The 59,996-nt window shown below is 40.2% G+C and overlaps 3 protein-coding genes and 1 non-coding gene across 13 annotated transcripts; 2 read left to right on the forward strand and 2 right to left on the reverse strand.

Annotated features, from left to right (window-relative positions):
• Positions 1 to 3,682: 3,682 nt before the first annotated feature.
• ACTRT3 (actin related protein T3) lies at positions 3,683 to 6,579 on the reverse strand. Its single transcript, XM_036447692.2, has 2 exons — positions 6,166 to 6,579; positions 3,683 to 5,319 (listed from the first exon to the last, which is right to left on the reverse strand). Exons 1-2 carry the CDS (start codon positions 6,363 to 6,365, stop codon positions 4,401 to 4,403), a joined length of 1,119 nt encoding a protein of 372 aa, XP_036303585.1. The 5' UTR covers positions 6,366 to 6,579; the 3' UTR covers positions 3,683 to 4,400.
• A 1,839-nt stretch (positions 6,580 to 8,418) lies between these two features.
• Positions 8,419 to 8,491, forward strand: TRNAV-AAC. Its single transcript has one exon. It is a non-coding gene; the product is annotated as a tRNA-Val (tRNA).
• Positions 8,492 to 10,570: 2,079 nt separating this feature from the next.
• Positions 10,571 to 46,909, forward strand: MYNN (myoneurin). 8 transcript variants are annotated; one of them, XR_006742034.1, is made up of 9 exons: positions 10,573 to 11,192; positions 12,803 to 13,099; positions 16,197 to 16,990; positions 17,710 to 17,869; positions 19,680 to 19,858; positions 20,710 to 20,793; positions 21,795 to 21,881; positions 24,198 to 24,523; positions 46,687 to 46,909. XR_006742034.1 is itself a non-coding variant. In XM_036444860.2 (8 exons), the coding sequence occupies exons 2-8, from the start codon at positions 12,834 to 12,836 to the stop codon at positions 24,458 to 24,460; spliced, it is 1,833 nt and encodes a 610-aa protein (XP_036300753.1). In that variant the 5' UTR covers positions 10,572 to 11,196; positions 12,809 to 12,833; the 3' UTR covers positions 24,461 to 25,778. The 8 variants fall into 8 exon arrangements, 6 of the variants coding, with proteins under 6 accessions (XP_045439617.1, XP_036300755.1, XP_036300756.1 ...); XR_004989142.2 differs by lacking the exon at positions 46,687 to 46,909 and adding an exon at positions 26,104 to 26,486; XM_036444860.2 differs by lacking the exon at positions 46,687 to 46,909 and having other exon boundaries at positions 10,572 to 11,196; positions 12,809 to 13,099; positions 24,198 to 25,778.
• On the reverse strand, positions 34,071 to 55,677 carry LRRC34 (leucine rich repeat containing 34). Of its 3 annotated transcripts, none has more exons than XM_045583662.1 (10): positions 55,548 to 55,677; positions 53,701 to 54,834; positions 52,879 to 52,943; positions 51,086 to 51,169; positions 47,206 to 47,334; positions 44,603 to 44,698; positions 39,674 to 39,828; positions 37,367 to 37,522; positions 36,272 to 36,398; positions 34,071 to 34,413 (listed from the first exon to the last, which is right to left on the reverse strand). In XM_045583662.1, the coding sequence occupies exons 2-10, from the start codon at positions 53,774 to 53,776 to the stop codon at positions 34,210 to 34,212; spliced, it is 1,092 nt and encodes a 363-aa protein (XP_045439618.1). In that variant the 5' UTR covers positions 53,777 to 54,834; positions 55,548 to 55,677; the 3' UTR covers positions 34,071 to 34,209. The 3 variants fall into 3 exon arrangements, with proteins under 3 accessions (XP_045439618.1, XP_036300761.1, XP_036300762.1); XM_036444868.2 differs by lacking the exon at positions 55,548 to 55,677 and having other exon boundaries at positions 53,701 to 53,819; positions 54,407 to 55,365; XM_036444869.2 differs by lacking the exons at positions 37,367 to 37,522; positions 55,548 to 55,677 and having other exon boundaries at positions 53,701 to 55,364.
• Positions 55,678 to 59,996: the final 4,319 nt, after the last annotated feature.

Genomic DNA, 59,996 nt, shown 5'->3' on the forward strand with positions numbered 1-59,996 from the left:
GTATTAGGTGTGTCGGTTCCAAATGATTGTAAGGGCAGGAAAAATATAAATGGAATTTTCACATTTTATTCCCTATTCCTAGATTACCTGATAAGGATCATTTATGACCTCATGTTAGAGGCTGAATATTCTACAGAATATTCCAAGCTGGCCTTAGGTTAACTACAATACCTAGGAGACCAGTGTGGATGAAAGGAGCCGCATGCTAACCTGAGAAGCTCAGGGGAGGCCTGCATGGCGAACTTGCAAACTCAGAGACCTAAAGTAATCACAAAGGATGGTCTGAAATTAAATTTTAACTAAAAGCAGTTATGGTGGGTACTTATGTCCTAGGCCGGTATCTTCACTGACAAGGTCAACCTTTACCTTAACTGAGCCTCTCTGTCTTTTTGCATCTGTAATAATGCCTGTGTAACTTGTAACTTCCCTTTTTCCAGGCCTCTTAGGCTAATGTGCCTGGATTCTAGGAAAGATACCACAAATTCCTTCATTGTTATCATGTTAACTAGGAGTCCAGTGCACATGCTATCGATGCCAGCAAGAGCTTTATATGTATTGTGCATGTGCCAGTCAACTTAGCCTTTTATAGATAAAGAATAAACTTGCTTAATTAGACCTGCTTTCTGAGGTAGTTAAACTTTTTCCAGTCCAGCGAAGCACCCCAACTTCTCTTTCAGGTAATTGTCAGCAACATAGCAGTAAATATTAACACGAAGCACATTATTATTGTAGATCATGAAGGGAGAACAAAGAATAAAATATTTAACTGTAGCAGTGTTTGACTATATTCTGCACAGTGAGAAAACCTGAGTCATTTTCAAGGTCCACCATTTCTTTTCAGTCGGGTCAAGTTTCTAAACTTTCTACCGTAAATCTCCATTTTCTGGCTAATGAAAAGAAAATAAGTTTCCACAGAGTCTCCTATCTACCTACTCCAGGACTTCTTTAAGGGTCAAATGAGATGAAGCACGGGAAAATGCTTCACAGACATTTGGTTAAAGTGTAAAATGTTTCCACCTGGCTACAAAGCAAGTCATGTTCCTGGGCTGAAGAAACTTCAAGTCATTGCTACGTGATGACTAGTACCCATAGCCACCGTTTCCGGGTTGGGCTGGGCTGTGGGCCACATTTTGTGCCATGGGGTCTTGGCAGTGTTGGCTGTGATGGGGGGGGGGGGGGTGTTGTTGCTCTGGGGTGGTGGCAGGGCCTGTGTCCCACTTGGGGAAGCCGGGTCCACAGTGCCATTTCTTTGTAAATGGCCAGTACATGTCACCACAGCTCCTTCATTGAGTGTCCGTCCCCTGGTGGTCAGTGCGCATCATAGCGACTGGTCGGATGGTCGGAGGAACACTTAGCATATTAGCCTTTTTTATATATATATATATATATATATATATATATAGAGAGAGAGAGAGAGAGAGAGAGAGAGAGAGAGAGAGAGAGAGAGATTGTTCCTGCACCCTAAGTATGTGTCTGTCATTTTACTTTTTATCCAATCCCAGAGGTCCCCCTGCCTCGTTTTCTTTCTCCTGCCTCTCTAGTCTATCACCAATGGATTTCATATAACCCACCTATGTCCCTCCTTTGATTGCAATGTAAAAAAATAGAGGAAAACCCGCCATTCTCTGGAACATTATGTCAATCTGCTTCCCAGCAATTGTCAATAGTTTGGCTCAAATAAACTCACAAAAATTCTTTATAGGTTTGAATGTTTTTTGTTTGTTTGTTTGTTTTTGAATATATTTTATTGATATTTTACAGAGAGGAGGAAGGGAGAGAGATAGAGAGCTAGAAATGTCTATGAGAGAGAAACATCGACCAGCTGCCTCTTGCACACCCCCTACTGGGGATGTGCCCGCAACCAATATACATGCCCTTGACCGGAATCGAACCCGGGACCTTTCAGTCCTCAGACTGACACTCTACCACTGAGCCAAACCGGTTTCGGCAGGTTTGAATGTTTTTATGTTAACTCCAGGATAAGGTCTGTGTGCCCACCTTACCTGGAGAGTTATTTCGGGATCACTTTAAACTTCAATCTCTTAACATGTTTAAATCTCAATTTCTTAATTTGTAAAATGGGAATAAACATTTCTTTCTGGGATGTTGATGTTTAAATTAAGTAAATGTATAATTAGCCCTATTTTCTTTAGGGGAAAAAAAGCACTTTAAGAATTCTAAAGTGAGGAAGACAAGTAAACCAAAGGATAAGAATCCTATAGACTAAAAGCCCAATATGCTAAGTGTTGTTCGTTCAACGTTTGACTAGTCACTATGATGTGCACTGGGGAGAAGATGCTCCGGCCTTAGGTTAGCTCGCTGCTGGGGTCCAGCCAATGGGGACTGGGCAAGATGGGCTGGACATGCCCTGAAACCCTCCTGCAGTCCTTCCCTGGCCCCGATCGTGCACTGGTGGGATTCCCAGGCCTGGCCTGCTCCCTCTCGCAATCCAGGACCCCTCAGGGATGTTGGAGAGCTGGTTTCAGCCCGAACCCTGCAGGCCAGGCTGAGGGACCTCTAGTGTATTAATAAAATGGTCAATAGATGTGTGTGTGATATGATGTGCTGGAGGACATAGTCACTTTAGACTCCATGGAGGAAGTAACATCTGAACTATACATTTTCTAATTCTATGAGCAAAAGTTCCTTTGGGGACATTATCTCATTTGAACTTCACAATGACCCTGAGACAGATTGGGATTAGCAACCCCACCTATGGATGAGGAACTCGATCATCAAGGTGTTTAAACAATTTGCTTAAATAGACAGCTGGAAGGTGGCAGGGCTTAGGCCCCAACCCACAAATGCTGCCCCTGAATTCAAAGGGAAGTAAATTCCAGCAGTCCCTCAAGCCCAGGCCCAGAGCCACATCTACCAGAAAGTCTTCCTTGACTCCTGAAGGTATTTTCCCTCCTATTAAACCCCAGAGCATTTTATGCTTCACTTAGGATACCAAATCACCTTCTACCTTGTATTATGATAATTAAGGTATGGATTCTCCTTATACTAGACTGCTGGCTTCCTTGGGACAGGATCTGACTCCTGATTTAATGTAATGATTTACACAGAGTGGATACTATAAATACTTTGAGTTATGTCAACATTGCCCTCATTCTTTCTGATACCTAGGTCATTTCGGACCTTCCCCCTTCTGCTCCCCCCAATTCATATCTATCTAATTAGGCATCAAGACTTGTCTGTTTTTCATAATCTGTTTTTAAGTCCTATTGCCTATAATCTTGAATACAAGACTTTAACTATTTTTTTTAAATAATTTTTAATTTATTTCAGAGAGGAAAGGAGAGGGAGAGGGAGAGATAGAAACATCAATGATGAGAGAGAATCATTGATAGGCTATGCACCCTACCAAGGATACAGCCCGCAACCAGGGCATGTACCCTGACCTGGAACCAAACTGTGACCTCCTGGACCAAGACTCAACTATATTATGTCTAGTTTTTTTTGTTTTTTTTTTTAATTGATTTTGTACAGAGAGGAAGGGAGAGAGATAGAGAGCTAGAAACATCGATGAGAGAGTCATCTACCAGCTGCCTCTTGCACACCCCCTACTGGGGATGTGCCCGAAACTAAGGTACATGCCCTTGACCGGAATCGAACCCGGGACCTTTCAGTCCCCAAGCCGACGCTCTATCCATTGAGCCAAACCGGTCTCGGCTATTATGTCTAGTTTTTAACTGAACATCAGATCTCCAGAGCCTCCCCAATTTATCCTCCAAATTATTGCCACATTCATCTCAATTCCCTTATGTCTTCTGCTTTTAAATCTTTAATTGTTCCTCTTTGCTTATATGACGTTTAACACAAAGCCTTCCAGCCTCTGGCCTTAATTTACCTTCCTAGTGTTGCTCCATATGAGTTTTTTCTTCATTTTAACAAAACCATTCACTGAACATGCCTTGAATACACTTAGTTTATTTTCATCTTTAGCCCCTTGTTCATTTCCTTAATGCATTTCTGAATATCTGCCCTCTGTCCCTCCCCCCTTACCCCTCCCAATGCCATTCCATCTATGATGGCATGCTTTTGCTATGAAATCTTTCCTCATAGCAACCTTTTGTTCCTTAAACTTCATCGAACTTGAATCTATATCACTCATGTGGCATATGACACGTTGTACCACAAGTTGTTCTCTCTCCAAGGGAAATGTCAGATCTCCAAAGTCAAAAATAGTGTTTCCTATAGCATTTAATTTCGCCCTAATCCATAAACAGGTTGTTTTACTGCTTTGCCATTATTTCCCCCGATTATACAATAGAAATGCAACAGAGGCATGGACAGTCCTATAATTGAAATATTTTCTGTTCTCCCAGAAACATAATATCCCCAAGTTTTCTGTCCCACGTGCTTGGAACATTTTCTTGTAAGCATTTTATCTAGATTCAGAAGCATCTTTGGTGTACTATGTTGGGACCTACTTCTTTAAATTCTTTAGCAGTGATCCACACGTCCTGGAAGGCAGACAGGGATGCAAGAATAGAGCCTCCCATCCACGCCGATATTTTCCTTTCTGGGGGAGCCCTAACCTGTATAGGGGTATTGGGAGGCGCCAACTTTGCTATATCTTTAACTAGCCGCCTGTCTAAATTAGGGAACAAGGTTGATCCCCCGGCAAGGATGATATTGGAGAAAAGGGAATTCCTCAGATCTTTATCGCATTTCATTATGCTGCTGTAGCACATCTTATCAATGCCCATGGTCTCCAGGTTCATGAGAGATGGGCAAAAAAGGACCTCTGGACATTGAAAGAGCTGGTCATAGAGCTTGATCACCCTCCCGTCAGGCAGCTGGTAAACTTTCTCCATGCTACTACATTTCTTGTCCATTTCCTCTTTGTAGTTCATTGCCACGTAACAAGAGGTTTCCTTGATATCTGCGACAATCCTTCTGTCTGCAGCGCTAAGCAGTACGATGCCATGGTCCTTCAACAGACTCATGAGGTAGTTGGTGAGGTCAAGGCCAGCCAGAGGTAGCTGCTGGACACCATGAGGCAAACAGTAACCTTCAAAAATGGGCACACACTGAGTAACCCCAGCCCCTGAATTCATCACAAAGCCAGTGGTGAAGCCGGCCGCAAAGAGAGCCAGCACCCCCTGGATGGACATATAGAAGCCAGGAACCCCCAGATGCTCAAAAAATATTTCAGCCATCTGTTGTCGGTTGGCTAGTGGGTTCAGGGCTGGCTCAGTGATCAAAACCGGCTGATCACAGGGCTTCAGCTTCAGGCTATGGTCATAGACGTGCTTCCACATGACCTCCATGTCCCCCCAGGAAGTAATGAGGCCACGCTCCACTGGGTAGCTGCAGAAAGAACAATAGCATCAGTGGCAGTTTCTACCCTTCAGACCTGGGTCAATTCCCATATTGTGCCCCGTTAGGGGCAGTGGCTGCCAGAATTTCTCAGAGAAGGTAACCACCAGCAAAAGTAGAAAGCTAATTCCCTCTGCAATTTCTGTTGCTTTTCATCCCCCACATCCCCTTTGGAAAACCCTTTGTGAATTAAAAAAATAAAAGTTGAATGTGTGTAGGGGGGAACCTAATCTGTTTGGCTCAGTGGATAGTGCCTTGGCCTGCGGACTGAAGGGTCCCAGGTTTGATTCCAGTCAAGAGCATGTACCTTGGTTGCGGGCACATCCCCAGTATGGGGTGTGCAGGAGGCAGCTGATTGATGTTTCTCTCTCATCAATGTTTCTAACTCTCCCCTCCTCTCTGTAAAAAATCAATTTTATATATATATATATATATATATATATATATATATATATATATATATATATATATATATATAAAGTTGGAAGGAGGGGAATGTTCACATAACAGTACAATTTTACTACCAAATCATTTGAGACAACCACCCACACGGCAAAGGTTCCATGAATTAAGTAACATTCTTCCATGCACTTGCATTTTATCATGGATACATTTACATGTTTGAGTGCATTTGTACAAGTCCAGAGAGCAAGTAATAGTCACTCATTTGGCACCCTCGGAGGGCTGTGGCCCATGCATTTCCACTAACACCGGCTAGCTGAGGCTCTCCGGTTTCCACACCGTTTCCCTCACCCTCCCGCACTTTCTCTGGGCTCCCCCTCCACTCTCCCCACCTACCCCCGCGGGTGCTGCCCCCCGGGAAGAGGCGGTGCCCACCTGATGGCCAGCGCGCTTCTCCGGCTGTGCGCCTGGTCGCCCGCGTACAGCTCCTGCACGCCCAGGGCCGCCCTGCTCTGGCCTTTGACCCGGCCCATAATGTTTGGGTACACAAACTGGGGCTCCCGGGACCCCGCCAGGCCCGCCTTCATCACTCCCGAGCCGTTGTCCATCACCACCGGGAGCTGGCAGATGCTCATGCTGCCCGCGCTGCCGCCGCCCCGGGGCTCCCGGCCGGTCCCTCTCGGTCCCGGCTGCGGCCCGCACCGGGAGGGAGGACGGGAGGTGCGGGGCGCGGTCCCTGCCCTCACCGGCTGCTTCCAGTGATGCGTGCGGGCGGGAGCCTGGAACCCCGCGTCACAAAAGCCCCTCGAGGTCCCGCAGCGCCGGGCAGGGGCGTCCCGGGCCCACAGAGCTCCCAATTACCGCTGTCCCCGCGGCTTCTCTCCCCGATTCCTGGAATCCTGGACCACCAAGATCAGGAAAACCCAATTTCCTCCCCGAAAATACAATCTCACCCTTCCAACGCCCCTCTGGGAAAAGATGCTTAGTAAACACTTCTTTCTCATAGAAGAAAGTGTACCCACAAGAAAGGCAGCTAGCGGGTACCGCGCGGGAGGGAGCTTTAAAAATAAGTGCACCAAATTCCAATGTTTGAACTAATAGCATTGTTCCACATAGTTACCTTCCTCTTTCTGGCTTTATTTTCTTCTTTCAGTTAAAATCTACATTAACTTTAACTTAGTTAACTTTAAGAGTAAGTGAAGGGCAAATTACAATTGTTTTCTCCAATACCTCGACTAGTTAGAAAACGGGTTTATTTCCCCCCAAACCATTGGATTCTAGTGATTAAGTGTCTGTCCAGGGGCTTGGGGAAAGCTGTGGAAAGAGGTGGAGAGGTTAGACAGGGGAAGATAGTCCCAGCAGGGGAGGCAGGGTTCCTGCTTTTGAAACCCAATCAATTTCTGAAAAGAAGAGGAGGAAAAAACGCTAGGATGTAAAGTGGGTGTTAGCAAGCCCTGGCAGGGTAGCTCTCCGTTGGTTGTAGTGTCCAACCCATACTCCAAGGTTGCGGGTTCGATTCCAGGTCCGGACACATACGAACTAGTACAAAAAGCAACCATTGAATACATAAGTAAATGGAACAGTAAATCTAGGTCCCCTCCCCCTCTCTCAAGTCAATACAAATGTAAAGTGGGTTTTAAAATATTAATTTCACTCATAGGTGGAACCTAATTTCACTCATAGGTGGAATCTAACAGAAAGAACTAACAAGCAAAAAATAGAGACAGACTCATTCATAGAGGAGCAGTCTGATAAGTGTCAGGAGGGGAGCTGGGGAAGGGGTAGAGGAAATTGGGCAAAAAAGAAAAGGGGGGGAAAAAAACGAAGTGGATTTTAAAAACTTTTATTATTGTTGCTATATCCTGAGCATTTTTTTTTATTTGTGTGGCTTGTAAGCATAATGCACTCCAAACCAAAATGGTAGAACCTCGCATTAATTCATTAATTAACTAATTAATGCAATCTCATCGGGTTATCTCCAGGGTAATATGGAAGCTAATTCTTATTCTGAAAAAGTCTGGATTTTTAGGCTTAAGGGTGTGTCTACCTCTTTGCAGCAAATGTGATATTCCTTCAGTCAGATGAAGCTCACTCAGGCTTAGTGAGTACCTTGCGTGCCAAAAAGGTGCGTCTTGGTATCTTGAGTTTCACCCCCAATTTTGCACACCTGTAACTATGCAATCTAGAAGCTCTGGTGTACAGAAGCCAGGGAGGAAATTCAAACGCTGTTACACGTCCCTCCACTAGGGGCTTGGAAGCGTAGCCTTCTCACCGGCTGATTTAAATCCCGGCGTTGGGGTTTGGTGAGGCGCGCCGCTGGGGGATCGGGACTCTGGGATCCGCGAGGACGCGCCCTTCCAGGTCAGCGAAGCCCAAAAACTCGCCTGGCACTCTCAGCAACGCCCTTCTGGGAAAAGAGGCATAGTAAACACTTCTTTCTCATAGAAGAAAGTGTACCCAAAAGAAGGGCAACTAGCGAGTACCGCGGGGGAGGGAGCTTTAAAAATAAGTGCACCAAATTCCAATGTTTGAACTAAAAGCATTGTTCAACATAGTTATCTTCCTCTTTCTGGTTTTATTTTCTTCTTTCAGTTAAAAGTTACATTGATGTTAATTTAGTTAACTTTCAGTGAACGGCAAATTACAATGTCTATATCTAGGACTTCCTGAAGCCCCACCAGCACCTAGGTTTCCGTAGTGTAGTGGTTATCACGTTCGCCTAACACGCGAAAGGTCCCCGGTTCGAAACCGGGCGGAAACAACTTTTCCTAAAACAATCGCCTTTATTTACTTATTTTTTTTAAAGACAGTAACTTGTATACCCTTCGAAAATTCAACTTTCGGTTTGGGTATTATTTCATTTGTTTACCAAATGTTTTTATTTGTGGCGTGCCATGTGCAAGAAGGGCTCCAGACTTAATTTTATTTTATTTTTTCTTTGATTAAAGGTTTTTTTTGTTTGTTTTACTTCAACTCTCAACCTGATACTGGGAAAATAATGTAATGTATAGCCTAGCAGGGAAGATCAGTGTGAAAACTCTTAGCTCTGTGGCCTCCTGAACACTCTGTTTAGTATTATGTCATTAGGTTTTCCATTCATTTTCCCATAGACCATGCTTTATTCTTATTCTTGTGAAAGAAAAGAGCCACAAGCTAACCTGACAAGCTCAGGGAAGGCCTGCATGGCAGTCTTGCAAACCCAGAGACCTAAGATAACCACAAAAGATGGTTTGAAAATTAAATATCTAACAGGTTATAGTAGGTAGTCATGTCCCAGATATTTTCCCAAAGATCAACTTTGATCTTTTTACTGAGCCCATTTGCCTTTTTTGCCTCTAAGATAACATATCTGTGAGATGTCTGGGTAACTTGTAACTTCCCTTTTTCCGGAGCCCTGGGGAACAACCAAATGTGGTGGGCGCCAGGACAGATGCCTCAAATTCCTTCTTTATCATGTTAATTGTTTACTTTTTGTCCAATCCCAGGAGTTTCTCACCACTTTGCTTTCTCCCACCTCCTTACTCTATCACCAATGAATTTCATGTAACCCACCTATGTCCCTCCTTTGATTTCAGTGTATAAATAGAGAAATGTAATCCACCATTCTTTGGAGCATTATCTCAATCCGTTGAGGTTCTGCTTCCCGGCAATTGTCGACAGTTTTGGCTTAAATAAACTCATTAAAAAATTCTTTACAGGTTTCAATGGTTTTTTTTCGTTAACATTCTTATTCTTTATACTAGTGTCATGCTTGGCACCTGGGAGAGGCTCATAAATATTTCTGAATTAATAAATCATCAAAAAGTGTTCTGACAAAAAAAAAAGTGAAATAAGAAAAAAGTATACAAGAAATATAAAATTGTTAGGACAAAGGTCTCAAGGTCTGGAGCATTCTTACTAAATGTTATTCTTGCTAAATGTTAAAATGTAGCACAGCATTTTGCATACCAACTGTAAACAGATTGAGCTCCACAGGAACTAGAATAGATAAATGTAGCCAACTGTAAAGGAAAAATCAGTGTGTACTTGACTCTTCTGGGAGACAGCTTCGGCCATGAATCCCCATCTCCTTTACTTGCTGCAAGTAAATAAAACTACCTTGCAACAATCACCCCTGTTATTTTTTTAAATACAGCTCCCCAAGTTGCAAAACCCTTGAGCGTAGTGACAAAATCAAGAAAGAACCAGCCTCAATTTTTTTCTTTATAAACACCATGGCTGTGTTTTTGTATACAAATAGACTTCTTAATGAGTAGACAGAAGTTATAAAAATAGTAAACAGCATCTGGTTGGAAAAATCTTCAGAGAGAAGAAACGAATAAGTTCAGTGGAGACTGCCCTTTAAAACAAAGTTGCGAGCAAACTTCCTATGGTCCTGACACAACTTTTAACAATAAAGAAATTTTGGAAGTTTTGGTTTCCTGAGACTTAAGATGTCTGCGAGTAGACTAGAAAAAAAAATCTACCATCACACAACATGATTTATCTTAATGTGTCTGCGCCTCTCGTATATTATGCAAACTAGCATCCCTTTCCTTCACCCTACAAAATTTGAATTGGGAAGGGAGAGAGAGAGAGAGGAGTGGGGACCAGGTGGAGGGGAGCTATGGGAGGAGGGAGGGAAAGGAGAAACAATTGTAATCATCTGAACAATAAGGATTTATTTAAAAATATATTGTATAAAAATTTTTGAATTCGACGTAAATAATTGCATTAAAATATTTTTAGTCCGGGCTCAGAACTTTCCGGTATAACGCCCACCTTCCTCCAACGTTGCGCATGCCCAGTGTTTCCTACATCTTTGCTCGGCTTTTCACGCGTCAGGCTCCTATCCCCCGGCCAGGGTATCGTGGAAAGTGGGCTACAAGCTGGCTGATGCAAACAAAACCCAGGAGGTCCCAAGAGCGTTCGGGTATGTACACTGAAAAGGGGTTGTCAGTCTCAGCTCAAAAACTCCCGGTGGCCGAGAGCCCAGTACAGCTTTTTCCGAGGAAGGAAAGGATGATGGGAGAAGACAAGAAACTACAAGCCCCAGCATGCACCGCGCGCTTGGGCTCCAGGAAAGAGGCCCGCGAAGCGAGCGCGAGACGCGCGGACAGTTGGCCGACCTGGACGCCGAGGATGAGGAATGCCGTCGGGGCGCTCCGAGCGATCCCTGAGGCCTCCTATCTTTGACGCTCGCTATTTTGGGGAGTGTGTGTGTATGTGTGTGTGGGGGGTGCCCTGACATGTGAGGTGTTGGGGTGAAGAGGGTTTGTGTGTGTGTGTGGACCGGCTAGTTCAGCCCCGGATGGTGTTGGACCTCCGAGGTCCTAAAGCCTCCAGTGTTGCCAAGGTGCTCCTGGACCCGGAAGTGACGTCGTCGTGGCGGAAGAAGGGAAAGGCGGAGCCGGCGTGGTGACGTCCTCCCAAGATGGCGGGGAGAGAGTGAAGAAACAGTGTCCCCGGTTCGGTTGCTATAGGTGAGTTCTGTTCTCACCTCCCCACAGCCCACTGTCCCCGCTCTTTCCGGTCCCCGGGCCACTTGTGGGGGACGAGGGGGAGCGGGCACCTTGGAGCTCGAGCGCAGGGCGGGACGACATGATGAACGTGGGGAGCTTGGTCAAGGCAGCCCGCTGTTGGCCTTGGCTACAGCCTCTGCGGTGGGGACTTGGGGGAGTGGGAGCCGGGCCGAGGGCAGGAGCCGGGAGAGACGGGCTTCGGCGGCCACTGGAAACCGCTTTGAGCGGAGGAGGGGGAGCTGAGGGGGCGTGGCCTCCCCCGGGTCGGGACTGAACCTTTGACAACTCCCGGCCCCGCCGGTTCTCCACCCCCGGGCGCCGGACCGGAGTCTTGGAGCAGCTGTGTGCCCCGCGGGAGCGCACGGGTTTCCGTGGTGTGGAAGCCGTTATCACAACTCCTACCGGTCTTTTCCTCTTCTGCCCCAAGGAATTGTTTCTCACTGGTTCGCTTTTCTTTTTTCTTTTTTTTTTTTTATGCCTACTGCGCTTAAAAGTTTGAAGGTTCATTTGAAGGTTCAGCCGGTGCAAAGGCGAGAAATTTTTTAAATATATTTTTTTGTTTGAAGCATTACAAATAGTAGTACATATATCTCAATTTTTTCCCCCTTGACCTCCCCCCACTTACCCCCCCCATATGCCTTCACCTGCCCCCTCGGACCCTCCCCCTTCCCTGTCTTGTATCCATTGGTTTTGTGTATCTGCATGCCTACAAGTCCTTCAGTTGATCTCTTACAGCCCCCCAACCTTCCTTGCCTTCCCTCTATAGTTTGACAGTCTGTTCAATGGTTCTTTATCTCTATAACTATTTCCCCCCATTTATTTTCTTTGAAAAAATCTTGCAACTGCAGACTAGAAATAAACATATAATAACAAAAAAACGTTTGAGTCCCAATTTCAGTGTCCCAACAGTTCTGAGACCCAGTTTCAATGTCAAATAGTTCCTTAATGTGTACATGTCAGCAGTGATATCTGGATGATGGACAGATGGTGGCAATGCAGGTCCGACCCTCTCTGGTTTGGTCCTGGGCAACCTGCAGCTACGCACAGCTGCTGTCTGCCAGCGTGGCCAGGCGTCCTGGACTTTTTCTCCTCTTGTCTTCGTGGTTGGAGCAGACCTGACAACTCCTCTCTGTTGCAGGAATCCCCATGTGTCTTGGAGTAGTTTTCTGAAAATATACAAACATATTCTCGACCAAAAGTTAATAAAGGAATCTTTTCTATAAAATTGACTTGGGATCCTTTTTACTTTTGCCCAAACGAAGGCGAGAAATGTTGTGGTGCTTCCTTTTCAGCTTGTGGAATTGTTTTCCACCATTGTCATTTATTGACGTGTACAAAGGATTTTGTTAGCTGGCCAAGGTGAAGCAGAGATAGGAAGGACTTATCCCTGGAGTAGCTGGACCATATCTGTTTGATAAGAATTTTCTGGTGTGTTGGGGGGGGGGGTGGGGAGTAAACTTCATTCCTGTTCATGTTATGCCCTGCGTCCTTTCTCCCCTTACCAATTGCTTGGGTGACAGGTTTGGTGAAAACTTAGGATTACTGACTTACTGTTTCTTTTTGTCTTTTAGAACAAGGGTAAAAATCCATCCTGATACCAAAATGCAGTATTCGCACCACTGTGAGCACCTTTTAGAGAGACTGAACAAACAACGGGAAGCAGGATTTCTCTGTGACTGCACCATAGTGATTGGGGAATTCCAGTTTAAAGCTCATCGGAATGTGCTGGCCTCGTTTAGTGAGTATTTCGGGGCAATCTACAGAAGCACTTCTGAGAACAATGTCTTTCTTGATCAGAGTCAGGTGAAGGCGGATGGATTCAAGAAGCTGTTGGAGTTTATATACACAGGAACTTTAAACCTTGACAGGTAAAGCACCCGTCTTCCCTCCCTCCCTTCCCCCCACTTATAAAAGCTAATTGGCAGATTTGTATTTGTTACATTCAGTCTCTGAACTTGGAATCTTCAAATATTGAAGTGCACAATGTTGTTTTCTGTTCGTTTTTTAAAGAAGCCAGTATCACTGATTTTGATGAACAGATCACATTTTTTTTTTTTTTTTAAGCACAGATGTGAATGTGATTAAAAGCCTTGTTTCTGACATATTTGATTTACCTACTGAAACAAAGCCGGTGATTATGTAAATTTGAAGATTAAACACAGTGAATTCTAAGTAAATTCGAGTTTCCCCTTGCTCTTTGGTCTTTATGTTCCTCGGGCCTTCTCTCTCCTTCACTTTCCCCTACCTTTTAAGTTGTTTGAGATGAAGGAGTATAGATTGGAGAAAGAAGGAAGAACCTCTGTGTTCATTTAATAGTTACTCCCATTTCCAACTATAAAGTGTGCAGGATCTCTTCCTGATCTTGATTTAGGAAAATAACTTCAGTGGCAGTGACTGCTGTTACCTTTGTAAAGCTATCAATACTAATGTTTAAGTTAGGTCCAAGGTGCTCCAATGGTTCTTTAATATGCTTAATGCTGTCACCGCACTAACTGAGGACTTTGATAATGAAGGCACTGTGTGTCTTGATATGTGATGATCTGTATAATTAGCTTAGTATCAATGCATTTAGTAGTTTGTGGGGGAAATGGTGGAGCAAATTAAAAGAAGGAGAATACAGATTACTCTTGTCTTTCCTCTATCTCTTATGAAAGTGTGAACATGAATAGATCATAATCTTCTGACATAGAGAGATTATGGGCTTTAGAATTAGATCTTGTCTGTCAGTCACTATGTCTCTTTGAGCAAGATGCAACCTGTCTGAGCCTCAGTTTTCCAATCTCTGAAAATCAGATATTACTGTGAAGATTTAAAGATTTACTTGAAGGCCTATCTCCCAGTGAACATTAGTTTCCTTGGTTTTCTCTTCTCTACCTCCTCTCCCACTTTAATTCTACATTTATGGAGAACAATTAGAAAAAGAAAAAAATGAAACGCCTGAAATTCTGCCACCTATTGATAACCATTAACATTTTGAAAAAAAGTTCTTTTCCAGATGATTTTGTAGAGATCAGCACATGCACATTAAACAAAATTCTTCTCTCTTTTATATTGCACGTTATCATGGAAATGCATCTCTTTAAAAAGCTAAAACCATGATATTTGTTAATACTTTTGAAAAAGAAACATTCATGCAGTTTTGGAATTAATTTTTAAATGGTGTATTGATTGAGTCAGTTTTGTATGAGTTGAATAAAGGAACAGCAGTATAATAAATTAATCTCATGATAAATTATTTGAATTTATTGAGAAGTTGACTATAGAAGTGCTTCTGATTAAAAATCCAGAATATTTAATATAAACCACAAAACCAGTGCATTTTGGTTGCTCTTCAATTTAGTGTTTTCCCTTTCTCAGTGAACTTAGCCAGGAAAATATTGAGTTGATCTGAACCCTACTGAAGAGCATCGGACTTTGCATTTTCATAAACAAAAGCCAGATGTTCGGTCAATCTTTTTTGGTACATACCTTTCCTGAGGAGCTAATTATTTGAGCCCAGCCATAATGTGTAAGAGATGAGTTTATCAAAAATAGGAAGTCTGTGTAATTTAGTGATTAAGAAAACAGAATAGCACTGACCAGCATGAATCTGTTAGTGGGAGCATCAGCCTATATGCCAAGAGGTGGTAGATTCAGGAACCGGTCAGGGCACATTCTCAGGTTTCAGGAGGTGACTATCTATCTGTCTGTCTGTCTCCTTGTCCCCATCTCCCTCTCTCCCTCCCCCACTATCCATCCCTCTCCCCCTCTCTCCCTCTTCCCTCCCTCCTTTAAATTAAGACCTAGAATGCTATTGATTTAAAAAATAAATTAAGAAAGAAAATAACATTAAACACAAAGAAAGAGAGAAAACATAGTAATAGAGAATTAAGTGGCCCCAGGAGCCAGATTACCTTGGTCAAATTTTATTTTATTTTATTTATTTATTTATTTATTTATTTAAATATATTTCATTGATTTTTTACAGAGAGGAGGAGAGAGGGATAGAGAGCTAGAAACATCGATGAGAGAAACATCGACCAGCTGCCTCTTGCACACCCCCCACCGGGGATGTGCCGGCAACCAATGTACACGCCCTTGACCGGAATCGAACCTGGGACCCTTCAGTCCGCAGACCAACGCTCTACCACTGAGCCAAACAGGTTTCGGCTACCTTGGTCAAATTTTAGTTCTAATACTTATTTTGGAAAAATTACTTAATTTCTTTGGACCTTTGACCCTTCATTTGTATGTAAAATGGGTATTATAATAGACTAGAGACCCAGTGCATGAATTTGTGCATGGGTGAGGTCCCTCTGGGTGGCCTGCAGGGATCAGGTTGAAACACTGCCTGCAGCTTCTACCTGCTGCTCTGGCTCATCCTGGCCCCACTGCTCAGGCCTAATCAGTGCCAATCGGGAGAGGCTCACCAGCCATGAGCCCTGCATCTGGCACCCTCCCAAGGGAAGTGACCTGTGGGATTGGGCTGAAATCAGCTATCTGACATTCTCTGAGGGTCTCTGATTGCTAGAGGGTGCAGGCCAGGCTGAGTTACCCCACCAGTGCACAATTGGGCCTAGGAGGGACCACAGGAGGACTTGAGTGAGATGTCCAGCCCATCTCACTCAGTCCCAATAGGCCGGATCCCAGCAACAAGCTTAACCTACCAGTTGGAGCATCTGCCCCTCTGGTGGTCAGTTGAGCAGCCTTAGCATATCATTAGCATAATATACTTTGATTGGTTGTTTGATTGTTCTGCCATTCTGTCTATTTGTAAAGCTGGATATTTTTGCCTAAACATTACTCTGAGTGAATGAATGAATTTTGTAGATTTATTCTTAGTTATGCCTTTCTCATCATTCTGCTTCATTAGGGCTTTAAAGACATTGAAATACATGCACAGCTCTGTTTCAAAAACAGTTTTTCTTTAAAAAAAAAAAGTTTTTCTTGATCAGAATGTTGTCATTTAGCCTTGTTTCCTTACAGTTGGAATGTTAAAGAAATTCATCAGGCTGCTGACTATCTCAAAGTGGAAGAGGTGGTCACTAAATGTAAAATAAAGATGGAAGATTTTGCTTTTATTGCTAATCCCTCTTCTACAGAGATATCTAGTATTACTGGAAACATTGAATTGAATCAGCAGACTTGTCTTCTTACTCTACGAGATTATAACAGTCGGGAGAAATCAGAAGTGTCTACAGATTTAGTTCAGACAAATCCTAAACAAGGGGCTTTAGCAAAGAAGTCATCTCAAACTAAAAAGAAGAAGAAGTCTTTCAACTCGCAGAAAACAGGGCAGAGTAAAACAGTGCAATATCCCAGCAACCTTTTAGAGAAAACATCTGTTGAATTATTTCTAGATGCAAATAAATTGTCCACACCTGTAATGGAACAGGTTGCACAAAGAAATGATAATTCAGAACTTGAGTTGACATCAGTTGTGGAAAATACTTTTCCAACACAAGATATTGTGCAAACTGTTCCAGTGAAACGGAAACGTGGAAAATCACAGCCAAACTGTGCTCTGAAAGAACACTCTATGTCCAATATAGCTAGTGTCAAGAATTCTTATGAGCTGGAGAGCTCTGGGGAAGAGCTGGATCAGAGGTACTCCAAGGCCAAGCCAATGTGTAACACATGTGGGAAAGTGTTTTCAGAAGCCAGCAGCTTGAGAAGGCACATGAGAATACATAAAGGAGTCAAACCTTATGTTTGCCATTTGTGTGGAAAGGCATTTACCCAGTGTAACCAGCTGAAAACACATGTAAGGACTCATACAGGTAAGATGATTTATGGGAGATATAATTGTTTGTATACTGTAACTGAAATAGTGCTTGTAATAGAGAAGTTATTATTCAGTGTTGACTATGATTAAAATTTGATATACTTGTATTCATAAAAGTATTTAGGATGTTGAAGTTTTGAAGATTTCCTTGTAATTGTGAGCAAGTGTTTAATCGCTATTTTATTGTAACTGGTTCTGTAGTCTTTAATACATGAGCTCTTTATACCATTTTCCCTCAGAGTTAAAATAAGCATAAGTTTGGATATTAACACAAAGATTTAAAAACTGATAAAGAGAAAAAAGTAATTACAACTCAGGCCAGTTCTCAGATTTGGCTAACACATTTCACCACCTGCTTCCTAGACTTTGTCAACTTCTGAACATAATATTAGCATTACACAATATTTCTTCCTCAGCATCTACATTTTCCTTGATAGGTACACTTAGATTTGTAGTTTTTAAGATGCAATGTATATTTCTCTCATTGATCACTTTTCACTATTATGAATTAAGAAACACTAATTTCTTTTAACTCCACTGTTTTCAATAAATCTGGAAGAAGAGATTCTATTTGCTTTTTTTTTACTTAAAACAATTTAACATTTTCTGAATACTGAAACTAGTTCTGTTGGACACTTTTGAAAGTTTATGATTTAAGCAACAAAGACAGAGTATTTCTTTCTAAATATCAATTTTATTTACTACTTCTTTTAGGTGAGAAGCCATACAAATGTGATTTGTGTGATAAAGGATTTGCTCAGAAATGCCAGCTCGTCTTCCATAGTCGCATGCATCATGGTGAGGAAAAACCCTATAAATGTGATGTATGCAATTTACAATTTGCAACTTCTAGCAATCTCAAGATTCATGCAAGGTAAAAAACAAAACCAAAAAACATTTAATCTTTGAGTCTGTCATTCACTATAGTCTTATGAATTGACTGCTGTATTAGAATTCAGGACAGTTAAGTTCTAAATGTGGTTCCACTATACAGTATCCTTAACACAGTCAAGGAAACTGTGGTGACTGGACGGAAATAAGATCAGAATGTTATTAAGGTGTCCAGATGGTGTACAGTTTTATAGGCCATTATAAAGCTTTTATTCTTAAGATTGAGAAGTAAGTGATGTGATGTTGCTTGTCTTATAAGAGGATCATTCTGGCTGCTATATTTGGAAATGATTATAGGATTGATTGCAAGAGTAGAAGCAAATTTACCAGTTAGGATACTCTAGGTAAAACCCAAGTGAGAATGATGTTGGTCAGCTAGATTGGTAGCAGTGGGAAAGATAAGTAGTAATCAGATTCTGAATATATTTATAAATGTAAGACAAATAGAATTTGCTGCAGATTGGATGTGGGGCATGAAAGGAAGGAAGGAAAGTTGGGAAGAGGGGAGAGAAGAAGGAAGGAAGGAAGATCAAAGATGATTTTGACATTTTGAGCCTGACCACCTGAAAAGATGGTATTCCCATTAACTGAAATAGAGAAAATTTGTGGATAGAGGATTTAAGCAGGAGTACGGGAGTTGTTAGAAGAATTCTGAATATGTTAAATTTTAGATGGCTATTAGACATCTGAATGGAACTATATAATACAATTGGTTGTCTAAGTCTGGAATTCAGGGTTTAATCTGAAAATATAAATTTGAGAGTCATCAACATACAGAAAATATAAATTTGAGAGTCATCAACATCCATAAACATTGGATGAAATCACCAAGAGAATGAATGTGTATAGACGAGATCAAAGGATTGAAGTTATGAGACACACTAAAGAGTCCTGGGAGATGGACAAGAACTAGCAAAGGTGATGAGGAGGGAACAGCCAATATAAGAGAAAAACCAGAAGAGTGGGTTGCCCCAGAATCCAGGTGAAGAAATAATTCCAGAGGGGAATGATTGGCTTTGTCATACTGTGATGATAGGGAGATGAGGACAGAATTGACTTGGACTTTGGAAAGTGAGAGGTCAGCAATCAGTGCTTCTGACAAAAGCAGTGTGTTAGTAGAGGCTAGTAGAGAAGAGATTAGTAGGGAAGAAACGAAAGAACAGTTGGAGACTCAAGTTTTTGATAAGCGTGAGGAAAGTGGAGGAGCAAGTAGGTCAAGGGTCTTTTTTTTAAGATGGGAGACGTCAGTATGTATGCTACAATCCAATGGGGTAGGAAAAATGGATGATGTAACATGAAGGAAAATGAAGGAGGTAGTATCTTAATTATACAAATGGGAGTAGTGGGATTCAGATGAACTGTCACCCTCAGAGTTAACAAGAAAGAAAGCAAACTATATAGGTACAGATCTCTATAGATAGATGTGATAGTGGAAAATTTATGATTGCTTAAATTTTTCTTGGTGAAAAAGGAAGCAAAGAAATCAGCTAAGCGTGAAGATGGTGAGGAGATGCTGAAGGTTTGAGGAAAGAGTTTTGAAGAGTGAGTGAATGGACAAGGAAAAATAATTGCCTGCAGAATTAGGGGCGCACTTGACAACCATGTAAAGATATGGCAGAACTTTTTGACCTGGTCTCAGAACTGATATTTTGATAACAACCAAACCATTGAACCTGTTGGTTTAAAGTTCATGTAATTGGTCTGTTAAGATGAAATGAACTAAAATACTATATGAAAAATGCTCCAAATTGTTTTACTTATTAGCATATAACTTTATACTTATTTACTAATAGGAAGCATAGTGGAGAGAAGCCATATGTCTGTGATAGGTGTGGACAGAGGTTTGCCCAAGCCAGCACACTGACCTATCATGTTCGTAGGCATACTGGAGAAAAGCCTTATGTGTGTGATACTTGTGGGAAGGCATTTGCTGTCTCTAGTTCTCTTATCACTCATTCTCGAAAACATACAGGTAAGAATTTGATGTGCAGAGACTGTTTAAAACAATGAAAGTTGTAAATAAAAGGGGAAGCTGAGCTTTTACAGATTTTGTAAAGTAGATTACAGACTTTGTAAGTTATACATCGGTTGTGTTTGTGCTTTTTGAAACTTTTTATGCTTATGATTTTTAGATAGCTATTAGCTATAAGAACACTTATTTTCTAAAATAATAAATGGTGACATTTTTATCATTTAACATATACATTAAAATCAGATAATTTTGGCAATATATAAACTTGAATTGAGACATATTTTGTGACCTTAGAAACTCCTTAGCCTCTTGAAGTTTCATTTCCCTTGGACAAACCTATAAAATGAAATTAAGGGGTAGTGGTGGGTTTGGGTAGAACATTGATTTTATAACTTCTTAAGACTTTTATTATACAGACATTCTAATATTTGCAAAGTAAACAGATACTATAAATGTGAAGTATTAGTTTTGAAACAAATCTTATTCAAAGGTTTTTATTTTTTCTAAATTTTATTCCTCTTTAATAATATAGTACATAGCAAGAATTGAAATATGGTTGATGAATTGACATGTTTTTACCATATAAAAATCTAATTTCTTGCCTGATTTTAGCTACTAGAAGGACATTTGCAGGAATAAAGTTTTATTAGATCAAAAGCATCAGGTTACATGAACAGTATAACATAATTACTAATATTCATTTCAGTTGGATTACACTGAAAATACCTCTAAAATATATTATAAAGAGGTTTTAATTTTAATATTTTAAATCAGCTTACTTTAAATTATTGTAATTAATATATATTATATTGGTATAGTACACCACTTCGCTATCTTTTATTTTCATCTAGGTGAAAAACCATACATATGTGGTATTTGTGGGAAAAGTTTTATTTCCTCAGGAGAGCTCAACAAACACTTTCGATCCCATACAGGTCTGTGTTTAGGGAGAATGTATTATTTTTTGTTCTCTCTAATTTCTTTTCATATAAACCTTGACTTTTAAGCCATTATGGACTATATAATATATCTAGGTTGTACTTTTCAGTAATATTTTAATGCATAAATTACACCTTTTCATTTGCTTACTTTTTTAGTTGTTTGAAGTGTGAAATAAATTTGGTCGAGAATTGTGTAGATTTTCTAAGAGGTATGCCAGATAATAGTTTTTTTAAGTGATTTGGATTTAATTGCACAGATATACCAATAAATGAAAAGGAATCAGTTATATAATATTTTCTTATTAAACAGTATTCAGCAAGTTTTAGGAATAAATTTTAATATTGGCATGTTTGTTGTAAAAGGTATAAGTTGTTATTGTAAGTTGTATGAAGAAAATATTAAATGTAGAAAAAGTATTAAAGGAAAAGGCCACTATGAAAATGTGCTGTTATTTTTATTTTTATAAATTACTCCTCATAATTTCTGTTTTGAATAGTGTGAACACCTAGGAAACATTTAATAAATTTGTCAACTTTAAGCATCAGATAGTTCTTATTTCAAGAGAATTATAATTTTGTAGCATTTTATTCTGTCAGGTTTTTAAAAGATTTTCCAATTTGTAAACTACTTGAGAACAGAAACCATAATTATGCTTTCTCCCTCCACTCTATCTCTTAGCCAAGGTCTGGTATTTAATTGCACTTACTAAATGTCTGATAGAAATAAAAGTTTTTGTTTTTGTTTTAGTTTAAAATTTCTGTTAATGAAATGCTCAATTTTCCCTAAAATGGGGATGTTTTACATAAAGTAAAGGAGTGCCTATGTTTATAGAAGTTTTTATTTCACTGTATTAGAACCAGGTGATTAAAATGGTAATTTGAAAATAAATTTAAACAGTGTAGTAATGTTTGCCTTGTGTTCATAAGCATTGATATTCTTGTCTTAGCTTGACTTCTAAAATATTGAGGTTTTAAGCTTTTAACTTATTTTTCAGGAGAAAGACCATTTATCTGCGAATTATGTGGAAATTCTTACACAGATATTAAAAATTTAAAGAAGCACAAAACAAAAGTTCATTCTGGTAAAGGCTTACGTTTTAAAATTTTGGTGATCTCATTATTGATTATAACAGCTTAGATTTTTTAACTAGATATATATGAGAAAAGTAGCTTTATAATTTGTATATAATTTCACTCTGAATTTTCCATATTGATATTCTAATAAATAATATTTAACTATTTTCTCCATTAAAAAATCTGATTTTTTTTTTTAGTGGTGACCACACCGGCAGAGGAGGGAAGTTGGGGGTGATCGGGCCTGCAGGGGAGAGCAGTTGGGGGAGACCAGGACTGCAGGGGAGAGCAGTTGGGGGAGAACAGGCCTGCAGGGGAGGGCAGTTAGGGACAAAGAGGCTGGCAGGGGAGCAGTTAGGCATCAATCAGGCTGGCAGGGGAGTGGTTAGGGGCAATCAGGAAGGTAGGCAGATGAGCAGTTAGGAGCCAGCAGTCCTGGATTGTGAGAGGGATGTCCCATATTGGAGAGGGTGCAGGCTAGGCTGAGGGACACACCCCCTTGCATGAATTTTGTGCACCGTGCCTCTAGTATTACTATACTAATAATTTATAAAAATAAGAGAGCCAGAGTACAACATTTTATGTGTATTGCTTAAAATGAATTCCCTGAAAAAGTTTCACTGTGCTTACCATTTTCTTCTGTCCTGATTAGAAACAAAACAAAATACCAAGCTTCTTCAGTGTATAGAAATGCTAGTGAGTCTTTGATAGGAAACGTAAATATAAGGATTTAATTAGTAACATCTGAAGACTGCATTGGTCATTAATTACACAAAAATTTATTAAGTACTTCTAATGTACACATAACTTCAGGGTCTATGAAGTTGAACAAGGCGTAGTCTAACAACCTTCAAAGAACTTGCAGTCTGGTGTGGGAGACCAGGAATCTAAATCAATATGATTACAAGAAAAAAATGTAGCCTATAATAGAGACACCAAGTGCTGAAGATAAATTACTTCTAAGGTATTGGAAAGAACTAATCCTGGGGAACTTGCAGGACAGAGAAGAGTTAAGAGGATGGAAATGGGAAAGGAAGCGTTCATTCCAGGCAACATTGTGGAGAGAATCACTGGGACAGGAAATTGTAAGCCACATTCTTGATTGAACTGAAGAGTATTCTGCAAGAACTGAGTTACCGAGTTACATTTTTCTACAAGCAAATACACAGTTTTGTCTAACAATAATAGATTGTAATCATGTCAGTACTTTGCATTGTCAGGAGCATGGTAAACCTGGTAGAAAATTTGAAGGCAAATTGTATCTTTAGTCAGTATAACTATTCACTTGAGTAGAGCAGAATTTCCTACCTCTGAAAATATATGAAAGTACCTTACCTCTGAACTTGAATTTACAGACTAGTATAATGTAGTATAATAACAACTAGTTAATAAAGTCAGTGAATAAATACTGTAGAGTATTTATTATATATAATGCTCTATTAGGTACTTTAGTTGAGGATTCAAAGCATACCTAAGTTGAATGTTAAATAGTGATAAGAGAAACTAGAGGCTGGGCCCTCAGCCTGGCCTGTGAGCTGCCCTTTAGCAGTCCGGGAGCCCTCAGGGGGTGTCCCATGCAAGGAGTGGGCTCCCTAAGCCAGTCAGACATCCTTAGCTCCGCTGCTGTGCTCACCAGCCTTCAGCCCAGCTTGTGGCTGAGCAGGGCTCCTGTGGGATCGCACTGACCACCAGGGGGCAGCTTCTGCATTGAGTATCTGCCCCCCTGGTGGTCAGGGCACGTCATAGCGACCGGTTGTTCCACAGTTCGGTCAATTTGTATAATACCCTTTTATTATAAAGGATAGCATGTCACAAGGCAGTATATGAAACACTGACAAATGAGTGGTAAAATAGGTAAGAAGCAACTCAGCTAGGACTAGAATAATTAAGTCCATTTTTATTAAACTAAAAATACACATTTCCTTATTGATTTCAGAGAGGAAAAGAGAGATAGAGATAGAAACATCAATGATGAGAGAGAATCATTGATCAGCTGCCTCCTGCATGTCCCCCACTGGGAATTGAGCCCACAACCCGGGCTTGTGCCCTTGCCAGAATCGAACCCTGGACCCTTCACTCCACAGGCCTATGCTCTGTCCACTAAGCCAAACTGGCTAGGGCAATTTAGTTCATTTTTATTGTGAAGTTGATGATTGAACCTAGTCTCGAAGCCCATGTTGAACTTGTACGGATAACGAGGGATATTCAACAAAAGAGTAGTAGCCTGAGTACAGGTGTGGTGGTTGGAATGCAAGTTCTGGGAATGGTAAGGGTTTTGTTTTGTCTTTAAAGATTGTATAATTTTCCCCCCCCTTCCATTTCAGGGGCAGATAAAATTCTAGATACTAGTATAGAGGATCATCCATTAAGTGAACAAGATTCCATACAAAAAAGCCCTTTGTCAGAAACTTTGGATGTGAAGCCTTCTGATATGACTTTGCCACTAGCCCTTCCACTGGGGCCTGAGGACCACCACATGCTTCTGCCGGTCACAGACAACCAGTCTCTGACATCAGACACCCTGTTGAGGTCAACTGTGAATGGGTATTCAGAACCACAATTGATTTTTTTACAACAATTGTACTGACTTTGTGAGGATTTTGGATTTGCTAAAACATCTCTGGTAGTAAGCATAAACATCTCTGGTAAGGTGCGTATATTCATCTTAAATTACCCTTCCTTTGAGTTGTGGCCATTATTCATTCATTCACTGAAGTAAAGGCACCTGATGCTGTATCCCATAACTGCAATGCTTGTTTTGAGTTTTGGCTTTTATGTCAGTAGCATTATTTTGGGTGGTTAAGTTTCCTTTTCTTTTAGAGCTGCCTAAATTCCATTTTTATTTTGCATTTTAGACTTACCTTTCATTTATTGAAGTGGAATCTGTCAGTTTATATGATTCACTTTTTACCTGTGGGATTTAAAATTTTTCTTCCCCTCAAAATTTAAGTAAAATCCATGATGGTATCAGCACAAGAGTATTGCTGTTACTAAGCTCCATAGACCAATACATAAACTATGAGGGGAAAAAATAAAATTTCATATTTCTGTCCAAGAAAATTTAGATACTGAATAAGAATTGCGCTACTTCTCTATTAATATATTCCATTGGAGATAACTTTTTTAATGAAACAAAAAGAAGTATTTCTCTTAAAAGCTGGAAAAACTGTATATAAATACTTGTTTATTTTAAAACTCACTATTCTGAGAAAACCAATGGTCAGTACTTTCTATTTGAGTTATCTGAGATTACATTTTCAAAATGAATTTAAATAGCTCTTTGTTATTTTCACTTTGTTACAAGACAGTTTCAAATTTGATTCAGGTTATGTTTTAATAGATTTCTAGATTATTGAAGATGAGGGAGTTTTTAAAATTTTTAATAAGTTTCTCTTATACCTGTTGTGCACTTTTAAAATAGAAAATTCTAAGAAGAATTTTCTAAATATAAACAATGCATACTATAAATTACTTGGTTTCTGAATCTATATTATATAGATTTAAGAAATTTAACTTCAATTATAAGTAAACACTTGAGTTTTCAGAAAGCCAGTTTATTAAACATTTTATATTTGAGTGTTCTATAAGTTTTGAGTTTAAAATTTTATAATAAACCACAACATTTGCTGGTGGTTTATAGCTTCATAATAGCCCTTTTTCTTCCTAGTGAACATAGAAAATCAGTATTATTCTGATGATGCTACCACTCTTCCCCATTCTACTTTTCCCACATATTGGTTTATTTTACTGCCTGATCTTTGAACATTATCAGTTTCAGAGTCAGTTTCTATACCGCTAATGGAACACCTTGGTGACATTATATTTTATTTCTGCCATACATTAATTGTGGCTTGTTTTGGTTTTAAACTACACCTATAATAAAGTTAATGTGTTTTCTATTGGTATTGATTCTTTAATTGTATTTCCTTTGGGGTCTTGGTCATAGGAACCAACTAGAGTCCATAATAAAACTACTTCATTCTTGTGAACTGTAAAAATCGTCACCATTTCACAGCACACTCAGCATTTTTACAGTAAATTACCACCAGTAGGATTGACTTAAATTGAATTGAGTTTGAAATATGCCTTATATTTCCATCAAACATAGTATTTAATTTTTTATCCAAGAAATCTAGTTATGCATGTGTATTAATTTAATATGCTGGGCTTAAATATAATTTATAGAGTTATAAAATGTTCAACTAATCTATTCTGGCTTAAATTCAATAGGAATTTATTGGAATGTGAAGATTTTAAAGAAAATTAAAAGACTCAGCCTCTTTAAGAAGTCTGCTGAAATGGAGAGGTTATACTTAATTCATATCTTCATTAATTCAAGCTTCTAATGAACAAAATTTCTTTTTAAAAGCTCTATAATGATGTCATAATTCTATGAGGGCAGTAGTTACCAAACTTCCTCTAATATGATCATTAGCACTTTGCATAATTAGCCTTCAGATTTATTATTTTTAGTATTATTGGATTGGAGTGGTTATAGTTGATTTACTATGCTTTTTTTTTTAATCACATCTTGCTTTTAAATAATTTTATTTTAAATTGGATTGACTTGATGCTCTTCAGAATTGACAGGTAAAGAAAGATTGAAAACTGAATTTCCTGTCTTGTCATTTTTTTATTGCCATCCTATTCTTTATCAAAATATACATACATTTTAGTTGTATTTGCTATCATTCTGATAATCAAATGTGTCATTTTAGTTAAGTTCATCTTTAAATATGTCTATCATAATGCAGTGTTTTGAGAAAGTTGTTCTTGATTATTTAAGTATTACCAAGTTTTTTAAAAAGTGTTTAGGATGCTGAAGATCTTACTGGGAAACAAATTATTTTTTAAGTTTCGTTTTACGTTTGTATGAGACTTTTCCTACTGTATTGTTAGAGGTTAGACTTTTTAAAAAGAAATAATAGATTTTATATACATATATATATATATATATATATATATACACACACACATACATATATAGAACTTATTGCTGTTTTTAAATACTTGTTTTATGTTTCATTTCATAGGATTTTGATAGACAAATTATAGAAAATTGTTTTATTTTTTCTCCAAAAAGGGTTCTATTAGTTCTAATGCAATAATAGTTTACCACTTTTCTATATGTTTTAATTCTACAGAAATTGTGCAAATGAGTAGTTGAAATGTGCTCATATAAAAACAATATACATATATTCATGTCTTTAAATATCCAAAATAGTTCTAACATTGATGCATATCAGAAACATTTATAGAATAATGATACCCAAGCCCCACCTCACCTTTTGCCTACTGAATCAACCAATCTTTGGAACATATCTGTGCTTGCAAAGCCTCACAGTTTATCTTAATGTATACTACACATTGAGAACTATTATCCTAAATATTTTTAATCTTTCCTTTGGGAAGCATTTATAATTGAAGCTCTTGATATAACTTTTCATCTTTTACTTAGAGATTTTGAGTCTCAAACTTACCACCAAGTAAAAAGAAATTATATTTTAATGCAATACCTGTAAATTCTACGTTTTTACTCTTTATATATGAGCATTAATTTCTTTTTTAAAAGTATTTTTATTTCAGAGAGGAAGGAGGGGCAGAGAGAGAGAGAGAGAGAGAGAGAGAGAGAGAAACATCAATGTTGAAAATCTTCAATCCACTGTCCGCAAGCTCGCGCATGCGCGCGCGCGCGTGCGCGCGCACACACACACACACACACACACACACACACACCCATCTGGGATTGAGCCCAAAACTTGGGCATGTGCCTCGACTGGGAATCAAACTATGACCTGGTTCATAGATTGATGCTCAACCACTGAACCACACTGGCCGGGTGTAGCATTAATTTCTTGAGACAATAATATGGTTTACTCTTCTGTCTTCTGTAGTCCCTGCCTTTTTTCATTCAAGAGAGATTTGGTGTGTTGAAAGAATTCAATACTTATCATATAAACTATCATATAGAAATAGGGTATTCATTTTCAAGAAGAATGGGCTAAAACACCCTGGTTGTGAACAGATATTTGGATTAAAATATTTGGCTAGTATTTCAAATGCTGGGAAATTAATGAAATTATTACAGGGGAGAGGGAGAGTTCCCCAACCCCACCTGTTGCATATGGGAATGGAATTCTTGCGATATATTCCAAGAAAAATAATTTTCTGAGACTCACATGGGAGGATGAAATATTATAGAAAGCTCTATTTCTGTGGAATTGCCCCTGAGTTTCCAAGGTCCCATTCCCCTTTGTCCCTTGAAGGAAGAAGTGTAGCTGTGGCTTCAGTAGGGCTAGCATAAAAGCCAGTATCCAGTCTGCATTCCATATTAGGTCATAGTCCAGGCTTGCATCAGGCTAGTTTAGTTCGTATTCCCAGCTGCAGTCCATCAGTCTATTTTATGTGGGGTCAGCATGGCCATGGGCCATGTTTCTATGGATGGAATACAGGCAGGTGCAAAATCAAAGGAACCAGAGAGTCGAGAGTGTCAAATGAGTGAACTCCTTTTGGGGTTTATATATTCCCTAAATTTTCATGGGTGCAATTGTCTCCACCTCTTATAGCCACTGATTTCTGATCCCAGATTTGATGGACAAGTGTCTTCCCTTGGTCACCCCAACTTCACTGCATGTGTCCATCCTCCCATTGTCTATTCCCTTCCCCCAGTAACCTGCAGGAGATGGACCCCTGGGGAGTGTGAAATTAGCTTCCTGGTGACGCTACCCAGGTGACATGCCTATAATGTCTGGCCTCTCTGTTGTTCTTTTTCTATTAATAACTAGCTAATGACAGTGTATCCAAATCAGAATATATAAAGCTACAAAGATAAATAAGGTACATTCCACCCTTAAGTTTACAGTCAAATGGGAAAGAAAAGCCTGAATATAACTGGCAATAAAATAAGTCAGAATGTCGAGTACTGCAGGGGAGGAAAGCAAGAAAGGAAATGTTGAGCAGTCAGAGGGAGTTGAATGGACAAAGAAAGGGCTATTGCTCCCCTAGTTCTGAAAACAAGAAGAGATGGCTGATGGGGAGCCCTTTGCACGCGCTGACTGAAATAGGCAGAATTGAGAGAAAGTATGAAATGGGAATGAGATAGAAGTCCAACATGTCCAGCTCTATGCCTATAACATCTTTTTCTTGTTATACCATCTTTTTTGTTGTTAATTCTCATGCTAGGATATTTTTTTCCATTGAAATTTAGAGTCATTGGAAGGGAGGGGGAGAGTCAGAGAGAGGAATGTTGATTGGTTGCCTCCTGCACACACCCCAACCGAGGCTGGGGATGCAGCCTGCAACCAAAGTGCTCACTCTTAACTGGAATCAAACCCAAGACCCTTCAGTCTGCGGCCCAGTCCTCTAACCACTGAGCGAAACTGGCTAGGCTTAGCTGTACCTATATGTACCTATACCATCTTACTTGCAGTAGTCCTCTACCCTTAGCCTATGCAGAAGGAATGGGACTGGGTAGCCTGGTTTATAATCCATGTTCTTAACACATGAAAACCACAGTTGACTGCTGAAGGGCAGGGGTTAGACAGCCACATTTGTAACACGTGATTCCATACCATGACCACAGCTAATTGAAAACTACCAGCGAGAAATAATTCTTAGGCCAGACTGAGCTAGGTAGGTTCTTTTTAAAATACATGTTTTTATTGATTTTAGAGGGAGAGAAAGGGAGAGGGCTAGACAGAAATATTGATGAGAAAGGCACATTGTCTCCTACGTGTTCTTCCGCCCCCTCTGCACACACAGTATCAAGCCCACAACCCAGGCATGTTCCCTGGCTGGGAATCAAATTGGAGGACCTGTTGGTTCATGGGTTGGTGCTTAACCAGAGTCACACCAGCTGGTTTACTTAGGTTCGTTTTATTTTTATTTCGGAGAGGAAGGATAAGGGACAGAGAGGTAGAAATGTCAAAGAATCATTGATTGGCTGCCTCCTGCACGCCCTCTACTGGGGATCGAGCCCTAAACCCAGGCATATGTGCTGACTAGGATTCAGAGGCCGGTGCTCAACCATTGGCTGGGCAGGCTAGATTCTTTCTCATAAATTTGGTCTATGAAATTCTGAGACCATTACGTACTCATGTAAATAAAAAGGTCATTTATAACTGGCCCATGGTCAATGAAGCAAGCCAAAAGAAACGGAATAAGCAGAGAAAGCTGATTTGTAGAGCAAAAGCAAGGGGATGAAATTGGTTTGCAGAACCAACTGAGGCCCTGTGAGAGAGGAGTGGCCCTGGGTTTCTAGCTTTTCAGGTCCATTCCTGAGACACAACTATGCTTTTTCTTATCCTTGGATTTCACTGACTTTTGCCTGATACATCCTTAGTAAATCCCCTTTTCTTTCAAAATTTTAAGTACATTTTTATTGATTTCAGAGAGAGGGAGAGAGAAACATCAATGATGAGAGAGAAGCATTGATTGGCTGCCTCCTGCATGCTCCCTACTAGGGATCGAGCCCACAACCTGGGCATGTACCATGACAAGGAATAGAATCATGTGACCTCATGGTTCAGAGGTTGATGGGGAACCAGTGAGCAGCATCAGCCGGGCATAATTCTCCTTTTTCTTAAACAGGCTTGAATCAGTTCGAGTTCTTGCAGTTAGACAGCTTAAGACAGCTACTTTGCTTGTTTGTTTTAAATATATTTTATTGATTTTTCCACAGAGAGGAAGGGAGAGGGATAGAGAGCTAGAAACGTCGATGAGAGAGAAACGTCGACCAGCTGCCTCCTGCACACCCCCCACCGGGAATGTGCCCACAGCCAATGTACATGCCCTTGACTGGAATCGAACCTGGGACCTTTTTAGTCCGCAGACCGACGCTCTATCCACTGAGCCAAACTGGTTTTGGCTGACAGCTACGTTTTTGATCCTTAGTGACTGGGGTGGTGATGCCAAGAACGTATATGAAAGAGAAAACTGTTATTGAGGATATACTGAGTTTGACTGGAGATGAGATATTCACATGAAGCAGTAGTTGGAAATGGGGCCTGAAACCCAGGAGAGGTAAAACTGGAGAGGTAAGACCTTGCAGCATACAACTAATAATTATTGTGATAGAAGTGATTAAGGCAGCTCTGGGAGATGGTACAGAAGAACAAAAGATGAGGACAAAATATTGGGAAAATGCATTTAAAGAATGAGTCAAGTATAAAAGGAGATGGAAAGTACTAACAAGAAAAAAAAATGGCGGTTCAAGCTGGTCACATGTAAAGAAAAATTAAATAGGATGTCAGTCAAAAACAACATTGGGTAGGGTAATTGGGAGTAAAAGCCAGGTGGATGTAGTTTGAGTAGTAGATAGGACATAATGAATACTATTTAGTTTGAAAAGCAGAGTGTGTGGCACAAACAGTATCATTATTTTATCAAATACCTAAAGTATAAAGTAATGCTTAAACTCATGGAATATTGCAGTCTTATTTCTGCTCTTTCTCTCTCTTAAATGGGATCCTGATATATGGAGGAGGGAGCGTTATATGAACACCAAGGAAGTCAGTGTCTTCAGCTCTTCCATTCTCTGGGCGTCTTGCTGGCCTCTGGTGCCCTGAGCAACAGCTTGTAAATTGTGTGATCAGGTTTTCCTGAGCCTGGTCAGAGCCTCGGAAGTTCTTGGCTGCACCGACCTCACCTAGGTTTTCTTAGGTATGGAGAACTCTGAGGCTTCTGCAGTTGTCAAGCAGCCTGGTTGCAGGTTTACCTCCCTGTGGGCTCCAGGTAAACCTACTTGCTTCCCAGTCAGCTGCCTTCTGAGTCTCCTCTTGGGAGAATGTGGGAACTTAGTGAGACATCGCCATAGTACACAAGAACTGGAAGAGGCCTGGAAAAGCATTTAGTGCCAAGGTTTACTTGACTGTCCTAGCCTTAGGAGGCTGTCTTCCAGAATGCTGTAGACTCGTCTACTGCTCAGCATATTCTAGAATATTTCAACGCAATAAAAGATGGGCTACTGCTACATTAAACAACATAAATGAATCACAGTAATGTTGAGCAAAAGAAGTCAGATACAAAATGTATATACTGTTTGATGCCATTTATTTAAAATGATTAAACAGACACATTATCTGGTGTTAGAAGTCAGGATAGAGGTCTATTGGAAGAGGTTTGGAGGCAGTTGAGGGAAGCTTGTGATTTACTCTTTATCTGTGTCATAGTTAACATAGGTGGGTAATTTTGTGATCATCTAGCTGTTCAGTTAAGATTTTTGTATGATTGCTATATGTCCATTTAAAAGATATGTATATATATATTTTTTCTTTTAATTTGAAGAATGAGAAAACCAGAACATTAGTTTTTAAACTGTAAAGAGGTGGAAGGTGACCTGGATTGTAAAATGCAGATTCTACAGGCTGCCTAGAAATTTTGATTCAGTAGGTCTGACTCTGAGAATATGTATTTTAAACATTTGTCCGGGTGACTGATGTTCCACACTTCTTTAAAAATGCTATTTAGTATCTGTAGTTTGACAAACTGTGATCACTCTCTGGAGAGATGTTCAAGTGTAAGAAATTTTTTAATATATTTTTATTGATTTCCAGAGAGGAAGGGAGAGGGAGAGATAGAAGCATCAATGTGAGAGAGAATCATTGATTGGCTGCCTCCTGCAGGCCCCCTGCTGGGGATCGAACCCACAACTCAGGACCTTTATTTCTGCAGGCCAACACTATCCACTGAGCCAAACAGGGCAGAAGTTTGTCATATTGTCATTCAAGCTTGAGTTTATTGGATCTTTATAGTATTTCCTCATGAACTTAATGTTTTCCAAATGTAATAACAGTTTAAAATGTTTGTATTTTTTCCCTATAGCATGATTTTATTGCACTTACTGAATTCTGTAGTTTTTCAAATATGATTAAAAAACAAATTTTATTCAACTTTCTATTGCATTTTTAAATCATAGAACCACTTTGGCTTTTCTGTGGCATACAGCTTTTTAGACATACGTATTTAATTCTGGATCTATTCAGCATGTAATAAAGAACTTTGTAAAACCATTAGTTTTTATATCTGCAGAAGAGAGATATTAAAACAGAAAGAAAAGTTTTGAAACGTGGAGAAGAACTTGGCCACACAAAATTTGATAAAATTTATCTACAAAGTAAAATCAGTAACTAGTAAAATCATTAAGTATAAGTGTCCAGATATAGTCTGTGGTCTATACAGTTTTACTTATTCCATTTTAAACATTTGTTGACAGCAAATGTTCAATAAATGTTTCTGCACCAATGGAAGGTCATATCTAAAATTCCATTACCAGACGTGGTCGTTTTCTTAAATATAACCTATAAACAATCTTTACCTTTAAAAACAAAAAGCCCACCTTGCCCTGGCAGGCGTGGCTCAGTGGTTGTAGATTAGATTCCCAGTCAAATGCACATACCTAAGTTGCAGGTTTGATCTCTGGCCCTGGTTGGGGCAAGTGCAGGAAGCAACAAATCAATGTGTCTCTTACATCGATGTTTCTCTCTCTCCCTCTCCCCTCTTTTCCAGTCACTTAAAAAAAAAAAAAAAAATCAGTGGAAAAAATATCCTCAGGTGAGGATTGACCAAAAATTAAAATAAAAACCTAGAAATCAATTTCATACATTTTGTTACTAACAAAAACTATTGAGTGTATATTTATCAAACAGTTCCAGATGTTTTAAGATCTTGTTTCTCAGCAACTCAATAGCAATCACATCTGTCCTGGATAAAGCATGATAATGAATTTCTTAAGGCATTTAGGTGTTTTCTGCTCAATGACTATAACATTATATTGAAAATATAAAGTGAGAAAGATAGAACTCCAAAAGAGAGAACTCTTAAAAAGCTCACTGGTAGCACTGGCTTGTTTGGAAAGTATACTTTTATATGTATTTGTATATGTGTATATTTACACCTATTTACCTTATCTGTGAGATTGTATCAACACCCATCTGTAATACCTAAATAAGACATAAAATGTTTTTCAACCCCCAAACCCCATGGAATTCCCTGAGAATCTACCACCTGAAACCTTTTTAGCACTTTATGACAACTTATAGTTAGCATACTTATAATGACCTTTTCTTGAGTGCTATTTTACTACTTGGTTATATTTATAAAAAGTTCCTTGATTTCTTCCTTCAGGGTATAAAAATTGTAGTTTCTATTTTGTAAAATTTCCTTTTAAAAATTGCAGTATCCAGTTTTTTCATAACGGATAATACACAGTTTAATATAGCCATATCTTTTACATGTTTGATAAAAGTAACTTGTCCTAATTTATGAAATAGGCAATAAAATGTTCATTTCTGTGAATATAATAAGTCAAATGTGTGAAAATTATTTTAGAGCTGTTTGTCATAGCTGGTGGCCTACTGGTACAAGGCTGAAACCTGCATTAGACGAGTGGCTGAAAGCTTCTCCATAAGTTGGTGTCCAGTAATAGTGCCTTTTAAGGCCATTGGAGACTTCTGAAAGATACATACGTCCATCCACCTTATATGGCTGTACATCTGTATCGTCTGGTTTTAGACGGCCCATTTCAATTAACTTTGAATATGCCTGATATTTTTAAGAAAGAAAAACTATATCATTCAGAAAATAGTTTATTCATTTTACAATACTTAAGACAAATTGGCTGTGCTAATTTGCAGTTTATAATAAAGTATTCTGAATAACATTGCTGAATTTTTATACTTTACAGGTACTGTAGTTAGGTTTTTATTCATTTAATTTCACACAATGAAATTAAAATTTTGTAAAAACATCTCTAATGTGTTTATTTTTTATAACTCCCCAAGTTACCAATTCTCTGTACGCCACTTTTGTGGACTGAAAAGTCCCATGTTAAAAAATGTCAAGTCCCACAGAGGTTCTTAAATGAAGGAGGAGGGCTATTGTATATGTCCTTGAAGATCTGATGATAACCAGGGATCCATTTCTCAGAAAATTAAAGAAGCACAGATTTTGTCATATAACTATATGGAATTCATGAACTTGCTAAAGCTAATCTACATATTTAGGGTAAGAGAGATAATCCCCATAGTATTAGATGCTGGCCAGGCTGGCGGCCTAATTTTATCTTCATTGGAGAAATTACAATACTTTGCATATTGCTTATTGATCATGGTATCTGTGTAAGGTTGTCATAAAAGCAAGTTTAACTGGTTTGTCAGTAAGGTTGCAATTACAGAGAAAGGCAAAAATTTAGACAGTAAAAGATTTTAAAGTCTAGCTGTTTTTTGCTTTAGCTTGTCATTATTAGTTGTAAAAACTTAGCTTCTAGTATGTGATCTTTATATACATACCAGAGGCCCGGTGCCTGAAAATTTGTGCCCAGCCTAGCCCCTCTCACAGTCCAGGAGTCCTCAGGGGATGTCCTGCTGGTGGCTTAGGCCCGTTCCCCCACTGCAGGAAGTGACCATATGATCGGGGAAGCCACTGCCCCCATCACCCTGCTGCTACTGCCACTGCCAGCCACCGCAGCCACCAAGGTGTTTTCATCAACATGGACTCCAGTCCCTTCACCATGAAAAAATGACAAACTTTCTTTAGGCATTTTCAAGATGTCTCTTTCATAGGATATGGCATTTCTTTTTTTTTTTTATCCTCACTTGAGGATATTTTTGTATTGATTTTTAGACAGCGTGGAAAAAAGAGGGAAAGACGGAGAGAAACATCAAAGTGAGAGGAACACTTTGATTGGTTGCCTCCTGCATGAGCCCTGACCTGGGCCCCAGCCAGGAAGAAACCTAGGTTGATCAGAATCGAACTTGGACCCTGCGATCTGCAGGCCGAGCTCTATCCACTGAGCCAAACCGGCTAGGGCAGGCGATGACATTTCTTAGCCCCTCCAGCAGTGGACCTTTGTTTTTTTCCTCTAGGAGTGAGGTGGAAAAACCTTAGATCACCGTCTTAGATTCTTATTATGCAAGTTACCAAGAACGCTGTGAGTGGTGGCGTACGGGGAGCTTAGCCAATGAGCTGTGAGAAAGGGGTTTCCTCTGCAGCTCACATGCAGAGGCGGGACTGCCGGCGCACCGCAGCTGGCAGGCCCTCTTCTCTCCAGGCCTGTGCCATCCGTGGCTTGCCTCACTGTGGCAATCCCTCCTGCCCACCTGCACGTGCAGCCTCCTGCTCAGCAGTCATGACATTACAGCGTCCCAGACACAATTTGTGTGTGTGTGTGTGTGTGTACATATATACGTGTGTGTAGCACTTGATATTTTTTGCTATTTCAATCAAAAATCCAGTAGCTAATTTTTAGGATTTAATGTTAAAATTTATCAAAATTGTAGTGTCTCGCTCTACTTTGTAATCATTCCTAATGCACTTGTACACAATGTAAATAATTTTAAGTAAATATCTAATGTCACAGAGAAGACCCTAGAAAATATTTTCAGTAAAGAAAAAAACTTACCACACATGTAGCCTCATCAAATTTGTTTCCCCAAATGTAGATATTAGAGAGAGTGGCATTTGTTTTCATTGACTCTGAAAGTGCAACAAGCCCTTCTCCCTTTATGTTGTTGCTGACTACTGACAACCTGTGGAAAAACAAAAAGTAATCTTGGAAACTAGTATTTCCACAAAAAGAGAATGCCTAAGTTAGCATCTTTTATTGCATACAGGTTATTTTGTAGTCTCAGCGTTATTCTTTTTTTTTTTTTTTTAATATATTTTATTGGTTTTTTTACAGAGAGGAAAAGGAGGGATAGAGAGCTAGAAACATCGATGAGAGAGAAACATCGACCAGCTGCCCCCTGCACACCCCCTACCAGGGATGTGCCCGCAACCAAGGCACATGCCCTTGACCGGAATCGAACCTGGGACCTTTCAGTCCGCAGACCGACGCTCTATCCACTGAGCCAAACCGGTTTCGGCAGCATTATTCTTAAATACGTTTAATGTAATAGTCAAAATACTGACTATGTATTTCCTCAGACCTGAGAAACTTAGTTTTCTGCTTGTATGCTTCATGCCCCTAGTAGAGTTACCTACATTGTGGAAATTGTTTTATAATTATCCAGTAAGTGTTTGGGGGTAGATTTTTTTTCATCCAAGTAATTCTTTAGTAGAGAGAGTGCAAAGGGATGGGAGAGAGGGGAGAGAGAAACACTGATTGATGTAAGAAAGATACACTGATTGGTTATCTCCCACACTGCACTCACCCTCACTGGGGCAGGAATTGAACCCAAAATCCTTTGGTGCATAGTCTGACCACTAACCACTGAGCAACACTAGCAAGAGCAATAATATTTTCTTTGATTCATTCTTGATTTTTAGAATTCAGGTTAAACAGTGAAAGCTGTTTAATTATTGAATTGAATATTCTTATTGATTTCAAGGAATCCTAACTAGAATCAATCTAATTTTTAAAGGTACCTTTGAAAATTAGAAGAAATATATACTGTACACTTAATATGACAGTTTAGAAAATGAGTTTATCATGAATCTTAAGAGTTAAGTGGTTTGATGTCATATTTAAGTTTTTCTGTTACAAAACCATACTAACGCTCTAAGAGTCCTGTTGTGTGAAGCAAGAGTTTCACTGAGATTCTTTGCTCCTGCATTTTCTATTCTGTTAAAAGAAAGATCTATTACTTCCAGGGTAGTATTGCTTTTTAGTACATCGGCCAAAAACACCATTCCATCATGAGTTATTTTATTGCTGGAAAAGAAAAAATATGTAGTTATAATGAGTGGCCCGGTCCACAAATTTGTGCACATTGGAACTAATTAGAAGGAATATTTTAATATCACTATTCGCCCTTTATAATAAAAGTGTCAACCAAATTTATGATATACAATGACAGATTGAAACACATGTGTGCAACTGGTACTAGCAATAGCTTTATATGTATCACACATGCAAGAGCCAGCTTAGCTTTTTATATCCTATATAATAAAAGCCTAATATGCTAAGTGTCTGGTTGTCGGTCTCCCATTCAACCAATCAAAGCATAACATGCTAATGACATGCTAAGGTCACTCAACTGCTCGCTGTGATGTGCACTGATCAACAGGGGGCAGTCAGTTGACCAGTTGCTATGCCGTGTGCTAATCACCAGGGGGCAGATGCTCCAACCAGTAGATTAGCTTGCTGTTGGGGTTCAGCTGATTGGGACTGAGCAAGATGGACTGGACACACCCTGGAGCCTTCCCACATCCCTCCCTGGCCCCAATCATGCACTGGTGGGATCGCTTGGCCTGGCCTGTGCCCTCTTGCAATCAGGGCTGAGGGACCCCCTCCCCCCAAGTGCATGAATTTTGTGCACTGGGCCTCAAATATAGAATAAACTTGCTTAATTAGACCTGCTTTCTGATATAGCTAAACTTTTTCCAGCCCAGTAAAGCACCCCAACTTCTCTTTCAGGTAATTGTCAGCAACACAGCAGTAAATAACAACATAAAACATATTATTATAGATCACGCAGGGAGAACAAAGGGTAAAATATTTAACTGTAGCAGTGTTTGACTATATTCTGTGTAATGAGAAAACCTTGAAGCCATTTTCAAGGTCCATCATTTCTTCTCAGTCATTTCTAAACTTTCTAATCTCCATTTTCCGGCTAATGAAGTCTCCTAGCTGCCTACTCCAGGACTTCTGTGAGGATCAAATGAGAGGAGGCATGGGAAAATGCTTCACAGACATTTGGTTCAAGTGTGAAATGTTTGCTCCTGGCTATAAAGCAAGTCATGTTCCTGGGCTGAAGAAACTTCAAGGCTAGTCACTAGGAAGAAGCCGGGCGATGCTACGTGATGTCATTACCCGGTGCATACAGCAACCGTTTCTGGGCTGGGTTGTGGGCTGCATTTGTGCCATGGGGTCTCAGCAGTGTCAGCTACAATATGGTGAGGTGTCGCTCCAGGGTGGTAGTAGGGCCTGTGTCCCACTTGGGGGAAGCTGAGTGTGAGTTTGTGGGTGCCAGATCAGTATTGCTGTTTGTTGTTAAATGGCCTGTTAGAGGAAGCCTGGCGTTGCTACATGACGTCACTATCCAGTGCCCATAGCCATTTCCAGGCTGGGCTGGGCTGGGCTGTGGGCCACATTTTGCACCACAGGATCTTGGTAGCATCAGCTATGATTTGGTGTACTGTTGCTTCAGGGTCCACGGTGTCATTTCTCTGTAAATGGCCACTGTACATCATGGCAGCTCCTGCATTGAGCGTCTGCCCCTGGTCGTCAGTGCACATTATAGCGACTGGTTGGATGGTTGGACACTTAGCATATTAGCCTTTTATATATAGATATTTTAAAATATAAAGTATTTTTAAAATATATATTTCTATTGATTTCAGAGTGGAAGGGAGAGGGAGAGAGAGATACATCAATGATGAGAGAGAATCATTGATCAGCTGCCTCTGCACGCCTCCTACTGGGAGTTGAGCCCATAACCCAGGCATGTGCCCTTAGCTGGAATTGAACCAACCCATAACCCTTCAGTCTGCAGGCCAACGCTCTATCCACTGAGCCAAACTGACTAGGGCTGAAATATTATTTTATTCATAGAACATACTTAAAAACTTACAGTGATAAATAGTACTTTCTATTTCATTAAATATTTATTTTACTCAATTTCCAAAAAAGTTAATATTTGTCATAAAATGTTGCTTCCATTCTGGTGTTTATAATTAAATTGCTTACTCAAGTTATTAGGTGATTAATATCAATATAAACTAAATAAATTCTAAGGCTTAGGATAAAAAATTGGCAACAGCGATTATGTTTTCTAATCTTTGTAATTAGTGTCTAACAAAATATGAATATTGATCGACTATTCCCAGACTTGAACTACTTACTGTATAAATTATTACCTACCAGCTGACATCAAGGTAGCGCAGGCTTCTGTTCAAATATAGTGCATCACATAACTGTTTTAGGCCAGGATTTTTCACATTATGCTTACTCAGGTGTAGTGTAACAAGGCTGTGATTCTCCTTTAACATGTGGCCTAGATGGACTGTGGACTCTTCCTAAAAAATAGATAAAATCGTTTTTCTAAAGTATAATTTTGAAGTAGTGGATGTTTGTTCTGGACATATATCTTTTTATATGTTTTTATATGTTATATGTTTTTATATGTTTCTAAGACAGTAAAGTGATATCTTTACTGTCTTAGAAACAGGCAGCAGGCACTTGCAAAATGCAGTTACTAAATGATGTAAAAGAGGCTAGTTTTAAAAACCATAATAATCATTAAGAAAAAGAATAATTCCAAAAGGAAAAAAATCAAACCAACTGGTCTTATGACATAGTGAGCATATTGACTCCCTTACTGCTGTCCACTCAAGTCTCTAAACCACATGTGTCAAACACAAGGCCCGCGGGCCAAATCCGTCCCGCCAGGCCTTGCAATGTGGCCTGCACCGCGCTGTCATCACTGCACTCCACTGCGTTTCCATCATAATGACAGTTTATGACTGTTCAGTAAACCATTCGGCCCGCGATTTAGGCTGGATTTTAGATTTTGGCCCCTTCTCTGATTGAGTTCGACACCCCTACTCTAAACCATTCCTGACTCTCCATATATTCCTAAACTTTGTTCTTAGTCTCCTCCTAATAGACAAGATACAAAGACATTTCTTAGTCTCCACTCTATTTTTAAAATACACTCAATTTTAACCCACTGATATATTCGATTCCTCCTTTTATAATCATCCCAAATGTCTAAATACAGTATATCTTAATCTGTTTTCTTGTCACTGGAAGAATTTTCTTAAAATGTATCTTATTGATTTCAAAGAGGGAGAGAGAGAGAGAGAAATATCAATGATGAGAGAGAATTATTGATCAGCTACCTCCTATGCATCCCCCACTGGGGACAGAGCCTGCAACCTGGGCATGTTCCCTGACCGGGAATCAAACCTTTATATATATATATATATATATATATATATATATATATATATATATATATATATATAATATATATTATTGATATTTTACAAAGAGGAAGGGAGAGAGAGAGAGAGCTAGAAATGTCGATGTGAGAGAAACATCAACCAGCTGCCTCCTGCACACTCCCTACCGGGGATGTGCCCGCAACCAATGTACATGCCCTTGTCCGGAATCAAACCCTGGACCTTTCAGTCCACAGACCGACGCTCTACCACTGAGCCAAACTGATTTCGGCAAAACCTTGACCTCTTGGTTCATAGTTCAAGGCTCAACCACTTCAGCCAGGCTGGAAGACTTTAATTCCAAAATATAGCTGTTCCCAGGCAAAAGGAATATAACCTCAATGAGGATTTGAATACCAAGCATTTCAAATTTTTAACAATCAAAATGTGTCTTAAAATGAATGGGCCCAAGTATTTTCTGGTCCTCTTGAATGATAGTTGAATTTGTAGTAAGTTTTATAGTCACTAAAATGCTGACCATAAATACAATAACTACATATGCTTTAATTATGTAAATGTACATTAAGAAAAACTTTAAAAGTTAAATGAAACCACATAGCAATAGCACGTGAGCTTTACAATAAAACTGCCCAACTGCTAGCTTTACCTTTTACTAGCTATATTACTGGGCAGATTATTTCACCTGAGTCTGTTTCCTTTTCTGTTAAATAGGTAAAATTATACTCCCACCAGAATTAAATAAAAGTACCTGCACAAAGTAAGTTCTAAAGGAAACTGCAAAGCATTTATTCCTTCAATATTCTATAATCTTGTATGTGGTTTGCTTATATTATTGCTTTGACAATGAAAAGATACACCCAAGCGGAAGCTGTAGTTACCAACCTAAGAAATGCAAACTGAACCCCTAGGCCAACCTTTCGGACCTCATGGACCATCGGTTGGTGGCTGGCGACTGATGCCCCAGGGAGTCCAGTGTTGCTGTGGGTGCTGCCTGGAATGGAGGACATACTACATGCATATTTGTGTTGTGCATCTTGATTGCATTTTTAGGTCAAGAAGTTTGAAAGAGAGGACTAGTATCATGTAGATACAGTAAAGGGTTTTTTTGTTGTTGTTTTTCTTTTTTAGCCCCATTCATTAAGTTTGTGACTTAATTTGCCTAGAGTGGCACCTGGCATTGATGTTTGTCTATTCTCCCCAGATAGTGAACAGTAAAATCCTTAAGTGGAATAAATTTGCAGGTTCACATTTCAGAACTGCGAAGTATGAGGCCAACAAGCCATTTAAGAGGAGAGCAGTACTCAGGGAGGGTGGGGACTGCCTTGGAGAGGAAGAGAAAGCAGAGTGTAGCTGACTGCCCGGAAGTTCCAGACTGAGAGTAAGGGTCTGGGCTTTTAATTACTATTTTGGGGTGGATTGGGGAGTAGTGAAGCCACTCAGCATATGATTTCATAGAGTTTAACATTTATTTCCTTGGGACATTTAATCCAGAAAATGTTTAGCCTTCAGATCCGTCATGCCCTCAATCTGAGAACCTTCCCAGCTGCTCCTCATCCCTCTCTATTGATTTTGCTGCCCGTCCTCAAGCTCCCAAGATCCCCTAGTCATATCACCCTTCAAACTTGTTCATCGCATCCCATGTAGACGGGAAGCTCCTTGAAGACAAAGGCTGAGTATATGTTTGACTTCTTAGTCTAACACCCAGAGTTGTGTCTGGTTTAGGGTTGCATTCAAATGTTCATTTTTAAAGGTGACTTTAAAATTTATTTATAATGATTTTAGAGAATGAGAGGGAGAGAGTTAGAAACATCAATGATGAGAAAATGATGAGCAGATTCCTGCATGCCTCTTACTGGGGAAGGACCCCGCAACCCAGGCATGTGATCCAACTGGGAATCCAACTGTGACCTCCTTCTGGTTCATAGGTCGATGCTCAACCACTGAGGACACCAGCCCAGCAGATGTTTACAAATGAATGAATCCCCAGTGAAGCAGTTCACTGAATGCTTACTTTGAGTCAGGTACTTTGCTGGTCTTTTATTGAAGGGTGCTTGTATTTGAGGATTCTGTATTTGTTGAACAGATTGTATTTATGTACATGAAGCAATTAACATGTAAAATTCCAAAAATTTTGATACAGGAAAGTGCAGAAATGATTCATAGAGAGAGATCTATGCAAAGAATGCAAAACATGAATATTAAAAATACTTTAAGAATATAGTTAATTCTTGCCGAGGCCGGTTTGGCTCAGTGGATAGAGCGTTGGCCTGCGAACTGAAAGGTCCCAGGTTCGATTCCGGTCAAGGGCATGTACCTGGGTTGCAGGCACATCCCCAGTGGGGGATGTGCAAGAGGCAGCTGATCGATGATTCTCATCGATGTTTCTAACTCTGTTCCTCTCTCTTCCTCTCTGTAAAAAAATCAATATAATATATTTTTTTAAAAAAAGAATATAGTTAATTCTCACCTAGATGAAATGGCTCAGTGGTTAAGTGTCAACCTATGAATTAGGAGGTCACGGTTCGATTCCCAGTAAGGGCAGATGCCAGGGCTAAAGGCTTGATTCTCAGTGTGGGGCATGCTGGAGGCAGCTGATCAATGATTTTCTTTAATCATTGATGTTTCTATCTCTCCCTCTCATTTCCTCTTTGAAATAAAAAAATATATTTTTAAATATATAGTTAATTCTTAATAACTCATACTAATGAGGAAAATGACATAGATAATTTAAAGACGACAAAGTACTTTGAAAAAAATTTTAGTAAGTATTCTGTTTTCGTTTAGATCAATAATAAAATGGCTTCTTGTTTACTAGCTTTTTACAACTGACAAGGAAGGAAAACTATCTAAAAGAATTTTAAGGAGCAAGAAGCCTTGAAAGTAGGAACCACATTTTATCTGTCTGTTTCCAGCATGCAGCTTACCTAAAGGAGCAAGTTCAGACTTCCCAGACTGTTATGCACACACATTTCTGCCATGATTACCCATGATTTCAAAAATGTAATGGTTCAGTCACCGCAATAGAATAGAAATAAACAGTAAAACAGTTTACACCCACCTTATATAATAATCCAGCCTTTAAAACTTTAATCTTTTATTCTTTCACTAGACGTCTGGTGCATGAAAATTCATGCACTGGAGGGGGGTCCCTCAGTCTGGCCAGCTCTCTCTTACAGTCCAGGAGCCCTCAGGGGCGGGAGGCAATCTGGTGATTAGGGGAAGGCAATGCCCCTATCATACCTCTGCTGCTGCTACTGCCAGCAGCGCAAACCTCGACCAGCCCTGGATACCTGAGCCTCTGGCAGCACTGGGTGGCTGGGCAACTCACCATCTGAGGCTTGCCTGCCCCTCGGGTGTCAGCTGGGCAGCTGACATCTGAGGTTGCCTATGTCTCAAGCCGACCTTAGGCAGCTGGGCAGCCAACATCCAAAACTTGCACCGGCAGCTGGGGGGCTGAGGGTGGGTCCGGCTGCATCACGTACCTGCTGCCCCCCGGCTGGGTTGAAAGGACTGTGGACTCCAGCAGGGCTGAGGGGACTAGGTGGGCACCGCCATCTTTGTGACAACATGATGGTCAATTTGCATAGCGGTATCCCCTCTTTATTTGATAGGATTGAACTACTTTGCCTATCACAGGTTTACTCACTGAGAATTTGAGTTTCTGAGAAGAAAAAGAATTATATGTTTGCTGCTAAATAAGCAACATCTAAAACATATTTAAGTCTCGTATCAAGAAGTAATAATTTTCCTTTAAAATATTTTTTTATAAATAGTAGATTACATTCTAGAAATACAATGCATTTGTGAATGTTGACATAACATTCAGTAAGCAGTACCTTCATTTTATTCGCATGTGGTAATAACTACTGTTACTGGGGATACATACCTGCTCACCAAACAGTATAGGTCGGTTTAGGTTTATTCCTTTAATTGTCTGGTTCTGAGACAGGACTGTAGCAAATGCTATCACACTCTGCATTCCCTAAAAACAGGTAAATTCATTAAGGAAACTGACAAAGTATATAAATTAACTCCCTATAAATAAGTATTTCAAGATTGATAATCTGGAATCTGATAAATCAAAATTGTGGCTTAAAGATGTTTAAGCATTTCCTGCTCCTTAATTATAGATTGACCAAATTCAGATAGAACTGTTATGCTCTTTTCTCCCTGCCCTGACACCTATTGATAACATGCATGAGGTGTTTCAGGATCTGAGAATCTGCTAGGGTGTTTGCCTCTAGGTTTGTTCCTAAGCCCTCAGATTCATGAGACTCCCAGCTAGGGCTCTGTTTGACGGAGAACACCTATCCTGTGCCAGCATTCTTTTATCATCATGCTTTAAGTGTACATGGGAAGAAAGGGTTACTGATCACATGTCCACCGCTCCCACAGGCCTCCCTCTCTACCCTATTGGGTGGGCCTAATTACACAGCTGTGTTACCATAAAACCTGTGCTTCCATTCACTCCCCCAGTCCTCTGACCCTCCCATCCAGCTAATCAGTGAGTCTTACAGATTCTACCTCTGTCTCAGATTAGGGAACCTCTGTGGCCACTTCCCTACCCCCAGTCCTCATCGCCCATGTGGGCGACTGCAGTAACTTCCTCTGTGGTCACTGGGTTTCCTCTTGCCACCCTCTCATTCTCCACAGAGAAACCAGAACGATCTTTTGAAAGCACCAATCAGATCATGTCACCCCTCAACTTAAGGCCTTTCCATGACTTGCATTTATAATAAAATCCCCTCTGCTTCCCATGACCCACGTCCACAACCCACACAACCTTTGTTGAAACTGGCCCCTAGTAAACCCCTCCACCTTCACTGGGAGGCACTCTTTTAACTCCTGGCCAGCCTCTGTCTTTTCAGTTCTTAAAACCTGCCAGACTTCATATTTCATTATTCATGTTCCTTCCTCATGATTTTACCATCAATCTGAACATCAGTTTTAGTATTCTTTTCCTCACCCAAGGACATGCTTAGAGAGAGGAAGGGAGAGAAAGAAACGCCAATCAGTTGTCTTCCATACTCCTCCCAACCAGGAACTGAACCCAAAACTCAGGTATGTGTCTTGACCTGTAATCAAACTGCAACCAAGTGAGCCACTCTGTCTGGGCAGTTTTACTACTGACCTAATATTTTCCCATTAAGTCAACTCTTTCACTTTTTTGAAAGCTCTGTGTCATGCCCAGCTGAGGTGGCTCAGTGGTTGAGTGTCCACCTATGAACCAGGAGTTCACTGGTTCAATTCCTGGTCGGAGCATATGCCTAGGTTGTGGGCTCAATCCCCAGTAGGGGGTGTGAGCCAATGAATGATTCTCTCATCATTGATGTTTCTAACCCTCTCCCTCTCCCTTCTTCCATGTTATCAATAAAAATATATTAAAAAAGATACCTTTGTGTCACTACTGTAAATGGAAAACCATAATCCCTTGACATAAATAGAAAGCATATGCAAGACATGGACGTAAGGATTAAAATAACCTCAACCTGTAGCAGTAATACTGCCTCCACCACACACGGAGAAGTACTAGCAGAGTCTATATATTGGACCCCTCGCCTGGAATGTTCTGTCATAGACCTCTCCAAAGCAGTTTTTTCTCATCTCTCATGACTCCTAAATATTCCTTCCTCAGTCTTAGGCACCCATCTATCATGCGAATTACCTCCTCCCCAATATAAACAGTACTTGGCCATCTTCGCAGCACTTTTCTCTATTTGTTCATTGATATTGTCCCAACTAATTATAGGCTTTATGAAAGAAGGCAGAGACCACATCCTGTGCACTCTTATGTCCTTGGAATCTAGGATTGTGATTGTTATGTATAGAGGGTATATATTGAATTAATGCTTCTCCCAGAGCTATACTGGCTACTACTTTTTAAAGCTGCAGAACCTGTTATTCCTAGGAGCCTCCTGGCCCATCTTATTGTTTTAGTGTTCCAGTAATTTTCATTAATTTATACAACAGGTTCTCAACATTAGGCCTCTAGGTCTGAAAGTATGTTCAGAAAATGAAGCCTGGAATTTGAAACCATGCAAACCCCACATACCTCATCAGGCAAGTGGAAGGCCCAGAGCAGTTTTTGGCATCATTTTAGATTTTTATGCTACAACTACTCACTTCAAAATATTTTCAAACGTAAAAAAAAAAATTGTATCATACTAATAAAGTAGTATTTGTTTAATTAAAATGATTACAGTCTTTTTCTTTTAAAATCCCACACAGGTTAAGAAAGGTTATGGATGGAAATTTAGTAAGATTTTTATTATACTGGAGATTCTTCTATAATGTCATTTACAACAATCTGATTTATTAAGTAAGCACTATTATGCCTAGTTTTTTTTGTGTGTGTGTGTGTGTTTTAAGCAGCCTTTTCTCAGATATTAGACATTAGGGACAAGTCTAATCATTTAGCTGGTCTCTATGCTGGTTTCCAGGGAAAATGATCCATTATCTGAGTGATTTTCTCATAAGCAATTTACTCACCAGATCAGTGTCACCCAGATCTAACTTCTCTAAGGATGAATTAATTCGTAACATTGCAGCAAAACACATTCCACCTTTATTTTCAATCTTGTTTCCAGTCATTCTTAAGTATTTCAGAGTTGTATTCTTCTGAAAAGGAAAAAAAAAATTAAACCTTTGTTAGATTTTTAACCCACAGAATTTTCTTCAGAGTATGAGTTAGGTGACTATTTTACTATATTTGCAGGCTCATCAATTATTCATGGAGATGGAATTGGATATAGTCTTTAAGGGTGACATTCAATTTCCCATAATAGATAAAATCTAGATTAATAGTAGCTCAGTAGAAAGAATACCCAGGAAACAAATGCCAAACAATAACCACTAAATAAAGCAGATTTAAAAAAATATATTTTAATGACTTTTTTACAGAGAGGAAGGGAGAGGGATAGAGAGTTAGAAACATCAATGAGAGAGAAACATCAATCAGCTGCCTCCTGCACACCGCCCACTGGGGATGTGCCCGTAACCAAGGTACATGCCCTTAACCGGAATTGAACCTGGGACCTATCAGTTCACAGGCTGACACTCTATCCACTGAGCCAAACCGGTTTTGGCTAAAGCAGACTTTTAATAAACTTTCTTTTCCTTGGAAAAAATCTATAAATTTATCTTTTAAGAATATTATACCATTTTTTTATTGAGGTGAAATTTATATAACACAAAATTATTCATTTAAAAGTGTACAATTCACTGATTTTTAGTATATTCACAGTCATCACCTCTAGCTGGTTGCAAAACATTTTCGTCACCCCCCAAAGGAGACCCATTAAGCAATCAGTTTGCTTTAAAAGACCTAGTTCTCAAACATTCTCAAAGTTTAATTTCTTTTCTCATTCCACTTTTTGGATAATTTTCACAAAGAAAGTTATGGACATTTCATTGTCTTAATGAAAATATTAAGTATAAATAGTTGTCTTTAAAACTAATCTAAACTCACCGCATTTAACACTACAGGCCCAGTGCATAGATTTGTGCACCAGTGGGGTTCCCCAGCCTGGCCTGTGCCCTCTCGCAATCTGGGACCTCTCAGAGGATGTCAGACTGCTGGGATCGGGCTGAAACCGGCAGTCCGACATCCCCCGAGGGATCCCCCAAGGGATGTAGTAGTGCAGTGGGGAGGAGCCCAAGTTTGGGCTGGTTACCCGCTGCTCCTGCTCATCCTGCCCTGCTACAGTAGCACTGCCACAGAGGTGAGAGAGGCTCGCAACACTGCAGCTGCGCTTGCTAGCTGTAAAGCTGGCATCTAGTGCCCGTTGATCAATTGAGCGGAGCTTTCACTGTGGGAGTGCACTGACCATCATGGGGCAGCTCCTGTGTTGAGCAACTGCCGCCTGGTGGTCAGTGTGCATTATAGCAACCTGTCGAATGGCCTAACAGTTGCTTAGGGCTTTATATATGTAGACTAGAGGCCCAGTGCATGAAATTCATGCAGGGGGGGGGGGAGGAAGGAGGGAGAGGGTCCCCTCAGCCTGGTCTGTGTCCTCTCGCAGTTCGGGGCTCTCACAGTCTAGGACCCCTTGCTCTTTACTGCTGCACTCGCCAACCATGAGCCCAGCTTCTGGCTGCTGGGCTCATGGTTGGCGAGTGCAGCAGTGTTCCTGTGGGAGCACTCTGACCATTGGGGTAGCTCCTATGTTGATCATGTGTCCCCTGGTGGTCAGTGCACATCATAGCGACCAGTAGTTCCATCTTTTGCTTGATTTGCATATTAGGGTTTTATTATATAGGATTGTACTGAAGGTTCTACATAGGGCCATCAGGCAAGAAATAAATAAAAAGGCATCCAAATTGGAAAAGAAGTAAGTAAAACCATCTCTGTTTGCATATTATATGTAGAAAATCTTAAGCCACACAAAAAGGAAAAATCTGTTTGAACTAATAAACAAGTTCAGCAAGACTGCAGGAAACAAGGTCATTATATAAAAAATCAATTGTATTTCTATATATGAGCAATGACAAATCAAAAAATGAAATTAAAAAAATTCCATTTACAATAATATCAAAAAGTATAAAAGATTAGGAATACATTTAACAAAAGAAGGTCAAGACTTGTATTATACATTGGAAACTATAAAGCATTACTGAAGGAAATTAAGGACCTAAATAAATATCCCCATATTCATGGACCAGAAGACTTAATATCATTAAGATGGCAATACTCCCCAAATTGATTTTTAGATTTAAAACAATTCCTCTCAAAATCCCAGGTGCTTTTCTTGCAGAAATTGATTCACTGATCTTAAAATTCATATGGAAATACAAGGAACTCAGAAGAGCCAACATGATCTTGAAAAAAGAACAAAGGATTCACCCTTCTTGATTTTAAAACTTACTACAACACTACAGTAGCTGTGATAGTGTAGGATTGGCACAAGGACAGGCAGATATAGATTAAAAGAATAGAATGGAGAGTTACAAAATAAACCCTCACATTTATAGTCAACTGGTTTTCAACAAGGGTGTCAAAGAAAATTAAAAGGGGAAAGAATCATCTTAACAAATGGCAGTGGGACAACTGGATACACCCACAGGTGAAAGAATGAAGTTAGACTTCTAGCTCAAATCATATACAAAAATTAACTCAAACTAAATCAAAGGGCTAAATGAAAAGCTAAAACATAAAACCGTTAGAAGAAAATAAGTGTAAATCTTCGTGACTGGGTTAGGCAAAGCCTTCTTGGATATAATACCAAAAGCACAAACAAGAAGAGGAAAAATAGATAAACTTAACTTTATTAAAATTTTAAAATGTTGTGCTTCAAAGGACACCATTAAGGAAGTGAAAGGCAGCCTACAGAATGAGAAAATAGTTGCAAAATACACATTTGATAAAGGACTTGTATCCAGAATATATAAAAACACTTATAATTTAAAAGGACAAATAATCCAATTTTAAAATGAGCAAAGAATTTGAAGATATTTCTCCAAAGAATATATGTAAATGGCTAAAAAAGCACATGTAAAGATGTTCCACATCACTGCTTACTAGAGAAATGCAAATCAAAACAACCACAAAACCTCTTCATACTCAGTAGGATGGCTAAAATTAAAAAAAGTACCAAATGCTGGTGAGGCTATGAGAAACTGGGAAACTCTTTTATTGGTATTGAAATTGTAAAAAGGGACAGCCACTTTGGAAAACAATTTGGCAGTTCCTCAAAATATTAAGCAGTTACCAAATGGTCCACAAATTCCACTCCTAGGTATATACCCATGAAAAATAAAACATGTGTAAGTAGTCATAGTAACATAATTCATTAGAGACAAAATGTGGAAACCCAAATGTTCATTAACAGATGGATGAACAAAATGTGATATACCGATACAATGGAATATTATTTGGCAATAAAAAGGATGAACCTTGAAAACATTACGCCAGTCACAAAAGGCCACATATTGAATGATTCCGTATCCATGAAATGCCCAGAACAGGCCATCTATTGGTACAGGTGGAAAGTGGGTTAGTGGCTGGTGAGTGGGGAGAGGAGCACAGAGAGGGGTTCCTAATGAGCACAGGCCTTCTTTTTTTGGGGGAGGGGGCGGGGGGTGACAATGCTATGAAAGCACTAATAATGGTGATGGTTGCACAACTCTGTGACTATATTTTAAAAACCACTGAACACTTTAAAAGGGTAAATTGTATGTATGTAAATTTAAGCTATTGATACTTTTAAAAAGGAGTTCAAAAGTGCTCATATAATGCTCATCTTTTAATAAATTAAAGTATAATAAAAAATACACCCCCACAATATTAAAATAATATAAATTCACATTAACATTTGATTCTGTTAGTTACAAGATATCAGAAGTTAAAATTCCCAAATACAATGTTACTTACATGTAGTGCTTTAGCAATCAATTCTCCACCTTTGGGCCCAATATCGTTAAACATAAGGTTTAAGTAAATGAAATTGTGTTGTTTCTACAATAAGGAAAAGAAGCCATTCAACATGCGTTATTAAAAATCAATACTATATGAGCTGTTTTATTTAAGTAACTGTTTATAAAACAGAAAATCTTTATAAACCAGAAAGTCTGAAAGTCTAGTTTCTTTTGCTAGACTTAAAGGGGGAAAAAATCCCTATTCTCATTTAAACATAAATATAATTGCAATATAGAATAAAGAAAAGGACTATCTTCAATTTTGACCAAATGAATGTGCTTTGAATATTGAACCATAGTGTACAAGTTTGTAAAAGATGACTCAGCAGCTCTAGTAACCAGCTCTACTGAAACCAAGTGCAAAAATGGATTTTCAATACATTTCAAGTGTTGTCAATATATCACAGTCAGGACTTGACATTTTGCAAAACTTGTGTTTTGTGGGTGTGCCAATCGACTTAGTTTCACTATAAATAGAACAAAGAATGTCTTGAAGATTTTGTTGCATTTTTATTCTCATCTTTTAATAAATTAAAGTATAATAAAAAATACAAAGAATGTCTTGATGCAGCATTTCAGTTTGGGTGTCTCCAAAATGAATCTGCAATAAAGGGTTAACTTAGCAGGCTTAGCATGTTCAAACCCTGCACATTCCAAAGAAAGGGCAGGTTCTTTACTGACCCCATAATGCAGCATTTCAGTTTGGGTGTCTCCAAAATGAATCTGCAATAAAGGGTTAACTTAGCAGACTTAGCATGTTCAAACCCTGCACATTCCAAAGAAAGGGCAGGTTCTTTACTGACCCCTGAGAATAACATGGTTTCTTCATTTTTTTTATCTTCACCTCTGCACTTACATTGTGCGCCATTACATGGGTCTGAAAATTTTGAGATCATTTTATTTATTTATTTTTAATTTTTTTTCTTTTTCAATATATTTTATTTATTTTGTACAGAGAGGAAGGGAGAGAGATAGAGAGCTAGAAACATCGATGAGAGAGAGTCATCGACCAGCCGCCTCTTGCACACCCCCTACTGGGGATATGCCCGCAACCAAGGTACATGCCCTTGACTGGAATCGAACCTGGGACCCTTCAGTCCCCAAGCCGACGCTCCATCCATTGAGCCAAACAGGTCTCAGCTTAAGATCATTTTAAACTCATTAAAAATGCTTTTAGAAGAAGAGGTTGAGTAAAGTAGTTACAAAATTAAAAAGCCAATATAAGGGAGAAATTAAAAAAAAAAGATATATACAGTTCTAAATAGTTTATTTTAACTGACAGTACAGACAAGCGCCTATTTCAAGTACAACTTCTCTGATTAGTGGACCACACTGTCTTTCTTACATAAAATGCAACCATAATGCAGCATTTCAGTTTGGGTGTCTCCAAAATGAATCTGCAATAAAGGGTTAACTTAGCAGGCTTAGCATGTTCAAACCCTGCACATTCCAAAGAAAGGGCAGGTTCTTTACTGACCCCTGAAAGAAAAGAAAAGAAAAGAAAAGAAAAGAAAAGAAAAGAAAAGAAAAGAAAAGAGAAGAGAAGAGAAGAGAAGAGAAGAGAAGAGAAGAGAAGAGAAGAGAAGAGAAGAGAAGAGAAGAGAAGAGAAGAGAAGAGAAAAGGGAGGGGAGGGGAGGGGAGGGGAAGGGAGGGGAGGGAAGAAAAAAGGGAAGGGAAGGGAAGAAAAAAAGGAAGAAAAGAAAAGAAAAAAGAAAAGAAAGACAAAATGTTTTGTAGTAAAATAATACCTGAAGCAGTTTCGCAGCATAGTATGCACCAGCATCACTTATGAAGTTATATCTAAGATCCAAACCTGAAGAACACAGAGGAGTAAAAGCTGATGTTCCTTATAATGGACAGATAAAGCAGGAAAATAAAAGCAGGGGCAACCTAACCGGTTTGGCTCAGTGGATAGAGAGTTGGGTCTTGGACAGAAGGGTTCCAGATTTAATTCTGGTCAAGGGCACATGCCTGTGGATGCTGGCTCAATCCCCAGTAGGAGGAGTGCAGGAGGCAGCCAATCAATGATTCTCTCTTATCATTGATATTTCTCTCACTTTCTTAAATCAAATATACAAATATATTTTTTAAAAATAAAGCTGTCTTGAAAATTAAAAAAAAAATTTTTTTTGTTTGTTTAAAAAAAATTGAAAAAGCAGGGGCAAAGATTCTTAAGGAGACCATAATTATATTAATACTAGAGGCCCAGTGCACAGAATTAGTGCATTGGGGGGAGGGGTGGCCCTCAGCCCAGCCTGCACCCTCTCCAATCGGAGATCCCTTGGGGAATGTCCAACTGGCAGTTTAGGCCCTGCAGAATCCGGCCTACACAGGCAGTCAGACATCCCTCTCGCAATCCAGGACCACTGGCTCCTAATCACTTACCTGCCTGCCTGTTTAATGCCCCCAACAGCCCTCCCCTGCTGGCCTGGTTACCCTTAACCCCCTGCTCTCCCCTGTCGGCCTGATTACCCCTAACTGCCTCTGCCACTTTGGATTTGTTCAGAAAAAGTTGGATGTTCGGTCTAATTAGCATATTACCCTTTTATTAGTATAGATATGGACTATACCATTAATATATGGATTCTTCTCTAAAGTTTTAAAAAGAGCTAAAAAATCTTCATTTGTTATTCTTTCCACTGGCATTGACTGATTGTTACCAGCGAGGTTTAATGTGATCCTTTCTGATCTGTTAAAATACAAACAAAGTCAGTAACGAAATAAGAGGATTTTATTCTTCATGTGTAAATAGTAACAACATGGATAGCATTAATCGGAACCAAATATGTACAGCAATATAGATTTACATCAAGTCACTTAAAACTACTAAATATTCTACAGATTTTGCTAAGCACTTTAATATATACTGTATAACCTAGCTTTTCTCTCTCTCACACACACACACACACACACACACACACACATAAAAGTATCCCCACTTGGTAGATAGTAACATTGAAGACTTCAATGATTTGTATAACTACCAGCAAATAGGAGTTAAGGACAAACCTGGAGACCCAGAGTTGGAGATTGCTGGTCTAGTGTCCTTTCCAGTCACTGTACTCCACTACCTCCAAGACCTACTAACAGCAACAATCAACGACTTCTCCACCTCGAGAACTACTAACAGTGACAATCTACCACTCTGAATCAAAAGATATGTCCATTTTACCAAGCACGTGCAAATGGCTTTGAAATCACTCAGTATTCCAGGATTTTCACATGGGTGAATATCACAGAATATTATTGATATAATCAATTATTTTTCTTCCTTACTGCTTTTGGATTTCTTCATCCGCTCCTTTGAGTTGATGCAATACAAAATCATTAATTTTCTGTGACTTTTCTACACATAGATTGTAATAAAATTCCCGGAGGCTGGAGGTAATAGGTTCTGGAGCTTTGGAGACATAAATGCATGATCATTACCTTTCAATCACGCATTAATCACCCCAGAGCTCCTCCCTCTCCCAAAATTGCACTTCTTCCAAAGAGATGAATGTGTGTGTACAGAGTCAGGTGGGGAAGAAAAGGAGACAGAATTGGCAGAAAGAGAGGAGAGAGACAGAAGTTAGGAACCAGAGAGAATAAAAACGCTGTTTGGAGAACGAGGTCCACAAAAGCACCCACCGGAGGGTGGGCAGACACTACCTTGGAAATGACATCAAAGGAGAACTAACCTTTGTATGTAGCAGGCCTGGAAGCTGAGGAAAATAATGCCAGAGAAATTAAATATTTTGTCCAAACGCATGCAGTTAGTTAACAAGGGCAGAGAGTTCAGAGAATCAAACTGATCCCCACGTTTCTTTTCTACCCTGCGACCCTGGGTGAAGGCAACTCCAGGTTTCTTATAATGGCTTCATATAAAGACAGTTTTGTCAGAGAATCTATATTCAGAAGGGACCTGAGGCATCCCTGAGTCCCTCAAGCTGCCCCATACCCTCTCCGGACACCGTGCGAGTTGATGGCATCTCAGCACACAGCTCTAGTGCTTCTTCCTAACGCAGAGAGAAGCCCTTCCCGGCCCTGCCTCGGGGCTCCCACAAAAAGGGGCCAAGAGGAGCATCCCGTCACCCTCCCGGAGACCCTAAAGGCAAGGTGGCAGGCCCACAGGAACACCTGCCTTCGGGACGACCTGTCACGCGAAGGGCGGACGCGCCGCCAGAGACTTGGGGTCCCCTCCCGCCCGTGTTTGGGGGTGCCCCAAAGCTCCCGCCACCTTCTGGGGCTCCCGGGGCACGCTCCCGCCACGCCGACCCCCCCCCCAAAACCCCCTTCTTTACCTTCACCCCTTCCCCACCTTCACCCCTATTCCCACCCCCCTCCCCCCACGGCGGAGCCTGCCACCCCGCAGCCCGGGCTCCCATGCTCCTCGCGCGTTTGGGGCGACGAAGGACACCCTGTTTCTTCTGGCTACCGAAGGTCTGGGTCCGGCCCCAAAGCGGAGCAGTGAACTGGGTTGGGGGCGGAGTTGGGTAGAGGTTTCCCGGCCGGGCGGGCCTCTCCGGCTGCATGCTGCTCCCTCCCGGCGGGCTGCAGCGGCGGCGTTGTCATGACGACCACGCGCACGCGCCCTGGTCCCGGCGTGGACTGCAGCGGCGACGTTGTCATGACGACGTTGTCATGACGACCGCACGCATGCGCCCTGGTTCCAGCGCACTGCGCTCGAGCGATTCGGGGATCGAGAGCGCGTGCTGGGCAAGGCCGCGGGACCCGGATCTCACCGCCCTGCACTGCACCGGGGTCCCCGGCCCTTACTTACACGGGCCAGGAGCCCCGTCTGGACAGGCAGTGTGACTGCCCCTGCCATGCGGGCTCCACGGTCGCCATAGCCGGGGCCAGATCACGCCCTTGTACGCCCGGGGGTGGATGTCCCACCGAGGCCGGGCTCCCCGCAGCTTTGCAGGGACGCGTTTTCCAGGTTTACAGGAGGCGCTGCTGTCGGGCTGGGCCGGGACCACAAAGATGATTATGACACAGTCGCCTCCCCAGAGGGTGTGCGCACATCTGTGGGGGCCAAGGGCAGAGGAGATAGATGGCGGCACGGATAGGGCGGGGAGCTCAGGGAGCACAAAGGGACGGTGTGGATCAGCCTTTGAGAGTTGGGGAGCACCTGGGAGGGCTTGCTGGAGGAGGTAAAGCCCTGCCTGGTGGAGTGAACCCGCTAGAGGGCGGAGCTGCTCGGTGTGTGCTGGAGGCGTGCAGGTACTTGGGGTTGCCCAGGACAGTGCAGAGGAAGGGTTGCAGGCAGAACGGGCCCACGTGGAGTCCTGTGCATCCTCGGGAGCACAGCTGCTGGAGAATGGATTGGACACATCGCAGGGGAAATGAGGTCTGAAGCAGCTGCAGTAACCCAGGAGAAGTAGTAAGGCCTCGGCTAAGACTGGACTTGGGGGGAATGAAAAGAAAGGGACGAATCTCAGAAATAGTTTCAGGGTGGCATAATCAGAATTTAGTACTTGGACATCCGAAGGAGAAGAGGAAGGAGGGAAGGGGAGGCTTTCTGTTTGGGGTTGCTATGGGTTCAAGAGAAGGAAGTCCAAGGCCCTGACTAGGACCTGGAGCCAGACAGAGACCCTCCAAGGGAAACCAGGCTGTTTATAGGCACAGTTCAAAGGTGAAAAACAAAATGCCTGAATCCTCTCTCCCTCATGCTGTCCCACCAGGCAAGTCTAACCAGTGCTCCGCTGCCAGGACATTGTTGTGCTGTACAAGGCAGAGGTCTCTTGAAGCCCTGTGCCCACAGAGTCTAAACGTCACCTGAAATAGCATTGCTTCAGGTTAACCATGATGATGATGATAGAAAACAGACAATTATGTGTTCACTCACCCTATGTGCTGCCAACAAAGTTGACAGGTGGCTTGAAATACCAAAGTGTATTTACAATCTAGTGCAGGTACAATCCAGCACCTGCCTTTCCCTAAGCCCCCCTTAAAGTGTTTTTGAGTTAAGAAGATAAAGGAAAGAACAGAGAGGTGGGGATTAATTAATTGCTGCTGCATTGGGGAGAGAGGGATGTTCTTCCAAGGGAGCAAGAAATGCAGAATCAGATTCTTGTTTTAGAGAGGAACTAATAAGTAGGGTCAAGACAGAATAAACAGAAAAGGGCTGCTTTAACCAAACAGAACCTACAGTCCTATTCTCCTTAGCAAAAACAGAAACAGAAACAGTGTTTACACAAAAACACAGCCTGCAGTGTCAAAACGCATACTAAACAGATGATGAAAAAAACACTGATCACATATACAACCTAGTTCCATCAGTGTATTTCTCGTTACCCCTCATGAAATGATTTTCAGATAAAGGAGGGATATAGTTGGGGGGGCAGGGGGAGACAAACACCTTCCCTTGAGAAGCACTGAGTGTTAGGGAGGTGAGGGAGATGTTGCTGAGTTAGCTGGAAGAAAACCTAAGTGGATTCATTGGGTACTTATGTGTCAAGAACCCAGAGTAGGTCTAACTCGAATCTGAGCTTTCTAGAAGTCGGAGCCAAAGGGAATATATGAGGATATGGAGTCCTGGCTTCAATAAAAGACAACATTTATGTTTCTCTGGTACCCTCTAGTAGGAGAATTTAGCAGATATATCTTAATATAAATAACTTAATGCATATGTCCTTGACTATAATTTTGTAGATGATCCAGAAGTATTTTTTCCCCAAATGATTGTTTCTTTTATTGTAATTCTATTTAGAAAGCCAACGGCTTGGTATTTAATTTCTAGAAACGCTATGCACGAAGATTCATGCAAGAACGGGGCTTCCTTGCACTGGCTGCTGGCATTGCCTTTGCTCTAGCTGGAACTGCCTTTTCACCTTCCCATGCTGCCCAAAGGCCTAGAGCAGCTGGGCATTGTGGAATGCCTGTGTCATCGCCATAATGATGACTCAGGTGCCTGCTTATGCAAATTAACCCACCATATTTATTGGGTTAATTTGCATACTCACTCCTGATTGACCGTGTCTCGAAGGTATGGTCAATTTGCATGTTGCTCTTTTATTAGTGTGGATAGTAATAGGTTCTAGGCATGGTGTATCCTGATAATATGGTAATAGAACTCATAGGATCTAGGGGATTATTTAGCATATTCATTAGCTATTTTCACAGCTATCAGATGCTGAGGTGCCAGCAAGCACTGAAACAGAATAAATAAATGCCTGATTTGATTTTTCTGACAAGTATATAAAGTACTGACTCTGGTGTTGTTTGTGCATGAATGTTTAGATACTGAATATGCAGGTGGAAAATGAGTGTTCTGCTATTTTTTAAAATATATATATTTTATTGATTTTTTTACAGAGAGGAAGAGAGAGGGATAGAGAGTTATAAACATCGATCAGCTGCCTCCTGCACACCCCCTACTGCAAGCAAGGTACATGCCCTTGACCGGAATTGAACCTGGGACCTTTCAGTCCATAGGCCGATGCTCTATCCACTGAGCCAAACCTGTTTCAGCAAGTGTTTTGTTATTTTAAAATGATTTGGCCCATGGATTAAAAGAGTATGTAGCATGAAAAGTTTTACATTCTTGTTTTCTGATGAGTTGAGAAAATATCTCAGTGATTCATAGGGAAATAATGCCCCAAACTTTCCTGCTCATGATACAAATAACATTTTGAAAAACCCAAATTTAAAAACAGAAGAAAAAGAGAAAGAAAAAGCTTGCTCAATGAGTTACTAGATCTATAATTTGATGGTAGGGGGAAGGGACTGAGGGTGAAACATTTTTGTAAAATGGATAAGATGCAACTTTTGAATCTATTTAAAGAAAGCAAGTATGAGAAGCTATTTCAGATAAATAATTTGGTGACAGTGGGGATGGAAGCATACCTTCAAGTTGCTTGCTTGTGAAAAGTTTTCCATTGATGTCTGAAATCTATATGGAACTTTCAGTTCAGTATTAGCTGAAAGGAGACAACATTTTTTCAAGGGATTTTATAGCTTCCCAGAAATTTTTATCAAAGCAAAGAATAATGTTACTGTTACATGATTTTCTAGTCCTAGGTAATTAAGGCTCCTTTTAGCTTATTTATATTAAAGAAAATAGAGCTCCCAGGTAAAGTTTTAGGCAAAATCTCAAAATGATTTTAATTAGAAATGTAATGAGAGAGTCAGTCACTTACCATAGTAACCTCAGGGCCCTAATTTTATCCATTCGGTTTGTGTGTAATCACACATGGAAACATAAGTATCAACACTTGATGTAAATTTGAAAGGGCTGATCATTTTCCTAAATGGTTTTCTTGGACATTAAAGTTACATAAAAAAGGGCTAATTAAATTATCCAACCTTGACTCTTTAAAATGATGATGCAACAAGTGATTCCACTTAGAAACACCACAGGAACATTGGATTGTAATAAGTTAATTTGATCTCATTCAGTAGCAATTTCTAGGGGGAAAATAGCCAATAAGGAATCAATATTCCCCCATTCTTATTTACTGTGGCTGAATTACTAGCAAAGCTCTTGCAAATCCAGGCTTTACAACCAGTTTTTGTATATTTACTTATTTAAGTTAAATACTAGAGGCATGGTGCATGAAATTCATGTATGGAGGGGGGGATGTTCCTCAGCCCAGCCTGCACCCTCTGCAATCTGGACCCCTCGAGGGATGTCTGACTGCCCAACTGCCCGTTTAAACCCAATCCTGGTGGGATCGGGCCTAAACCGGCAGTCGGACATCCCTTTCACAATCCAGGACTGCTGGTTCCCAACTGTTCCCCTACCTGCCGTTCTGATTACCCCTAACCCCTTCTGCCTGCCAGTCTGATCACCGCCTAACCACTCCCATGCCAGCCTGATTGATACCTAACTGCTCCGCTGCCAGCCTGTTTGCCCCCAACTTCTCTCTTCTGCCAGTCTGGT

The sequence above is a fragment of the Pipistrellus kuhlii genome, unplaced genomic scaffold (genome assembly GCF_014108245.1).
Source record: "Pipistrellus kuhlii isolate mPipKuh1 unplaced genomic scaffold, mPipKuh1.p scaffold_m20_p_2, whole genome shotgun sequence".
Lineage (NCBI taxonomy): Eukaryota > Metazoa > Chordata > Mammalia > Chiroptera > Vespertilionidae > Pipistrellus > Pipistrellus kuhlii.

What these genes read in the sequence shown, in the direction of transcription:
- ACTRT3 (XM_036447692.2), bottom strand. Translation starts at nt 6,365, where the DNA reads ATGAGCATCTGCCAGCTCCCGGTGGTGATGGACAACGGCTCGGGAGTG. An exon ending in AGAAGCGCGCTGGCCATCAG is followed by an intron (nt 5,320 to 6,165) that starts GTGGGCACCGCC and finishes TTCTTTCTGCAG; the next exon opens with CTACCCAGTGGAGCGTGGCC.
- MYNN (XM_036444860.2), top strand. Translation starts at nt 12,834, where the DNA reads ATGCAGTATTCGCACCACTGTGAGCACCTTTTAGAGAGACTGAACAAA. An exon ending in GGAACTTTAAACCTTGACAG is followed by an intron (nt 13,100 to 16,196) that starts GTAAAGCACCCG and finishes GTTTCCTTACAG; the next exon opens with TTGGAATGTTAAAGAAATTC. An exon ending in ACACTTTCGATCCCATACAG is followed by an intron (nt 20,794 to 21,794) that starts GTCTGTGTTTAG and finishes CTTATTTTTCAG; the next exon opens with GAGAAAGACCATTTATCTGC.
- LRRC34 (XM_045583662.1), bottom strand. Translation starts at nt 53,776, where the DNA reads ATGCCAGTGGAAAGAATAACAAATGAAGATTTTTTAGCTCTTTTTAAA. An exon ending in CACAACAGGACTCTTAGAGC is followed by an intron (nt 36,399 to 37,366) that starts GTTAGTATGGTT and finishes GTTTTTCCACAG; the next exon opens with GTTGTCAGTAGTCAGCAACA. An exon ending in TTGATGAGGCTACATGTGTG is followed by an intron (nt 34,414 to 36,271) that starts GTAAGTTTTTTT and finishes TAAAAATATCAG; the next exon opens with GCATATTCAAAGTTAATTGA.